Below are 71,730 nucleotides of genomic sequence, written 5' to 3' on the forward strand. Positions count from 1 at the left end.
GAAAAACAGGATAACAAGTCAGTTACAACGACCAACTTGAGTCAGGTCGAGACCCGGATGAGGAGGTCGAGCATACAGATCTGATTTCCTGAGATGGTTTATTTCAGAAATTCTTTGGTTATGCAAACCAATTATTGCAGCAGATGCCTTTGGAGGTGAACATGCTGGATTTGGAGGTCCCGGGCTGGTGTGGTTACACGTGGACTGTGGTTGTGATGCTGGTTGGATATACTGCGAAATTCTCTGAAACGCTTTTGGAGACAGTTTATGGTAGAGAAATGAGCACTGAATTCATAAGCAACAGCTCTGGTGGACATTTCTGGCGTCAACATGTCAATTGTACGCTACCTCAAAACTTAAGACATCTGTGGGATACAACTGAACATTTCAAAGTGGCCTTTTATTGTGGCCAGTCTAAGGCACATCCGTGCAATAGTCAGATTTAGACATATTTGTGAAAAATAGTGTATTTGAAAGAAATGGTTATTTTGTGTATGTAGAAAATGTTTTAGATCGTTGAGTTCATCTCACGAAAATAGGAGCAAAAACAAAAGTGTTGCATTTATATGTTTGATTAGTATATATTTTAAGGTTTCATCTGACTGATGATAAAGATGATCTACTCTTACTCTACTACTAATCTACTTGTGGTCTCTCTTTCATGTGACCTCACAGATGATCTGACTGGGTTAAATTGATCTCTCAAAACTGTGTTCAAAATCTTTACCGGTTTGACAGATCTGCTGTTTACAGAGAGTGTCGACGTATGAGCTTTAATATCAAAGTGTTAGATGGCTGAGATGTGATTCACCAGGTTGTCTTGATTGCACATAGTGTGTGACAGAGTTCCTCATGGATCTGGGAAAGTGTTTTAAGTCTACCCCAGTAATACTAAAGTGATAGGAAGGCAAGTAGAATGTTATTAGTTAAACACAAAACAGAAGATCAGAAGGTAAAATGGATTTCTGACAAACATTGTCTGTCTGGCCTCTGAAGGATGTTTTATCAGGCTTCAGATCTCCTTCACAGCACCATCTGTATGTGGAAGAGTTTAATGCCACTAAATCTGGATTAACCCTTCCTGTGTTAATGACAGTTGATGGCTCCTGAAGTGGTCAAAAGATTAGCTCTGTAATCTCTACAGAGACGACAAATAGATTCAAATATCATCTCTTTGATGACCTAAGGCAAGTAGTGAAGAAAAGTGTTTTGAAAAGCTTTATATATCCATCATGCAGAGAGAAAATAGATCCATCCTTCAGTGGAGCTTTAAGCTGTTTATGTGCACTTTGAAAACGTGGAATAAAGCACTGCCATCATAGTATCCATAGATCAGATGCAACATTTAAAACACAATATCAGTCTTCTCAAAATACAAATGTTCAGGTGGTGAATGTAAGTGATCGAGATTGTTAATACACTTTTTTAAACTGTATATTTAAGTCTTCAAGAACATAAAAAATAATATAAGTGTACATATCTATTTGAACTTTTTTTCCTCATTTGTTTCTGCTTATTTGTTAAAGAGGGGATAGTCCTAAAAGCCAAGGTCTAATCTCTAAAATATTAGGAGGCCGCAGAGAGAGCAGTTGGCAATGTGTATGTGTGTGAGTTAGTGTTTTAAAGAGCCATGGATTATCACAAGCTGAATGTGCATTAGAGATTGCTTCTGTTATTCCATACATGTCTCTGTGTTTCAATATGAATATTCATAATCCTAATCCCAAGCTAGAAGAAGAGGACCCTCAGGCCTGTGTGAGTTATATATAAATGTTGTGACACTGTTACACGGACAGTAAAAACATGTGTTAACAATGAAGTGGGTGTTATTTTTGAGACTTCAGAATGGGTCACGAGGGTTCTGTGGTGACTTGGGACAGATAAGGATAACTGAGCTTTTTTCAGGGGGGGAAAAGGGACAATGGGGCTGAGGATTTGGCTTTAAGGGTGAGAGGGATTGAGTGCATTAGTGAGTGTGTTGAAGGGATTGAGGACAACTGACCCGGAAATGCAGACACACCGGCACAATTCCACCGCCACGTCCATTGTATTCAACAAAATCAGGGCACAAAAATATAGTGCTTTTTTGAATGAACACAACATTTTGTATTGTCTGTTATTCATTGGGGAAAAAAGAGTAATCAATGTTCTTCCTTCTGTCATGTGTCAGAGTGACATTGAACTAAAAAAGTGAAAAAAGTCAGTTATTTCAAATAAACTGTGAGACACAAGACACGCATGCACGACAACAGTGTTCAAGTCTTATGAAAAACAAAACGTTAAAAAAAAGAGCGATTTTATCTATGCGTATGTGTAAAAAAAAGAAAATGCCGCCTTACTGACTAGCAAGGCCGTTTGGTGAGTTGCATTCATGTAATTCTAATTCTTCATCTTGGTAGTTTATTTTACAGTTTCGACATAACATCCATGTTTAGGATGTTCTGAAGAACTCATGCTCCCATTTTCCCTATAGCAAATAGCCTATAACAAGTTTAAATAAGTTATTTATTTTTCTTAACATACCTTTTTTACCTGACTTTTTATGCAGCAGGAAATGGGCTTCCATACATGAATGTCGTTGAGATATAAACTCTTTTATTTTAGATTTTATCATCTATAATCCAAGTATAGACATCTCAGGAGCCACCGTCAGCGAGTTTCTAATCATGAGCACCATAAGCTAAAACACAAAAAAATAATGAACAAAGTTGTCTAAAAACATTCTACTTTATTCAAGATACATGTTGTTGTAAAACATTCAATAAAAAAGGATAATTTATTGCTTGTCGTCTTCACACTAGGAGGGGATCAGATGCATATTAGGTTTTGCAAAGCACTCTCACAAGCAATAAGTCGCTAGATATTGAAACCTAGGAATATGTTCATAATAACATTCAGGATATATGAAACAATCAAACAAAGAAACAAAGATACAGTAGCAGAACTAATAGAAATGAATAAACAGGGACAGGCGACCTTGTGATTCTCGTGTACAGAATGGAAAAAAAAAGTGATTAAGATATTATAATAACATTTCCAGCTTCAAACACTAGTTGTATAAAGGAACTTAATAAATTATATTGTTAAACCTTTGTAGTAATATTTTTGGAAATCAATGTGAAAAATAAAAAATAAATCATATATTTGAGCTCTTTTCTCTTTCTGCTTTCCCAAAATTCCAGATTTTAGAGATTTTAAGATTTGTGGGATAATATGCCAAATCTTAATTCAGATTTTGTGAGAAACTAAACAAAAAATGCGCTAAATATCGATGACTGATAACTTCTAGATAATAATCCTGAAATCAAACTAGGCAGAAACACCCCAAAAAATTATACCTGTTAAAAGTGATCATTTGTGAGGGAAATGTGGCAATTCCAAATTACCTTTATTTCATGTGGATATAACGGTATGAAGCAGAGGACGCCTGTCCCTGTGCACTGAAAGACTTCTCCTCACCCTCTTCTGCACACGTTTACACCAAGTAATGTTTGCTCGGTCACATTATGAACGTGTGTTCCACCTGCATTTAGACCAGTCATCAGATCGGAGGTCAGTGTTGTCAAACCTCCATATGTACAATCTCAGTTAAGGAAACGGTGGAGTAGGCAGCAAGAAATATGGCAGAGGTGTCTCTCATAATCCATCACAAATGAGGAAGAACATGGTCAATAAATAATAAATACATGTAATAAGTTAAAGGGGTCCTTCTGTACATGAGGAGTGCATGATGGCGTGTTTGGTCCTCGGGTACTGTAGTTAAGGATGAGACATAAACTCAGATCCTCTCCAGAGACCCCGAGCAAAAACAAAAGAGTTGATGATGCTAAAGCACAACAACACTGAGCTGCAGGATTCATAATCATAAAGCCACTATTTCTCCTCCAACACTACATTTAGGATAAGACTCTTTGAATGAATGATGACAAAAGTTGTTAAATAAAGATGTTTAACGAATTACATAAATTGTGGTTTTACTGTATTTTCCAAACATTGTTCAATATATGCTTTATATAGTTTATATCTTTGTTTGCTATTTGGAGCAAAATAAAAGATGAAAAATTAAAGGTCTGAATCCAAATGTGATTCATTGCCACAGGCCGTATTACATTGTTTTAAATTTGAATATAATTCTAAATCTTTCGATTTTTTATGTATTTAACATGCGTTCTTTCTTAAAGAAGCTTATTTCTAACATTTCATCAGATACATTTTTACCCTTTTGAGGTTTTTATATTTACATAAATTAATTTTTATAATTAAAATTATCTGAAATTTGCATAATGTTAAATGTTTACGTTATCCTATTTGGTGATGCTTGTATAGGGTTTTGTCATATATTTTATATGTATATATCACTCATTTTCATACTTTTTTGATGTTCAGGAAGTGCGATGCAAGTTTTGTTGATTCCATGGCTGCAGTTTTACATGTTAATTCAATATTAACATCAAAAAACTTCAGTAAATAAACGTCAGATTAAAACTTTGAATATCGAATGAATTTCTCGGCGGCAATTATGAAAGCAGCAGCAGAATCTGAAAATGAGATTGTGACTTGGTATTCTCTTAAAAAAACAACAACAAAGCAGAGGATGAAAGCTTAAGTGCCAGGCAGCTGCATAAATAAGTTGTTGTACATCCATAGAGTATTGATCGTCGTTGTCATAGTAACGATGCATTGACTTGGCAGAAGTAAACTTAATGTCGGAAAGGAGTGGCAGTTTGGGTGTTAACCCAAAGTTCTTGAGTGTAAGCGTGTGTTCAGGTGAGCATTTCAGTGGTGTAAATTCAACAAAGGGGGGTAGGGAGGTGTTAGAGGGGATCAGTTGTGTTGTTGGTTGTAGGAGATCCTGGCGGTGACTGCTTCTAGAGAAGAATGCACTTCCCCTTCTCCACCCAGGGGTTGTTCTTCATTAGCTCTGGGTTCAAGAAAGGATCCTCGGGGACGCCGTCCTCGATCCACTTGACCAAACTTTGCAAAGAAACAGAGAAACTTTTTCAATTCAAGAAAATGTTTAAAAACAAAGTCAAGCACCAGTTTTAGGCCGGACCCTAAAAGGAGAGAGAGAGAGGAGACAGCTTTTGCATCCAGAGTCCCAGCTGGAGGTTAGGAACTCTTTAACTGAGACTGTGGTAAACAACAGATGTGCTCAAAAAGAACTTCAGTCCCTGCAGGACCAGGTACCAGACTAAAGGTGTGTGCATACCAAATGCGATTCTGCAACCAGACTAACTTTTTGTTTAAGGTGACTTACAACTGTCTCTTAAACTGCATCTAGATGCTCATTTTCGTTTCTCTTTCTTCTTGTTGATCAATTTTACCTATCTAGAAAATTCACAGTAAAATCTCGACTCCGATAGGCTAAAATGTTCTGCAGCCCCCAACTTCCATGTCCTCCCTAAAATATAATGAAGTCTCTCTTAAAGCATGTCGGTTTGGTGTCAATGCACTTCCACTGTGGTTTGTACCTCTGAAACCCTTAACACTTTTGCTCATCATCCAACTGATTAAGCTCTGAAAAATGTTAAGTTCAAGTCAATTATTAGTGCTGCTACTAAATGCTCTTCACTATTTTGCTAACAAGTTTGCAAGATTACAACTTGTTTACATATTATTCCAATTGTCATTTTACAATTCACCATAGCTTAGCTTTCAAAACCACACTGTACTGAGCCATCATTGAGGCTAATGCCTTAATTTTCCCGCCACTGGCTAGCCACAACCTACTGACTGAAATACTTGTCATTAGTGGTTAGCACAAATAAAATGACCAATGAGGCTCATCGACAGTACAAGTACAAATTCCTATAAAACAAGCAAGTTTAGACAGTTTTACTTATTCAACAAATCATTGAATCACTATATGCTGCTAACAAACAAGAACAGCCACGAATGGTTGAAGCTTCAACAAGTGAAGGAATTAACTACATTTAAACTATGGTTGTCTTCTTTTTGTAAATCAATATTGAGACATTATTTTTACTACTTGTTAGCGAGCTACTCATGATCATAGGGAGGTGAATTCCAAATGAGTACCTCTGTTGTGGATAACAAACATACAAGTACGCATTCCCGTTGTCATTGTTTACAGATCAGTCCTGGACTCACTCAGTCACTGTTTTGGAAGACTTCTCTCTCTTGAAGGCCAACTGGTATTTCAGGCTCTCCACCTCCTTCTTCATCTGCGGCAGGTCCATCTCATCCATGACTGCGGCTTGGTGGGCAACTTTTCTACCTTCAGAGAGGAGGACAGTTATTTATTGATTCCATTTACAAGAGGACAGCAAAATAAGGTGCACTCAAATATGAGTCAGATAGTTGCCCGACTTTGCATGTGGCTTAGTTTTATTTATCGATTGTATATTTAAGTGAAGTGTTTCTCATTTTGACACATTGTGTATTGCTTTGTACAAAAAAACAGAAAGGAGTATGTACTGCGTTTGAGTCCCATTTCTTGCTTAGGTCCTAGACCACTCTCAAATTGCAGGATGTAGATGAAAGTCAGACTGAAGTGTATTTCTTGATCAGGCAGCAATAATGTAACATTTTATTGTAGGGGTATTTGGCTTTATAGTCTTGAATAAAGTCTATGATGAAAGACACTTTGTTGTTTTCAGTTGAGTCATCACTTTTAATAATTTGATTTTTCAAGCTTTTACTTAAGGAAAAAAACGTAGTTATTCCTTACTGCAGATGAATGAACCCTAAATTCGATTTGATTATGATAAAAAAAAAGGTGTCGTTTTAGGTCCAATAATGAAGAATCGCTAAGAATCGCTAACATGTTTTGACGTTGAAGGTTGAAGATCAATTTAAGACAGACTTAAATCAGCACATTAGCTGTGCATTAAAAGATAGATAGATCTTTACATTTCTAACACGAAACACTCGCACAGTAATTTAAAGGTGTTGTTCAAATCATATTCAAACATGCATGGACTTGAGGCTGTTTAATTTTCAACTAAGCTGGGGTTTAGGAGCCAATATATTTTCTACGAAGGGGGAGGAGCGGAGAGCAACAAGGTGAGGTTTGGAACAATGCATGGACTGAAACACATCAGGGTAGACACCCATTACTGTGCTGAGGCCTGGGGAGGGTTTTTAACAACTGGGGAGGGTTGTTGACCCTCAGTGTCCATCAAGGCATGACTATCACAAGCAATCTTCTAGGGAGCGAGCTAAGATCTGCATTGTAAGCAGCTAAAAGGTTATGCCTTAGGGGGTTTTCTAGCCTAGTAAAGATGTTTTTTTTCCACTCCTCTCTCAAACCATCTTTCCTTTTTGGCCAGCACCTGTAAGTTGCTGTCATCAAACGAGTTTCCTGTATCCTTTAAGTGCAGATGGACAGCTGTGTCCTGGCCTTAGGAGGTGGAGGTGGTGTTGAGCCATACGCTTGTGAAGAGGTTGTTTAGTTTCCCCAATGTACAGGTCCTGGCATTCCTCGTTGCACTGGCAAGCATACACCACATTGCTCTGTTTGTACCTTGGTGTTTTGTCCTTAGGATGGACCAGCTACTGTCTAATGGTGTTCATAGGCTTGAAGTGAACCGGGATCTAGTGTTTGCCGAAGATCCTCTTTAGTTTTTCAGATTCTACAGCAATGTAGGGAATTACACTGTCTTTCTGTCTCTCTTCCTTTTCAAGTTCCGTGTCCTTCCTCCTGTTGTTTTTCAAAAAGGCCCACTTAGGATATCCACAGGTATTTAAGGCTTTTCTAACGTGGTTGTGTTTTTTAATCTCACCTTCTCGTGGGGACACACTCAGCACAGTAGGAAAGGTAAGACGAACTTAAACATTTGATAGACTACTGTCCCAAAATGCACCAAAATCTATATTACTAGCATGGAGGAACAAGTAAGTAAGTAAGTAAGTAATATTCATTTGTAAAGCACCTTTCTAGACCTGGGTCACAAAAAGCTTTAACAATCCAAAAAAATACACAGTTAAAATGTATACTTTAAAAGGCCGAGACACATAAAACAAACACAGGAGTTTCAGAAAATCCGGGAAAGCCTGCACAAATAAGAATGTCTTAAGATGTTTCTTGAAGGAGTACGTAGACTCCATCAAACAAGGATAGTAGCCACCCAGAAAACAACACACAAGAAAAGTGGGTGAAGAACTTTTCAGATAGGATTCTCACCCAACCTGAAAAGGATGTCCTTGCAAGAGGATTTAACTTTGCAGTGACTCCCAAAGAGATTCCAGTGGTGGGCATGATAACAGCTACAGAGTCAGCGATACGCAACAACAAGTTGGCCGGACCTGAGGCAGGAAGGCTTAGATTAAAGGTAACTGCTGCCCTCTCCAATGCTAAAGCTCCTCCCTCTATCCTCACCAGTCAGGAAAGAACAGCTTTAGTATCACTGCAGAAGGACGAGAACATCACTATCTTGCATACAGTCAGAGGAAGTTGCACAGTGATACTCAACACAATGGACTACCAGGAAAAAGTAACTAGCCTCCTCAGTGACACTGCTACTTACGAGTCTCTTAAACGGGACCCCACCAACATCTACGAGAAGAAGGTCATACACCAACTTCAACAGCTGGAAAGAGAAGGATGGATTGACAGAATACTGTACTATAGGTTATGGCAGACCTGGGCAAACCTGCTGACCTTTGACTGTATTTATGCGGCCCTCGTAATGTCAAAGTATGATCATGTATAAATGTTTCTAATGCATTAACAAATATATTTTGTATTTATTATTGATTTACATTTTCACACAACACTTATTTACTTTTCCCCTCCTTTTTGTGTGTATTTTGTGAGTATATATTAATCCCTCAAAACATTTTTTTTAAGTTAGTTGAAGAAATGTTTTGAAAACAAAACGTATTTACTTATTAAATGTCATGGCCTAATGACGAATGTCCTTTTTTTAGGGATTTTCTCGTCTTTATTTTTGGTCGATGGCCCCTAACAACATTCACAGAATTGAATGTGGCCCTTGAAGAATTATAATTGCCCACCCCTGGGTTATGGCCAGGATAAGCAGTCCCGTGTATCTATGGGTTACCAGAAATACACAGGGAAGGCGCTCCCCTGAGACCTATAATCAACAGCATAAACCTCGGTCATACAAATTGGCTGAACATTTGGCTACCATCCTAGCTCCCCTGGTTGGTAACTCCACCCACTTTATGAGGAATTCCCAGGACTTTGCCCAGAAAATCAAGGACATCCCACTGGACTCAGAATAAACTATGGTTTAGTATGATGTCACTTCACTTTTCACTAGCATACCCACGACGGAAGCCGTCCAAACAGTAAGGAAATGATTAGTAAAAGACCTGCACTCTGCAGGATCGAACAAAGCTCTCCCCAGAACACATCTACACATCAACACAGTGGACCAAAACATCAAGTTCACTCGTGAAGATGTCAAGGACAACCTCTTAGCGTTCCTGGACTGTGCAGTACATGTGGAGACAGGTGTGGGCTTATTTTCACACATACAGATCAATACTGACTCTTTGACTCAAACCACCCTTCCATCCATCCATCCACCCATCCATCCATCCATGCATCCATGCATCCATGCATCCATGCATCCATGCATCCATGCATCCATGCATCCATGCATCCATGCATCCATGCATCCATGCATCCATGCATCCATCCATGCATGCATGCATGCATCCATCCATGCATCCATGCATCCATGCACCCATCCATCCATCCATGCATGCATGCATCCATGCATCCATGCATCCATGCATCCATGCATCCATGCATCCATGCATCCATGCACCCATCCATCCATCCATGCATGCATGCATCAATCCGTCCGTCCGTCCGTCCGTCCGTCCGTCCGTCCGTCCGTCCGTCCGTCCGTCCATCCGTCCATCCATCCATCCATCCATCCATCCATCCATCCATCCATCCATCCATCCATCCATCCATCCATCCATCCATCCATCCATCCATCCATCCATCCATCCATCCATCCATCTGTCACAGCACACACTGACTACACACATATGGACAATTTAGAGTAGTCAATCAACCCCTATATCATTTTTCCACTGCAGGAGGAAACCAAAGTACATAGCAAACACAAGCAAACATAGGGAGAACATACAAAGCCTATTTAAATGTTGTCCCTGAAGGCAACATGAAAATAGAATGCTGCTTGTAAACGCCAGAAAGAGAAGATGTGTGTGGATAAAGCTAAACAACAGGTGCTCTATTCTCTGAAAAAATATATTTGTCTTTTAAACAATAATGGCAGACAACAGTGGTGATGGAAACCTGCCCCGGATCAAGTTTCAGGAGAGACCAAAGGAAAATTGAATACTTCATTTTTTCCCCCACTCTTTTCAATGTCATTCTCATCAGTGGGAATAATCACAACTTGCCTCTGCAGTAGAAGCTAGTAACTAGCATGAAGTAAGAATTTGTGACAAGCCTGCTGCTGCTTTGTGCTGTTGTGTAATACCTCTGTCACGAGTCAATAAACAACAAGTATAAATAAGTCAACCACTACTGAGTGATTATTTTGTGGAAAGTTACCTAAATAACAAAATAAATATATATTTCAAACAAGGTGTGATAATCACAAAAAACAGGTTGGGAAGTGGTAATACGTAGCCATAGTTAAGTTGTGATGACAATGGTTTGAAAATTACTCAGTTGCTAACTTAACAACTGAAAGGTCAGTCACATGTTTTATCAGGACGTCAACCTAATTCTTCAGTTTTATTGAAATTCGATAATTGATTATCTTCACGGGAACACAGCAAGTTGTAAATGAATATGGCACACATATTCATACTTTTAAAAAAGTATGTACTAGTCCTGTAGTTGAAAAGCAAGACTTCAACTGTGCACGTATTTTTTGTTTACTTGGATTGCATGTTTGGAAGCAGAACATTTATTTTATATTGTTTTTTATAAATGACAAATACTCCCCCCCCCAAATTTTACCTGCATTTTTGGGGTCTTTTTAAGGATAAAAACTATCTCTTGAGATTTCGATTTTTTTTTTAACATTACTTAATAGCTGGAAACCATTGCTGTTAGAGACACTTCATGCTAGCATCTATTGTGGGCAACATATTTATTAGTACACTTCCAGATAAAACAAAAAATATTCTATAATGTCAAATGTCTGTCCATCCCTTCAGCTATACAACGTCCTCATTTTAAAATGCCACATTTGGAGTGAGTAAGATTGTCTACTAGGCTCATTTAAAGGGCAACTAATGCGTTGATTTAAGTTTCTCTTACATTGATCTTGTACCTCTATTGTACTAATCAGTATGGGTCTATTTGTACAAATCTTTTTATTTAAGTTTTTACTGAAAATGGTTTTTCTGGAGATTAAATCTTGTTTACCATAACCACACCCACTCTGCTGTGATTGGTAATCATCAGGGTTTGTCACGCAGCGTCATCGATCCCGGAAATTTCCAGCTCCTAGGACTTTTGTAAAAGCTTAGTGGGGCATGATTACATCTGACTGCAGGAGGAAATTTGAATTGAATTGAATTAAATTGAATTAAATTGTGTTGAGTGAAGTTGACTATATTGTCATAATGGACCCTGCTCTTGTTACCTCTTGTTTGCAGAGATTTAAGAAGCTGGAGAACTTCATAAAGCTAACTTCACAACACCATCATTATGAGGCACTTGCTGCTTCTTGTAGAGGAAGACTTAAACATTTGAAACATGTGTAAGTCAGGAAAGTTATCAAATTAGTTGCCATTTAAATCAGCTTGAAGAACAAGTTTTCTTTCATTATACAAAACACTTGAATCCCATCAACAGTTACAAAACAAGCCTTACTGGAACCTGATGAAATCAAATTAGTCTAGCATTCTCTCTCCTGCATCTGTCTCACTTCCACTGAAGCCTGCTCTCTAAGTGCTCTCTGCTCACTCATCTTAATGCTATACACCTTACATTAAATGTCTCCCTACCTCAAGTCCTGAGGCAGCTAGTAAAAGGTCACCATGGTTGTTGACATCGAAAGACTGTCACAGAATCAGAAGATTTAATTTCTAGTGTTGTAAACACAACATAGGATATTTTTGGGGGGGATTAATCTTCCACTTCTGTCAACTACTATGTTGATGTATACCACAGGTGTCAAACTGGTCCAGAAAATGACCAAGACGGTGCAGGTTTTGGATCCAACCAGTCAAGCACACATAGTTGAACCAATCAGGCGGCTTAAGACAGTAAGCAATTAATTGGTCAGGTGTTGCTCATGGACATGTATAAATAGACTCTGCATCGACTGTAGACTGTATTAAGCGCCGCCATCTTGGTACAGTGCAATCAGATGCAGCGGCGCATTAACAACTACAGGGAAATAATTACTTCTCAATGTTAAAATACAATTATTCGCTGAATTCTGGACTGATTATCAAACGGTTTGGTCCCTTCAAATCGTCATACATGTAGCTATGATACAGGGTGCCTGAATACTTTAAAAATGCTTGTTTTACTACTAATTTTATCAATAGACGAACAACTGTCAGAAGATGCTAGACTTCTGTGTCGCCTATGGGTGATCTAATGAGCGGAATATAAGAACGAGATCTCGTGGGATCTTTAAAGGTCTTGACACACCGCGCCAATTTTGGGCGTCTGACGCCGTCGGGCAGTCCTGTGTAGTCGGCGCCCCCGGTCCCTTTGGTGTGTATTCCCCAGTCGGGAGTCTGGCTCAATGGTAAATCTGATTGGTCGAGTGCTAGGTTTAGCCAACGAATCAGAGCAGGACAATGAAACGGAAGTGATTGTCTAGCTATTGTCAACACTAGATAAGCAGCGATGGATTAAACTATACTTTTATCGAAAACTTCACACTTATATTATCATGTGAATGAAGCAGATCAATGCAGTCTAGACATTGTAATCTGGTCCTTTCACATGCATCCAGCGTACATTATCCTAACATTGGAACAGATCTCATCACCTCCTGCTCCATGTACTCATTCATTTACGTTAAAGTCTTGAATTGTTGTCCTATTCACATGCAACCATGAGTCGCCTTCATCTCAACATTTGAACATTATCACTGTGTCTGACTTATGTTAATTTTGTGTTAATAATGTTACAGAAGGTCAATATTGTTGACATGACTTTAATGATCATTCACAAATATTTCCCTATATCTTTCTCGACAAATACGGAAAAGCCTCCAAGCTGCCGCCGTGAGATCCAGTTGTTTTTTTCTGCGACGTCTTTCTTCCACAACAAGAAGACCAAGGGCTGACAATGCCAGTCGCTTTATATTCGTATCGTTATCCATCGTAGTTTTATTTTATCTTTCGCTCAACGGGTGAAAACACTGACTGTTCTCGACTAGTCCCAGAGCATTACAGTCTCTTTGGTGTGTATGACGCATTTCTTCCGTGAGACAGGGCCAGACTACGCAGACCACACAGTACTGCCCGGCAGTCGGGCGCGGTGTACCCAGGCCTTAAGGGGTTTTAGTTTAGTAAGTTTTGTAAGGTTGTAAATAGTTATTATTGAATCCCTGACATGGAATCTGGGAATTTGTGTGATCTAGCGTAATCTTTTACCTAATGTTTAGCTATTTTGTAATCAATTGTTTTTGTAAATCTATTGTCCCAAGTCCAGTTTCATCAGAAGGGGTAACTTCTGTCAAATTAGTTTAATTTCTAAGAGGGTTTTAATTTAAAGCAGCAATGGGTATTTGTGGGTACCTTAATATTTTTGTACTAACTTGAGATGACACATCAACTTAAAACTAGTTGAATGACTCATATACCGTGACTTGAGGTGTTTTATGTTATTTTTATTTTCACTGTAAATATTCTTGGGGATGGTGTGAACATGCTACATATCGCGCCAAATTACGGTACAAAAACAAAGTTGAAATAATGTTATTTGTTATTTACAAAGCCGTCATAACATTTTTCATCATCCACAATCTGATTCATTACCTGATCAGTATCCATCCTTCATTCAGCCAAATGAAGTCTGAAACAGAAAACTCGTCCAACTGCTCCAAACCGGGATTTGGCAACTTTTGTGACGTTTAGTGAGCGCTCATGGGAAATGAGGTCTCCCGTCGGGCTAAACACTACCATTTTAGTCAACTGGCGTCGCTCGACTAAAAATCGCATAGAGCTGCTTTAAAAATCTATTACTGAGTTAGTATAAACCATCAACTGTAATTTGTACGCTGAACTTCTTATTACATTGCAGTGATCCTAATCATAATTTTACCCTACCTTTTCATTTTAAAACATTATGTAATATTATGACATTATCCTCAGCATACCTTTCATAATTATTTCATCTATCACTTCAAATAGTTTTTTTTATAGATTTTATAGTAAAATATTGCTTCTAATAATGTCTATATATCTGGTCTGAAGTTTGAAAAACAAACCCTGTGATGACAAATGTGAGATTCATGATCACTTTTATAGTGTAAACAGAGAATTCCTCTATAGACGTTATGCACTGTAGGAGCGAGTGGCACTGTACCATGATGGCCGCCCTGTATACGCACCGCTCTAGTTTCTGGACCAGTTTGACACCCTTGTTCTATACAGTATGAGAGACTGTTGATATGAGGATCCATATCTGACCACAATTAATCAATGATAAATTCTTGATGTAACATAGTTCAAGTGGTTTTACTAAATGTATAGACATTACTATAAAAATATCCTAACACTTCAAAAGAGTAGACATCAATGGTGGAAGTTCTAAAAAAGTATTACACATATTCTGGTAAACTAAAAAAATTAGAGTGACAATCATTTTTAAAATGGTAATAAAAAACAAAAAAAAAGATGTTTTAAGAGTTATATTTAATAAACAGTATTTGTAATAAACATATGTTAATAATACAGAAATGGGCTTCAGTTATTTTTTTGGTGGATTAAATAAAATAGTAAATGTAAGAAGACAATTCACAAAGAGCATATGAGTGACTCTACAGCACCGGTCTAAAAATAGAAAAGAAAATGCAGCACTTTTCTGACCTGATGAAAAGAACGGTAATAACAAACCCTGATGGATAATGTTTTTAGCGAAAAGACTAGCTTTTGTTGATCTGACAAAACCAGTCCAGACCAACTGATTTCCGAACCAGCTGTTCCGTTTTGATCGATACATTTTAACTGTGTTGGTCGGAATCAGCTTGGTCAATTGATGTACACCAGTATTAATGTTCTCTCTTTGTATGAGAGGAAGGAAGGGGGATCATCTATCAGCTCACCACAATGGAAGTGGAGGAGTAGAAGTTTTATGTAACAACAGTGGTATAAATATAAAACCCACGTGTGAAAGGAGAAAGAGGGTAGAGTGTGAAGTAATGTTTCTAAAAATAACAATTTTCTGCAACTGTATTTTTCTTTGGCATCTTTTTCTGGAATTGCTGGTGCATGGAAACAAAGTGAAGAAAAACTCTGAGGAGCAATCACACTAGTTAAGGGTTTGTGCAGTGATACAGTAGAGGAAATTTTGAACAATCAGAGAAAACAAAAAGCTTAATGGGAGGTTGACCACTGTAGGGTCAGAAGTACGTTAGTAAAAGAAGGCTACTGTAAGGATTTGATCTGCAGTACGAAAGACCGACAAGAACTATGGACCTACTGAGAGAGTAATGCTTATTACTCAGGAAGGCTGATGGTGTGAAGATAGTAAGAAGTTTGCAAAAAAGGCTCAAGACGACTGAATGACTCTCAAACTGGGAAGACGACTCTATAACTTTAGGTCACAAATAGTTCTGAAGCTGGGATAGTCATGCAAGGGCAATGTAGATACTGTATATCTCTTAGTGTATGAATTGAACCTGTAAAACATTAGATTACAGCCATGTTGCTGAATGATCTTTTCAAAATCATAATATGCAGGTCAATTTGTGCACATTTGAATACAAACATAAGTCATAATGCACTAGTTTTAGACTAAAGTGAAATAAGATGAAATCTCATTGAACAAGAGGTCATGAGAGCGTAGCTAATAATAATAATAATGATGCAATAATAGCTCCACTCCCCCTCCAGCCATTTGTAATCAGACACCGCTTTGTATATACTGTACAACAGGTCCCTTAGAGGTGGAGAGCTCCGGCAGTGATGACGCGCAGTGACAAACTCTGATGCTTGACCAAAGTATGGTATTATGATATCTAATCCCCCAGTGGGTGGGGCTTATGCACATTTTCTTAGCTCACTGTACAGCTCACTGTACAGTGTTTCGCTTCTTGCTCTTTGTTGAATTGCTGGGATCTATTTTTCCTTAATCAACTATAGTCTTATTTCAACTGTATAGTGTCTTGAGATAACTTTGTTATGATAAGACACTTTAAATAAAATTGAATTGAATTGAATTGAATTAAATATTTCAATTAAAAAATAGTTTTGTGCGAAAAGAAACACATTGATCCGTACACTACAGTAGAGGTCCAAGATCAATTTAAGACACACTTGAATCAACACATTATTTATATACAATTGTATATTATGTAAAAAAAAAGAAAAAAAAGAAGTAGTTTTCGCATTTTAAAAAACATGAGTTAGAGAAAGTTCCAATTACTATTGTAAGTGGATTTGTTCTCATAATAAGGATAGGATAGGATAATAAGGATAAATGATGAAGCTCCTATTTCATTATAGTTTAAATTGACAATAATACATTACCAAGTTAGGGCTTACATTTAAATATAAATTGTAAATATAAATTGAATATATAAATAAAATAGTAACTATAATTTACATTTCATATATATCACTTTGGACCCTGGTCTGTGAAAGGTTTGTTACAAATAAAACGTACTTACTTACTTACAAGTTAAATTAATGTTTTACTCTAAATATGTAAAACATATTTTAAATGTGTATTGGCTGTTAACACTGGGAAAGCAAACACAGGACATAACTACATTTCCGACCAGAATGAGGATGTTTCGTGTTCATTGCAGACAATAGTGATTTAAACTAATGTTATTCAGCAGCACTAATGTATCTTACCTCACTGGTGTTCCGTTGGACGCTGTTGCTCTCTTAGGTCTGGCCGGTGCAGAGGAACCGCAGACAGGTCCAGCAGAACCACAGACGCGAGGTTAGTATTCTCCACAGATACGGAAAACACGATACCGAGTCTTGTGTGGCGCTGACGTTGCACTTCTGCCCGCGTCTTGAGGAGGATGACGAAGTTGAAGGATTCGGGCGGAGTCCGGTGGTCCTCTGTGTCGATGCTGACCGGGAATGAAGCAGGAAGATGAGGAGATGAGAATTTAAACAGCTGATCATGAGCGCGAGAAACTGTTTGCGCCCCCTGCAGGTGGAGCTGGTTGAGAAATAACCCAAGCAATTCAAGGATTCAAGGAACAGATCCTTCTAAAATAAATAAAAAAAATAATGCCATTTTATGCTCAAAAAGAGAATATACTTCTAACAAGAATAAAAGAAAAAACAGGATTTGGTGATTAAAATGAAATATAACGACCATTTTTTTTACGTTCAGCTGAATTTTAACTGTGAGCAAAAGCCAAGATGCTAGTTGAGCATATATAGGCAGTAGGTCAATGGAATGTCTCCTAGTGTGATGGAAACACAACCAAACGTGTGCGCTTGTGTCTATTTAAGTCCCAGACTTAATGGTTGTGTCCTAATATGGCCATGTGTAGCTCCATCCAGCCATAGAGGAAAATCTGATTTGTTTAACAGAAGCGTTTTTATAGCATTCATGAAGCACAATTATGACATTTACTTGTTTTATCATTTACAATCACAAAGATCACCAAAAAAAATGAAGAGTCAAAGAAAAACAGCCTCAATATATTGCAATAACCTACTAATAACAACAATAATAGAAAACCATTACTTAAAATAAGGATAAACCAGACAGTTGGATGCAATTGTTGTGTGCTTTGTGACCCCTGGTCTAGAAAAGCTTACTTACGTACTTATTGTTTCATGTTTTGTATATGTATTTAAGTCTGTGTCATAAAAGAAACATTTGGAAAATATGTGATATAAAAGCACTTTCTTTTAATGTATTATTTTCAAATGTATTTATATTAATTTCAGATTAAATACAAAAGTATACGACAAGGACTTGATACAAATTTTCTTTATTGATTGATTTACAGATTTAATGTAAATGAGAATGAGCAAAATCCGAATCTGCTCATATTGGATGTTGTCATGTTGTGAGTCAGAGCAGATGGATTCTTTGGAGCAGTGCATCATGAATTAATGATCAGTGCTGAGTAAGACTCCGTCCCTAAGTGCAGATGGAGCTCCCACCGCCACCAACGTCAAGCCTCTTTTCTCGATTTTTTAAAATAAAGAGTTCACTAATTCTACAATAGAAACCTGTGGGACAGTACTTTATTGCATATCTCGACATCGCTCATTAAATGCAAATGGACGTCACAAACAATCAGCATTTTTTTTTGTATAATGACATGAATTTTTATACTTTAATTATGAAGAACACATTTTTTTAAAAATATACCCATAATTTATATTAATATTAACTGATTTTGTCCAGCTTGGTATACAGCCGCTTGACATTTCTGTCTGTTTCTTAACATGAAATACATTAAATATACATGCTTGAATATGTGTCATGAATGACGCAGGATTTATCTTGATATTAACTATTAATGCATCTCAGACTTAATCTGATTTGGGGAGAGTAAAGTGAGTGAAAATGTTAGTCTAAACACAGAATTTAGGGAGGTTTAACTTCTAAACCAGTTCCAAGTTCTGTTCTGGTGGTGTGTGGAGCAAAGCTACACAAAGAAAAGGAGGTTGATGTTTTTTACTGAAAGATGAATCAAAGATATTAGGTGGGAAGCCTTGAAAGATTGCACTGACTTGAACTTAATCAATTGAAAATAGATGAAACAATGCATAGCTTGGCCAATGAGTTGATTTTAGATTACTTTAAAAAAAAAGTTAAATCCAATTAAAACAACATGATTTAAGAGTTGTGTTCAAGTTCAAGTTATTTTATTTTATTGTCAAATATACATGTATCAAGACATACACACAGCATAGATGAAATTGTGGTCCTCTCAGACCCACGATGCAAAACATGAAGTAGACAGTTGAAAGCACATTAAATAAGACATTCAAGAAAATAAATAAATAAAAATAAATAAATCAACAAATTAAATAAATGATCAGCAATACTTAAATAATTAACTAATGAACAGAATATCAACAAAAAACAAAGTTAAGACACAGGTAGAGCAAGCGGAGGTGAGAGTGATGGAAGAGGAGGGAGGGAGTTGAGTCTCCTGACAGCCTTGTGGAAGAAGCTGTCCTTTAACCTGCTGGTTCTGGCCTGAAGAGTCTTGCGCTGCAGGGTCTTGAGGCAGGACACGGTGCAGGCGCCGTACCACACAATGATGCAGCTTGAATGCTTGAATGCAGTGAGCGCGTTCGGACGGTAGTCTTTGTAGCTGGAGGGGGACGACTTTTTCTTTTGTGTGTGCTCATTGGAAAGAAAGTGAATGGTGCAGGGGGTTGTACAAAACACCATCTTAACCAATATTCCACAAATTGTATCTGTGCGAAGTCATGTAATCACTACCTAGTGTTTCCAAGCAACATTAAATATTGACTCATTATTTCACTAAAGTCAATTGTAGGTTGTGTGTTTCAGTTTTAATTGTAAATTGTAATATGGGTTTAATGATATGTTTACTAATGTGTCTGGGAAATATATTTAGGGGCTTTTGAGTCCTTTTGTCAAGAGACGCAAGCACTCAAACACCTAATTCGGGCATGTTAAGATCACTGAGGTACAAGATTAGAAATGCCTTTACAAGCCTGTGAAGAAGTGAAGATCGTAGATAATGGTGTGCTTTACAAAGAGAGAACATTGTGTACTTTGTCAGCTGGTGTCTGAACAGAAAGAGACGCAAGAGAAGTGACACAAACAAACCATTTGTGATTACACATCAGAACTGGCAGACATTTTTTATCAACCAACCTCGGCCATCGAGGATGTCTCAGTTGTTCAGGTGTGGGAGCTAGTCTTTCAGAAAGCACTGAATTACAGTGTGGTTCAAATTGTAGCCGAAGTATGATAGCTCAAAAACCTGCAATATTAAAGTCAACATATCACATACATGTGTCTCAACGCAGCTGTAAATACAGAGTACTATACAAGTCTGCTTACAACCGTATCTGTAATGTGACACACACTCACACACACTTCTGATTGCTGTTATAGTCTTTGTTACAAATCAAAAAATACTTGGAAACATGAATTACACATAGTTTTAAGGAAGAACATTTTGACAACAACAAGAAACATTCATTGAAAAACATTTTGTAAAACGTAGATTCGTTAAACAAGTCTGATACCCCCATCTTGCGTTGAGAATAGGAAACATATATAAAATAATACTTGATTTTCATGTAAACTTATTTAATCATAAGAAGCCGTTTTTAGGATTGCGGGAATAACAAATGTTGGAAAGTGGGAAGAAACATGAGGACCGGCAACAAACCCACACAAGCAAGAATTTATACTTGAGGACTATGTGTGTAAATTCTGAGTTCGGGGGCAGAAGTGGAGTGAAAGTATCTGGATGTTCTATGTTAGTCTTTGTTGTTTTTCTTTGATCTATGTTCTTTGTCTTTATCTTTAGACTTAGATTGTGTAATTGTGTTCTTTCTCTTTATTTCTCTTGTTCTTATTTTATTTTGATTTATTTTTGATTTTTTATAAAAAATTGCTGTATGTATTGGCTATTGGAAAAAAACAATTTCTCGAAGGAGAGCTCCTGAGGGATCAATAAAGTTTTACCTTACCTTACCTTATGTGGATTTAATTTGATTAGATTCAAAACTAACTTGTTGTTTTACATTTTAAATTCAGCGAACCCCATCTTGCATGGAACTCATTCATTGATTTTCTGTGCCTCCTGATCCCTTATAAGGGTCGCGGGGGGCTGAAGCCAATCCCAGCTCAAACATATAGTCTAAAATGCAGCATGAAGTCGAGACTGCTTTGATGACGTCATCCGCAGTCACGGGGTTAAATCTGCGCAGCCGCTCTGCGCAACGATCCCTTAACATAACAGCGCAGCCATTTCTCTCCGATACGCGGAAAAAAAACCCACATGTTGTTATTACATGCGCTAAATAACGTCTGTGGGATCGAGAGTTAAAAATGTAAGTAACCGCCCGCAACTAGAAGACTCAACTTGGTTGAAGCTACGCCTGCGCAGACACGGGAGCTCGCCTCCTGTTGGTGTCATGGAGGACAACCTGGAGGCGGTTAGCTGCCAGGTAGAAGCGCTGCATGTGAAAACAGAGATGGCTGGCGAGGACGCATACGCGCTCACTCCGAGCAGCCAGGAGTCGCATGCTGCATGCGGAGATAACAGTGGAGGAGGAGACCTGCACTTGAATCAGGCAGAGGAAATAATGGAGTCGGATCTGACGGCAACCACAACAGCGCCTGTGTTGCTGTGTGAGTCACGACAGACAAGCCTTCAAACATGTGTGCAAAACCCATGTAAACTTTTCACCATTATTGATGAAACTCTTTAACAAATAACATCATTTTGCAACAACAACAAATAAATCATCAAATATATAATAGTTAATGTTCACCCACTTTTGAATCCAGTCCTCCCTACTACTACTACATGTATTTACTATAAAAATAAATAAAACCACAAACTAACATTTTACATGTTTTTCAAGATTGAAGGACAAATTGTACATAGAGAATTGTACTGGGTTATATAAAATAAAACGATGTTTTCGTCTTGAATTGTGTAATTGTTTTTAAACTTTACTGAAACTGATGTAAATAACGAGATGCATTGAAATAAAAAAAAATACTGAAGCTAAACTCGTGGAAATACAAACTCAAATCCACCCACAAATGAACTTTGGACTGTGTGTCATTAAATTTGAGTTTTGAATCGCTAGCCTTGTTGACAGAAGAGAAAGAATACAATTGTGAATATTATAGTTTTGTTATACCTTATAATTTAACATGTGTCATTTACTGGTGATAAGTAATGTTATGTTAACTTTCGCCCTTTGCTGTCAACTAAGAGTTAAGTTATTTGAGAGAATAAAAACGGCAAGAACTGGTAAAATGTTAATATCTCATTAAAAGTATTTCTTTAAGAATTTGGGAAATGTACATAACTGTATATTTAAACAGATCTGATTTTATAATTTAAATAATTATGTTTCCTCTCTGGTCACCTTCAGATCCTGTAAATGCAGATCGCTTATTCATCCCAACAGCTGATGAACAGACCTTCCTGAAGATCGCTCCAGGTAGGAAAATAAATTAAAATAATGTTTATTCATGATGACCAGGCACAACGCCTTATTTATGTCACAGGCTTTGCTTTCCTTATGAGAAAGTGTTTTTGAATATACTATATTTTGAAAGTTAATATCTTTTTTAAATAATTATATTCCAACAACCTGTCATATTTCTCTCCTAGCATCTGGGAATAACTTCACTCCTGCAGAGAAGATCATAAATAATACCTTCACATCAGGTTTCGAATTCACCTCCAAGGCTGTTTTCTGTCTGATTGAGGCGGTGGGCCGGCGTTGGTACCGGTACGAGACGAGGGAACGTTCTCAGCTCTTCCAGAGTGTACAGGAAGAAATGGCTTGTAAAGGCCACACGATTCCTGTTGACAAGATTCGCCGCAAGTGGAACAACCTAATTGTCACCTACAAGCGGGTGAAGGACCGCAGTAGGGAGACGGGACAGGCCAAGACCTCCTGGGAGTTCTTTGACGTGAGTGCTGCTGATTTGTGTTAGTCATTCAAATTTGATATTTTGACAGCTCAAGAAACAAAACAGAATATAATCAGATCTCTAATGCCTTCTCTTGCTGCAGGCGATGGACGCCACCCTGGGCGACACCATTGGCGCCATCATCATGAACAACAACAAAAGAGAGCCGTACCCTAAGACAAAGATGATGTTGAAAGTCACACAGCAGAACACCACAAACGATGTAGTCCGACCCAGCACTGATGCTGGGAGTCAGTTGAACACAGCCACCACTACCATCACTTCAGCATCTACTTCGACCTTCACTTCCAATCCTCTGATCATCCTAAAAACAAACCCTGTCAAAGCAACCGTTGTGCCCTCACAGTCTTTCATCAACTCACCTGCCCTAAAAGAAGTGACCACTTTATCGCCCTCTACTGGATCCGCCAGTTACGCTGACTTGAACACTTTACGCCTTTTGACGCGGAAATCGCCCACCATCGCATCTGGAGTTCTTCCACTCCGCCTCAGCAGCAGTCAAAAACTCATCACCCTCCCTACATTTAAACCCACTTCTCCTCGACTCACTTCCTCGTCGTTCACTTCACCAGCTACAGAGGAAAATAAAACAAAATCAGATGAGGACCAGCGCAGTAATGTAATGTTGCAAGAAGTCATAAAGCGGCAAAGGGAGCAAACAAATCTAGAGCGAGTTAGCCAACGTATGCGTGAAGCTGGAGAGAAAAGGAGGGAGAGGAGGGAGGTCCAGATGGCAGCGTCCCTGAGCCGGATAGCTACAGCCATGGAGCTGCTCACATCCAAACAGGACACAGTCATTGCGCTTCTGCAGAGAATCGCTGACCGTAAATGTTGAGCTCTAAAAGAAAAAGGAGAATAAAAAATAAAACTGAGATGATTTACACTTTGTTTTCGGGATTAGTTTGTAGAATTTAATTCAAATGAAATACATATTTTAAACATTTGCAAGGGGTTTTCATATTACAACGTCTAATTTTTTCAATAATATTCGTGCATTCCTTGAATCCTAAATATGACGTGTAACTGCTTGATACGTCAGGTTCAAATATCTCCCTTTATCTTATCTAATCACAGTTTTAGTTTCACTTTTAAACGAAACAACGTTGCGGAAGTCTGGTCAGCAGACGAGTAGGAACTTAAAAAAGAGTACTTTTGTCGAGTCTATAAGTGGGTTCAGTCGACGATGCAACCTGAAAGCATTCTTTGTGCTGATGCGAAACTTGTGGTGGAGGAACGTGAGTTTAAATGGGCATTTTTTTTATCCCGGTTACTGAAAGTTTCAAATGAAACAAATGCACTTTGATTTTACTGTTAACTACCTCAGTAAGAACACGCTTAACGTTTAACCGTGTTACAACCAATATGTTGTTTTGTTTATGGCAAGAAAGTTGCATCGAGGTTTTCTTAATGCTATCGCTGTTTTGTCAAGTAACGTTTATTCTAAAAATAGTCTCTAAAAAGTGCGTCACGGGAGCAACTGAGCTACCGGAAATGGCGTCATCATAATGTTTTGAGAGAAATTAATTAACGCAATTCGACCCATTATAGTTACCCATTAATGTTCTCATTTTATATTTTGTTATGATAATAACTTTGTTTGCGCGTTAATCCAGCCAACGACAATAGGCACTGCTCAACATTGACCAATCAGAAGCAATATAAGGCGGGCCTTGGCGTCTAGTTCTCTTTTATGGTACAAAAGGGCTTTTCTAGTCATCAACCTAATATTTTTACGGAGCTGACATCCTACTGCGGTCAAGCAATCGATCGTTCGGTGTTCACCCGAACGGGCTTCATTTTTATTTTGGGTGTCGCTTTTACCTCGCTTAATATCATGGTAATTTCTCCGAAAGTAATTCAGAAGTAGCTAATAAACTTCTGGCTCATAAATTAATAGTGGCGCATCAGCGCTACACTCCGTCTGCTTACGGCTTACGCAGTACTGTTTAAAATGTACGCTTGTTATTAATTAAATATTTGTATTTATTATTTTATTTATCAATTGATAGAATATTTTGGCCCATTTTAATAGATTTCAGATCATTTAGTATGGCTACATGTGTTTAAGATGCGAAACATCTATACTTTCCATGGGTAAAGGCCCTGACTGAACTGATCTATATGATTACAATGCACACTACTGAATTATTGTTATAAGACATATTGTTATCTATAAATTTCAGATGTAATTATATTATGTTATTTCGTGATTTGTCGCTTATATAACCATAAACAGTGATTTGTACAGTGACGTGAGGTGATGTTCATGGTCTGTGAGGCACGTATATTAACCCAAAAGTGAAGCTTATTCAATTGGCTACTGGTTATTTCATATCTCAACGGCAACTTTCACACACAAGAAGTTTAAAAAATATATGATTTAATTAATAATATTCTCTACAAGTTTTTTATTGAATTGTGACCTGTTGTAAGATATTAAATATTATTATAAATATTGATTTATAGGTTCATAAACCTGTCATATTTGTCATTGACATAAGAGTCATAGCTGAAATAATATGTTTAATTATCAATTTATTTAAAGTTATGTATTCAAAAGCTTCACCTGCTATATTTAATGATCTGAGACCTTTCAATGGAAAATTCCTGAAAATCTAAATTATATTTAAACAATCAATGGATATAGAAAAATATGAATGATCTAATAAATAGTTTTAGGATTAGCAAACTTGGATTTAAACAGTATAGAGTATGACTGTGATTGTAATGTAAAGGATTACAAGGAAGACGCTACTGATTCAATGCTCTTAATTTGAAAGCCGGGCGTTTTTTTCATCCTATTAAATGGTGTTTGGGCAATTTGCCGTAAAGTTTAGCAAGAACTCTCCAGATTTAAATTTGGCTCAAGAGTGAAGAATCCCGATCTACGGTGTTGAGGTGGACAAGTGGTGCTGTAATAAGGTAATGACGATAGACCTGCCTTTTGTTGCTTCTGATTGGTTAATATTGCGTCAGGCCTTCTGTGATTGGCTAGATTTACACATATCGGAACAATGTTTATTATGGTGAAAAGATAAATATTGTGTATTAAATGGGTCAATATAAGCGTGAGAAAAACAAATAATATTTTATTCAAGGCCAAAATATAGTTTTAATATTCTATTGTGTTTTTCTTATCTATTTTTTCTATGATTGAAATTAAAACTGTTTCTGGTCTTTACTTTATCTGTAGATAAAGTCCATGCACCTTTCCTTCGCCACAAAAACCTCTGTTACTTTGGTGTAAAAGTCCAACTCATATCCTTTAGTTATAAAGAGTCTCTCCGCCTAAATAGAGATGTGACATAGTTTGTGGAGGCTCAGTGGTGCGTGCCTCAAACTTTGCCTTTTCACTGCAGTTGTATTTCCAATCAGCGAAAACTAAATAAGACCTCTACAAACATTAAACTTTAATGGTTAAAGACATCAGCCGGATTGTGATTAAATTAAATTGGCAACATTCAGAGATAAGTCAACCGACGTGCGTCAATTGCATGTATCAACGCAGTTCGTGATGGATTGCACATTTAGAGGTGAGGCTCTGCCACCTGCCTCCCCTGACCGCACGTCCCTGGATTTGTATCATGATCAGATAATACACAATTCATTACTTTAAATGAGCAGACACTAGAAATCCTTACAGCCACATATTATTGTTGTTGTGTTGTTTCGTGGTAAAATTAGTGTTTTCTTGAGACATTTACGCCTTCATCTGCACCATTTTATTGCTCATTGCACACTTCATTTTCGCACACTGCTAATTAGGACTCACGTGTGCATTCAAAATACTAAGTGTAAGTTCAGAAGTGCACGATTTGAGACATAGTCCTGGCCTCAGCACACCAATGGGTTTCTACGAACCTCACCAGGCCAATCAACCTGATGGGTTTCAGTCCATACATTGTTCCAAACCCTCCTTGATGCTCTCTGCTCCTCCCCCTAGCAGGATATATACTGCCTTCTAACCCCAGCTCATTTGGAAGAGAAGAAGTGGCTTGAATCAGCCGCGAAACGGCTTCCTAGAAACTCTACACAGTCCAGTTGACTGGCTTTTTATTGATAAGGTGTTGCAGGTGGAAGGCTACGTTTAGGACTGTGGACTATGAATAAGTGGAGGGGGAAGAGGACTGGGCAGAGTACGAGGAGAGGTTGGGACACCTTTCTCTAAAAATGGAATTACTGAGGAAGTGCTCGATCCGGCTAAGTGCGGGGCAAAGACTTATAAACTGATAAGGAACTTGGCCACACCACAGAAACCAGGGGGTATTTCCATTAATGAGCTAGTCCAGCACAACCAAAAGCAACCTGTTATCTTCCAAAGGTTCAAGTTCCACAAGCATTTCTGGAGACAAGGTCAGTTGGTGGCAAATCTTTAGCCGAGCTGAGGCAACTTTCCAAGTATTAAGCGTTTGGAGCAGTGCTGGATGATATGAGGACAGATTGGTTTACAGAATTAATAATGATGCGATCCAACGTCGACTGCTCGGCAAAGCCCCACCATTGACTTTTAGAAAGCGTTAGCAGACTTTTCCATGCCTTAAGAAGTTTCTAACGTAATGGAATATTGGATATAGTCTGTAGCAGTTTATCAAGTCAGGAAAGAGACCGGGAAGCATGTCAACAGAGTTCAGTGTTTCTGGTATGTTGGTGCACTGTAAATTTAAAGAGGCTTTTTGTCATGCATGTGAAAAAAAAATGTAATTTGGCCAAAAAGGGCAGAGGCTTCAAAGGTAAATAAAGACCACTTCAGGGCAATGCAGCCACACATCACCTGGAGGACAGCTGGACTGTTTGCTTTTGGATTATACTGTTTATTTTTACACTCTCTTCACACTTGTTTCCTACCTCTCTAATAAAACTGCATGTAATGTTGACCAACTATAAACTATACCTAGGTCAACACAGTTACATAACAGTGATTACATTTAAAATGATGGCAGCTTCTTTGATGAGACATGACACAAGTTGGCTGTAAAGCTGATGGAATTTTACACACATTTATTGAAGATGGAATTGGAAGAATGAAACACCATTACTAACAACTATCTTTGCAAGTCATGCTACCTGATGGCAGTTATCATAATGTTAAAAAAGTAACATTAATAATCAGTTTTTTTAAATTAATGTGTGTAATTTTTTCTTTTCTCAGGCGTTTTTCCTCTCAGGATCATGCTACTTGGCAAAAGTGGAGCAGGAAAGAGCTCGAGCGGAAACACCATTCTTGGTAAAAATGTGTTCAAATCTGACATGAAGTTGACAAGGGTCACTCGTCACTGTGAGAAGAGGATTGGAAAAATGAACGATGTGGAAGTTGCTGTCATCGACACTCCTGGACTATTTGAGACCGACCGCAAGAAAAGTGAGATCATGCGGGAGGTTTTGAAGTCTCAGAAGCTTTATGAGCCAGGGCCCCATGTGTTTGTGTTTGTGGTTCCACTGGGAAGGATGACCCAGGAGGACAAAGACACACACACTTTGATTGAGGAACAATTTGGCCCGAGAGTGTGGGACTTCACAATCGTCCTCTTCACTCACGGTGACCGCTTGGATGGAAAAACAATCAATGATGTCATCACAGAGAGTGATGAAAACCTGCGTGGCTTCATTCGTCGGTGTAGCGGCGGCTTCCATGTTTTTAACAATAAAGACCCAGAAGATCCAAAACAGGTTACAACGTTTCTGGAGAAGATCCAGACGCTGGTGGCTCTAAATGGTGGAGGCCATTATCACAATGGCCTGTACCCACCAGCAGAGGTGAAGATCCGGGAAAGACAGGAGTGCCTAATGGCAGAGAGGAATAACCAGATCGCTCTCAAAGAGAGAAGTCTTGTGGAAAAATTCCAGGGCCAGGAGCTGGATGAGATGAAACTGGCACTGTGGAGAAAGGAGGAGGAAAGGGCTCGATCAGAAGCAGAAAACCATTCCAAAGGTCCCATATATGTATCTGTAATCAGTCTGATCCCCATCATTTTAGGGGTGCTCCTGGCCCACTGGTTTGATTATCCTGTGATACCAGTGTGTGTGTGTGTGTGTGTGTTTCTTACAGTGAGCTACTTTGTTTTCAATCATCATCGCCGTTAGCAAGCAGATTGAGTCTGTCAGTGGAGGCATCGTTTTGACTACTATTCTATTTAGAATGAATGTCTAAAAATCTTTTAATAAGTTTGTTACTATGAGATATGAATCTTATAGCTTTCCCAGTGGCATACATGAAGCACATTACTGATTTAAAAATAAATAAAAATGCAAATAAAGTTGTCAATTACTGTTTAACAATGCAAAACCGCTCTCTTATGAAAATGATGATGTTAATCTCCTGTAAAGACTCACAACCGTCTTTGTCAAACAACAACAAGTTATTAAAAGACGATGGTATCTGCCTTTGACAGTCATCATTTACTTGTTCACCAGTCACTGGTCATAGTATAAATTTCACATGTTGTTGACAAAAGCCTATGACACATCAGGCCAGAGAAAAGTCTTTAACATTAGAACCTGAGGAGGGAAGCAAAGCAGGAAAGTCTGTGGAACCAATATCCTCTCTATGTCTGTAAATAAGCTGACAAGAGTTACTGCATCCTTAAAGTGATAATTCAGTGATTTCTTTTACCATCAACTCAATGTCATTATCACTGCCATGTCATTAGACAAAACTCCTGCCGCGCTTTTTACTTTCACAATTCCCATGTGTAGCCCATGTAGTACTTGCAGAATCCGGCCATCAACACACTGGGAATCACTGTGCACAGCCCCCTTGCCACACAGACATGGTTCCAGCAGGGGAGGTCATGTCCGAAGTCTGGTGTGGCTCTGGAGAACAAGTCAGCTACAACATTATCTCTTTCAGTGAACTGAGCAGTGAAGTTGCAATGGCTTGCAGACATTCAGACCAGTGGTAGAGTTGCAGCGCTTGTGTTCTGACCCTGTCGTGTTCGAAACTTACAGAGGCTAAACCTCGTAGGTCAGCTACATAATTTAGGTCACCTGGCTGCTGTCGGAAAAAAATATGCCAGATGACGCTCTGTGGAGCAGCAACAATTTAACATAGTCTGCAAATGTGTACGTGGGACCGCCGACCATTCAAGCCAATTTAAACGAATGCAGGCTCAGTTACTCATAAATAATGAATGTGATATCAAAAAGCTGTCAAACTTTAGTTCCCCACTTAAGCAAGACTGAAATAGTGGAAGATTTAAACTTTAACTTAATATTCATCCATGTTATTTAAGTTTTATAATTTACAGCCAATGACTTAATTTTTTATGTATTACCAGAACACATTTTGTCCATTTTATGAAGTGAAGTGAATTTTAGATTATAGATGTACTTTATTAAGCCCTCTTCAGATGGATGTGTCTTACTGTGGCTCATGTGGAAAATGTTTTATAAGGAATGTCATTATATTTTGTTCAAATTTATTTTCTCGTCCCCTTTCATGCAGCATGTTAAAGAGCTGAACCTTACATAATACTTTAACAGTTTGGGTTATATTTTTATTTTTACCACCATATGTATGGAGTATTGTCTTTTCTTTTGTTTTTGTCTGTTTGTATCAATGTATACTATTATGCATCATTGTTCCTTTTTGAGTTTATTTGTTTTATGTGTATGTATATATATACAAGAATGTTTTCACCATTGTTATATTTTATTCATCTGTCTTTGTCAGGCCCTGATTGTTGGGAGGTGGGTGGGGGTCTGGATTTCTGAGACCGCGGGGTGGTTTTCTACGGGGGTGGAGGGTGGGATCTTTCTTTGTTTTTGTGTTATACCTTTTATTTGACTTATTTTGTGTGTGTGTTTCAAAATGTATGTCTTAATATCTGAAAATCAATAAAAAGATGTATATATATATATATATATTTTCTCTCTTCTGTCATGTGACCGGAAGTTGTTCCCTGGAGTCTTGAGGGCAGCAGGAAAACGAGGGGTACACGAGCAATGCATGAGTGTGCATTTCTGCTACATAACTCGATTATTTGTGCGAGAGTGGGGGTTATAGTGAAGAGTCCAGCTCAAAACTGTGGTCTGGTTCAAGAGACGGAGATGCGTGGACCTATCAGATATTCACAATGGTCCAGTTCTGTCAGAAATGTTTTCGGCTTAGTCGCCTGATATCAATTCAGCCCAGATGCCAGAAGTAAGTAATTGGGCGGGGCTATACATCCCAGATTGCCCGTCAACCCCCGTGTTTTTTTAGGGATTCTGTGGACATGCATGGCAGAGCCTGTTCCAGCAGCAATTCAATTCAATTTTATTTTAAGTGTCATATCATAAAAAAGTTATCTCAAAACAGATTTTATTGTAGAAAAGAAAAACAGTTCCCAGCAACTCACCTCAGAGTGAATCACAGCGTGATAGCAGATGAGTGTTTTTATTTTACAGTACTTACTGGTGCGGAAGAAGACCAGAGGATTGAGGACAATATTAGACCTCAGCTACTTGAACAAGTTTATAGCTAGGAAGCATGGGAAGTATCTGGCATTCACCCTAAAGGAACCGGTGTTTCAATACCATTCATCCACCACCTTCCATTTGGCTACTCTCTGGCAGAGGCAGCACTGGAGCCAATGATTGCAGATGGAGTAAGGATCTTCACCTATGTTGATCCCAGCCAGGTCAGAAGCAGAGAGCGGCGTTCACACACAAAATGTGTTGAACCACATTGCCACTCAGTTGGCATGGTTCATCTTGGCGCTCCAACTCCGGCTCAGCAGTCAGCGTACCTTTCGTCAATTGAATACATTATTTTAGTGATTGGGATTTTTCTTATGTGAATTTGTGATTTGTTTTGCCACAACAAGTAGCCTATCTCAGTAGAAATCTCAACCTCTGCTCAAGCAAATAAGTGTTTCCAATTAGTCACATAATCACCTCTGATAATGATAATTGCAAGAATCAGAGTTAAGACGTTACACAAGAATATAATTTCAAATCTTTATTGTGATGCAAAACAGTCGGTAAGAATAAGGCTCTTTCTTGTCCCCCCAAAAAAAAAATCAAAAACAGAGAAGAATACAAAACGCTGACCTTTACAAAATATGTCTATCGTATGTTGACTACACCTGCTATATGGACATACTCTCCTCCTCTCTCTCCTCCACCACATCATCATCATCAAAGTACTTTTCCTCTTCATCCCTGTTGACGATGTCCAAGTTGTCGTAGTCTGGGTTGTCATCCACTTCACTAGGAAACATAATCATTACTTTACACCGCACACACAAGATGTAGTCACACTCTACTATAGCTCTATAGCTGTGAAAAGTGATGTTGAAATTATATTGACGACAAAATGCTAAGAATTACACAATTTAGAAAAAGATCAAATTAAAGAAAGCAATTTTGACACCTGGATACATTTTGGTCTTTGAGACCTTTGGAAAGCCTGTTGATCAATTACATTCGGCTGTATGAGAATATTATATTTTCATGCACACAAAAGATGTTATGTGTGTCAGCTGTTTTCATGTTTTACACCTTAGACATTAATGTTACTTACATTAAATAAACTTTATTGAACTAACAATGTTTTGTTGCCTCCCATTTCTCCTATCAAACAAATCAAGAGAGAGATTTCCGTGAGAGCAGCCTTCTATGTTTCACGGAGACCTGGCTGACGGAGAAGACCCCGGACTCTGTTGTTTCCCTGGAAGGGTTCAAGATGGTACGTGCAGACCGGGACATGGACGGAAAGAGCAGAGGAGGAGGAGTGGCGGTGTTTATTAATGAGAGATGGAGCGATCCCGCACATGTCTCCATTAAAGAAAAGTTGTGCACTAAGGACATAGAGTTTGTTGCGGTGGGCATCCGCCCGTATTACATCCCGAGGGAGTTCTCACATGCAATTGTGTTCACTGTTTACATTCCTCCCTCTGCGGACGCAGCCGCAGCGAGCGAGAGGCTGAGCGCCTCAGTGTCTGACCTGCAGCTCAAACACCCGAACTCTCTCCTGCTCATAAACGGGGATTTTAACCATGCCTCACTCTCCTTCATTTTTCCCACCTTCACACAATACGTGAAGTGCCACAGCCGGGAGGACAAGACTCTGGACCTTTTGTATGCAAATGTAAAAGGTGCCTACACCTCCACCCCCCTACCGGCCGCTCTGATCACAACCTGATACGTCTGCGACCTGAATACACTCCCATTGTGAGGAGGCAGCCTGCACAGAAAATAACTGTTAAGATGTGGAATGATGAAGCCAAGGAGAGGCTGAGAGACTGCTTTGAGTCTACAGACTGGAGCGTGTTCTCTCATGGTGATGACATCGACACCTTCAATGACCATTCCACGGATTACATCAAATTCTGTGAGGGCAACGTCGCGCCGACCCGCAAGGTGCGGTGCTTTGCCAACACCAAGCCATGGGTGACCCCTCAACTTCAAGTTCTGTTGAACAAGAAGAAGAGGGTGTTTGCTTCAGGGAGCAGAGAGGAGCTTAAAGAGGTCCAGCGAGAACTCAAGAAGGCGATCAGGCCTAGGCCAAGGAGGAGTACAAGAGGAAACTGGAGGAGCAACTGGCGCAGGGCAACACAAGGGATGTGTGGAAAGGCCTGAAGAACATCTCAGGTCATGGCCAGAGTGGAGCCAGAGCCACAGCAGGGGGAGACCAAAGATGGGCCACTGAACTTAACCAGTATTTCAACCGGTTTGATCAGGGCCCCCCTCCCCCCTCCACCTCTGCCCCCCACTCTTCACAAAGCTGCTTTTCCTCTGCTTCAGCCCCCTCACCAGCAGCACCGGGCATGGACTCATCTGGAAGCCGCCGGTAGCACTGTGAGAGTCATGTTTTTTGACTTCTCAAGTGCTTTCAACACCATCCAGCCGGCGCTGCTAAGGAAGAAGATGGAGGACGCAGGAGTTGGGACACAGCTGGCAGCATGGACGATGGACTACCTCACCAACAGGCCGCAGTATGTGAGGCTGCAGGACTGCAGGTCTGAGGTGACCATCTGCAGCACCGGGGTGCCTCAAGGGACAGTGCTGTCACCTTTCCTTTTTTCCCTCTACACGGCGGACTTTACCTATGACTCCAGCAGCTGTCACCTCCAGAAGTTTTCTGACGACTCGGCCATTGTGGGCTGTGTGTCTGGAGGGGCCGAGCTGGAGTACAGGTCAGTCATCAAGGACTTTGTTGACTGGTGTGAGAGCAACTACCTTTGCTTAAACACCGGTAAGACAAGGGAGATGGTGATTGACTTCAGGAAAAAGTCCCCACCACATCAACCGGTGAGCATCCAGGGCTCGGACATTGAGCTGGTGGACAGCTTCAAATACCTGGGTGTTCACCTCAACAATAAACTGAACTGGTCCACACATATCAACGCCGTGTATAAGAAGGGCCGAAGTCGCCTCCACCTCCTGGGGAGACTGAGGTCCTTCGGAGTGTGCAGACCACTATTAAGGACCTTCTACGACTCCGTGGTAGCCTCTGCTATCCACTACGCTGTGGTCTGCTGGGGAGCAGGCAGCACGGACCGGGACAGGAAGAGACTGAACAGGCTGGTCACGAGGGCCGGCTCTGTCCTGGGCCGCTCGCTGGACTCGGTGGAGGAGGTGGGAGAGAGGAGGACACTCTCCAGACTATCCTCCATCAGGGACAACGCTCTTCACCCACTGCACCTGACCGTGGAGGAGCTGGCCAGCTCCTTCAGTGGCAGGCTCAGGCACCCCCAGTGTAGGACGGAGCGTTATAGAAGGTCCTTCATCCCAACTGGTGTCAGGATATTTAACTCTCTACTTTAAATATCCTGATGCTAATCCGTAGTGTGTTTTTCTTCTCGTGTGTTTTATTTTATTTTTTGTTTTTATTTTATCTTATTTTATTTTTATTTTATTTTATTTTGTTAATAGTGTTAAATGTCCAATATTGTAAATAATTTGTATATCTTTAAGATCGTTTTATTATTTCTTTTTTCCTTGCACTTTATTTTTTTCAACTGTGCTGTTGTAAAAGTGTGTTTCCCCTCTGGGGATGAATAAACATTTTCTATTCTATTCTAACTACAAGCACATTTAATTTAAAAGTCTTATTAAAGACTTTCAGTGTGAAGAAATACACAAAAAGCATTAGTTATTGATTTTCTAAATTACAGTCAATTACAATTACAGACATTTTATTCCGTTACAGATTGAAAATTCATTTTTTTCTCAATCAATACCACATATTTTGTGTCAACAAAACTGGCAATACAAGTTTCAGATTATGATAATTATATAGTGAAAAATATTTTTCCTTTATATTTTCACAATCTCACAGATCTTTAAAGTTAGATGTGGAGTTATTGAGCAGAGATGCTCAACAGGGTTCAAGTCAGGACTTTGCCAAACTTGTCCTCGAGCCATTGCTATATTTTTACTGTGTTTGGGATATTTGTCTTGTTAAAGGGTCAGAGGTCCTGTGCACTCTGGAGCAGGTTTTCATCCAGTATTTTTCTTTACACTGCTCCATTCATCCTTCCCTCTATCCTGACAAGTCTTCCGGTTCATGCTGAAAAACTTTCCCACAGCATGATGCTGCCACCACCTTGCTTCACCTTACCCGGTTTCCATACGGAAGTGACACTTGGCATTTATGCTTCAAAGTTCAATTTCAGTTTCATCAGGCCAGAGAATCTTGTTCTTCATGCATTGAGAGTCTTTTAGGTGCCTTATGGCAAACTCCAAGCTTACATGTGCCTTTTACTGAGGAGAGGATTCTTTCTGGAAACTCTACTGCAAAGGCCTGATTTGTGGAGTGCCACAAGGATAGTCCTTCTGTATGGTTCTTCCTGTTCCTCACAGTGATGCTCGAGCTCTTTCAGAGTGCTCCTTGGGTTCTTGATAACCTCCCTGAGAAAGGCCCTTTTTACCTTATGGCTCAGTTTGGAGGGGCGGCCAGCTCTAGGGAGAGTCACAGTGGTTTTGAACTTCTTCCATTTCTCAATGACGAAAGCTACTGTGCTGTTTGGAAACTTCAATGAATCTGACATTTTTTTTTACCCTTTCCCAGCTCTGTGCCCCAACAAAAATCCTGTTTCGGAGCTGGCTTGGTTTTTGCTGTGGGGCCTTACATAGACAGGTGTTTGCTTCTCCCAATCATGTCCAAGATGTCCAAGCGGATACAGTTTTGAGGGCCATAGCAAAGAGTGTAGGAAAATATGTATATGTGAAATTTTAGTGTTAACCAACTAAATAAAAATAAAAATAACCTTTTCCACTTTATCACTATATTGTATTATGTGCAGATTGAGGAGAAAAAGAACAAACCAATGTAATTCCTTTTGAAAATAGTCTGTAAAACACCAAAATTTGGTTCAACCGAAGGGCTGTGAATACTTCCTGTATTGACTTCAGGTTGAAGGTAGATATTAAAAAACATTTTCTAAAATTCAAATATTGATCCTAACCTGTATATAAAATCTTTGTCTTTTCCATCCAGGAAGCGTTGATGCATTTGACTGATGAACTCCTCTCGCAGCAGAGACTTCTCCTCAGAGCTCGGTTTCAAAGTCTCGTTCTCCGTTTTGTCTTCTTGAGGCCATGAAGAAACAGACACTTATTATCAAATCAAAACAAAATATTTAAACATTTTCTTCTACAAAATGCAATGCGTATGCAACTATTTTTTATAGATTATAGATACAATCTATTTTACAATGTCAACAGAGTTACCTCAGCAAAGAGACCTGCTCCCTTAAGCATTCCTAAAACCCCACCTTTATCATTGCCATCATCATCCTCCTCATAGTCTTCTTCTTCCTCCTCCGCCTCCTCTTCTTTTTCTCGCTCCTGCTGCAGACGATCTTGAATGAGTCGCTCATCATAAGATTTAAGAAGCAGGGCGGCGAGCCCCCGCATGTGCCCTCCTGCTCCTTCGCACTGTCCATCGTCTTGCATGGCCTTTTGGGAGCACTCAAACACCTAGCAAGAAAAAAACACCGGAATGACTAATGAGTGAAAAACAAAAATAAATTCTCCCACAGTCTCACCTCCTCATCGGTCAGGTACTGACCAATATATTGTTCATACAACAGTGGCTCCCTTTTCCTCATCTGCTCATCACTGAAGTACTTACCATCTGCACAACAAAGTTGACAATCATAATTGCTTGTTAGTTAATACAGAATACTTCACTGTATCACTCATCAATACTGAACCATTCTATTAAAAGTGACTACTATAACTACATATTTAGCAAGCATTTACAATATTGATATTAAAAGACAATCTGAGAATCAGTGTGGAATAGTAGTAAATCTATGTGCACATAAAAATCTATGCTACTAAAAACCTGCTCCCGGTTCATGAACCATGCGGAAACTGGATTGACAATCAGTCTTAAAGTGAGAGCAGCTTGTGGTAATCAGTAATTAACATACATCCCAACTCTGAATTGGGAATGAATATGCAATGATCACAACTTGGGTGTGTACATGCATCCTGTCGGCTAGGACGTAGACAAACCAAAAGAGAGAAAAAAAAATACTTTTCTGAAGGAAAGATCGAAATATTTTGGGTATAAAATATATATTTTTTTCTGTAAGTAGTGGTGTTATGAGACCAACAGGCAAAAAGCGGGTCTGGAGGAGTGTGACAAATGCCATTCATCTTGCCGCTATAGAAAATAGAACCATATCCATGGCGCAACGTAAATCGTGTTAAATTAAATTGAAAGCAAAGAAAAACAAACAGAAGAAATCTCACAATCCAAAATTCACCTGCTGTTGAGCATTATTGGGTACACATACATATATTGTGATTTTAGTCCATTTTTAGTCTACATTTCTTTTCAATAATTTCTAAGTTATCATTCATCATCTAGAAAGAATGTGTCATCTATTTAGTTGATTTACACAGGTAATTCAGTGGGAAGCATGGTCGCCTCAACGTTGCAGGTTTTCTTCCACCTTAAGGCAACCTTGTGTGGGTTGACTCCGGGCACTCAGGTTTCTTCCCACAGTCCAAAACTATAGAGGTCAATTGAGAACTCTAAACTGTCCGTAGGTGAATATGTGTACAACCTTGCTAAAGGAATCAGTGCAAAAATATAAATAAATACATTAATTTGAAGTAAAAAAAATGGTGTTATTATGAACCTGATGGTTTTTAAACCAAATTTTGAAATCTTGTTTAGCTAAATGTGTCACATTTGTAATTGTTTGTCATGTTCATATCACGTGTTTTAAAGGCATCTGCATTATGTTTACATAAAAGAGCGCAATATGAATTAAAATGTACATTTCTAATAGTGACAAGCATTATACATTATACAGTACTATACCGTTAAAGATCTCTGCTATTAAAATATCTATAATACCAAAAAAATGTAACCATCCCACATACTTTACTCACTACTCCTTCTGCTTATTTTTCTGCTCTCATTATTGAACATGTACATTTTAATTCATATTACCCTCTGTTAAGTAAACAGTACAAAAATGTGTTTAAAAAACATGATATGAAGTTTAACAGATTTAGTTAAATCAGTTGGCAATTTGTAGGTTTTAAAATCGAGATTTTGTATATTATTGTGAATTAATAAATTCAAGCATTAGTTTTCTTTTGCTGATTCCCTTAACAGGTTTCATACACCGACAATTGTTTTATTTTTTTATTGTGAGAAGACACTGGAGTAAACCCATTAAAACACAGTTAGAACATACAAACTCCCCACAGACAAAACGCAGTTATCCTCAAGCTGAAAGGGAACCAACAACTGTCTTACTGTGAGCAGGTCATTCTAACTAGTGAATTATTAATCTGTAAATTGAATCAATAGATTATACATTCTTTCTGTATGTTGATAATGAATATAAAAATAGCAAGGTTAAAAGTTAAGTTTAAATGGAAAAACATGTAAATACAGTGGTCCCTTTTTTTATGGGGGTTACGTTGTCAAAACCCCACAATAAATAAAATCCCCTACATAGTGACCGTTACATTTTTCACTTTTGAAACACATGTTAAAGTCTCAAAATGATAAGGTTCTCAATAGGGTACAAACCCTATGAGAATGGGTAAAAAGGTAATAACGGTTTTGGAAGGATTTATAAAAAGCGCAAGGATGGATTACAGTAACAGGGAATTCTTAGTTACTTAACCCGTAAAATATTGAAACAGTTTGTAGTTATTTTTTGTGTTATTTCCAAGGTTTACATGGGTGAGTGTAGGTGTCATTAGACTGATTCTCATTGTCTGAGCTGAAGTAAATGTGTCTTGGTTTCCAGGTTAAAGTGGAGAGAGTAAGAGTTGTTTTGGTTGTTGAACAGCACTATACGGGAAAACAATGTCCATTTGTTGGCATTGGTTGTGGCCTACAGCAGCCAGAGAACCAGTTACTAAGTAAAGTTATAAAAACTACAGACTGTCTTGTAGCCTCAGTCTGGAACACTAATATATTACAGCTCCCCTGATCGCGCTGCGTCCCCACCCTCGTCTATAAGGTAAATCCCCAAGGAAAATTATTTTTCAATCTATTTTTATACTCCAGTCCATTGGACAATCAATACACAGAAGACGACACTTTGATGTTCACTAACCCAACCAGGATATAAAGTCAGTGATTCATACAGTAGGATTTAGATATACAATTATAGACTTAGAATTTGAATATATTTAAAATAAGCAGTAATGTATGCAAAAAATATGATATTTTCTATCGTGAGATTTCTCTCTATGACACCTCGCTCCAAACCTGCGCTTTGCCTTGTATCTTTCACAACATCACTACTAACAATTCTACTTCACCCAAATTGATTTAGATTTCTTATTTAGCAAAGTTATTCCTTCGCTCTATTCTAATAACTGATTAACAGGGTCACTCTCTTACTTTAAAATTGATTGGTATTCATGACATTCATCACATGTGTGTATGATTCATAATCACGTGTGCATGATACTATAAATACCAATCAATATGAGCTTCCCACAGCCTTCATGAAACCGGATTAGGTTTTTAGCGTGGATCTTAATGTGCAAATCTAGTAGATTTAGTAAAGTTACATTAATGAGACCAATGAGTTTATTCGGTTCAGTTCAGTTTATTTAAAAGGGCAATGTTACGTCGCACTTTGTCTTTAATGGTAATGAATAATCTCCTACCCTTCTGCAGAGCTTGAAGAGCAGCATAGCGGTGGTTTCTGACTCTGGTTTTCTCTGTGTTTCGAGCAGCTCGTTCCTGGATAACTTTGCTGTAGTGCTGTGATCGTGGGTCTGAGCACACGTGATCAAACGCTGTCAAGTGTTGGGGCTTCAAGTACGTCTGGTAAGGGGATCAGAAACAGAAAGTTAAAATAATACATATCAAATGCTGATAATTCTTTATGGCCATCAGACTGCTGAATGAAATAAGACTTCAAACAATGCATAACTTAAAACATTAATTATTTATTCTGTTTATATTATATTGCACTATTTTTTTTTACTTATTTATATTCATACTTTTTCTTTTATATACACTCACCCTATGCTGTGTTTTTGGTGTTTAACGGTTGCCAAGCAACAACATTTCATTGCCAGTTTCACTGCTGCGTTCGTCTGTGCAATGACAATAAAATTAATGTCTAGAGTCTATTAAACACATTTACCCATAATTCTATACATGGTATTTCAGAATCAGAACATGTTTATTGGCAGTTAAAAAATAACACTGGATTTGTTGTGGTGAAGGCAGTACAGAAAATAATAAAGTAAATATAAATAAATACAAACTATTAAATGAAATTAAATTAAACAAGGGACTCATGTATAAAAGTGATCAATGTCAACATACATGATATCTCTCCAGGAAAACCAGGGGCTTGCTCCTGAACTGTTGCAGCAGCTCTCTTCTTCGCTCCTGAGGGGTCAGTTCTGCCTCTCCGACCTGCTGGCTCTTCACTGACGTTCCACAAAGGACGACAGCCTCCAGCATGGCAGACACAATTGAACTAACATCCTCCTCCTGGGGACAACATTGCGTTTAAATATTGAAGTACCCTTCCATCCATCAATCAATCCATCCCTTTCTTCTGCTTTTCTGAGAAGGATCTCAGGGGGTAGCATCAATGTCACAGACACCATTGAAAATACCTAGGTTAAATGTCCAGCAAGAGATGTAATCCCAGTTACTCATCCTATAAGACTGAACGTTTAATAACATTGAGCTGCATGGCCTCTTAATTACTATATATATTTGTTGTTATTTTATATTTCAGAAACAACGTTGCACTTGATTTCATGTACACAACTTCGCTGACTCTAAGCTCAGTTTACCTGGAAGTGCGTCTGTTCTTGTTTGGCCACCGGGCTGCAGAGCACATAGCATTTCTTATGTTCTCTGTCGTTCTCTCTCTGCTCACCCTCACTTGGACTTAGATGCCCCTTAACAGGAGGATCGATTTCGCCCCACATGGTTCACCGCTTTAATATCTGACACTTACAATTAACTGTCACTATGCAACATTTTACTAGACTTAATTTGTAACGTTGTCGTGATAAAACAACTTCCGCTTTGCTTGTTCCAGTGTATATTGGTCCGTCGTTGTTATGGTTCCGGTTTTACGACCAAATCGGTTCCGCTAGGAAGCGTTTTGAAACTCTTTACCAATCAAAAGTAATCCAACAATGATTTAAAACATATGTACGTGCTGCAAGAAGTAAACACTCGATGAATATAACGTTTTTAACTTAATTTGTATTTTCAAGTACAATGTGTTGTTGGCTTTATGAGTATCCCGGCTGCGCATGTGCGGTGACGTCGAAAACTTGATGACGTCACGAATTAAATGCATATTATCCACTATTTCAAGTTCAGGTTCAAGTTCTTTTTATTGTCAAATATGCATGTATTAAGACATACAGCATAAATGAAATTGTGGTCTTCTCCGACCCACGATACAACACATGAAAAACATGAATACGGTTGAAAGGACTTAACAACAGAAATTAAACACTTAAAACAATTAAAGACTTAACAATTAAAGACTTAAACAGACATTAATTAAGACATTAAATAATAAATAATAATAAATAACCAACAAAAGAAAGAAATAATCAATAAAATAATAAAATAAGCTAATAAACAGAATATAAAAAACAAAGTTAATACACAGGTTCTTCTGTTAAGCATCGACACGCGGCGTCAAAGCATCTCACCCCTCGTCTTCCTGCCCATGGAAAATTGTAGGATCCAATGTTGCAAAACATTGGAACCAAGACAGTTGTTTATTCAGAGAAGCAGAATGAGTGCACGAATGCTCCTTCCCAGGTGCAAAACAAATAGACTCAAGGACTCATTCATTCCGCTATTAAATTGCACAATTGTGAGTTCGGGGGCAGGAGTGGAGTAAAAGTATCATGATGTTCTGTTCTACGTTAATCTTTGTATCCTTTGTCTTTGTTTTTTTTTGTTTTAAATATTTTTTATGAATAATTGCTGTATTGCTGTGGCTAATTGGAAAAAAACAATTTCCCGAAGGAGACCTCCTGAGGGATCAATAAAGTTCTACCTAACCTAACCTAACCTATTTACAGAAGTCATTTATTATTATGGTGTGTTAATATAAATTAATGTGATTGTGTTCTTGTGCACACTGAATATGTCTGTTTTTATGTCTTCATACAGTAATTGTTATAGTTAAAATATCCTGTATTATTAAATCTACAACAATTAAATGTATTTAGAATAATCGATGTAGTTATGCTAAAATGCCACTAGATGGTAGTAATGTGTATAGAAAATGAATTTAAATGAAAATGAACTACGAGCGTTGATAAAACTTAATATTTTGTACATCATCAAATGCTACTTTAGAAATAACTGAATACTAATGAAGATAAATATTGGATCAATTATTTTCAAACAAATTACTTGTTTGTATCGCACAGTTAGTCAAAGTTTTATATTTAGATGCAATTATCCTCTGTCCAAACATGTATCTATGATCCGTTTAATAATAGCGATGTGAATAATATACTAATGAAGTAAACAAAGGTCGGATCTTTGCTGCGTGTTTACTTCATTAAAGCACTTCAATATGTTTTTCATTGTTGGATTACTTTGATTCTCCACTGTAAAGAGTTTCAAAACGCTTTCTAGCAAATACCGCGCATGCGCAGCCGCGATACTTTAGGCTGAACGATCTTTGTCTCTCTTTGTGAGAGAACCCTAGTGACGTCATCAAGTTTGCGAGGTTACCGCACATGCTCAGCTGGTGTAGTACACCCCCCCCACTTCCTACTTGATGACGTCACACACTGCATGCGCAAACGTCTCTTTAAAATATTTTTTATGGGTTAAATAAACGTCAACAGAACGTTTACATGATACTTTTTTTTTTTACCACACATAGAACATTCATATTGACAAAAAGAATATCTTCAACCTAATCTCTTTCCAATCTTTCATTTCCTGGTCTGACGACACACGTGACCTTGACACCAACGAATGTGCCCGCGCTACATGACGAAGTCGCTGATTGGCTGAAGCTGTTTTCCTAATAATAACACACAACTGTACAACGCAATACAAACATTCGAGTTCCGAAATAATTCGCTTTCCAAATTACAAAAATGTTAGGATATTCCCTTTTCTATAACTCATTCTACCTGTCTGTAGTTCTGATCATAAAACCGCAATAATTATTTAGTTTTCATTTAATTGTTTACCTGATTTAAATTCATTATTTAATGTATATGTGCCCACTTTATTGAACGATTAATTTTATTTTTATTTAATGTGTTCCATTTTTAATAATGTGTGCCATACAAAAAAAAAAAATCACTTTAATGTTACAATTAAGAACATAAAGACCTCATATTACAACCGTATTTTGTTAAAAGAACAAATCATAATATAATAATATCATGAAATTAGAAAATGTTTAAGTGTTAGAAAAACACAGGATTTTTTTTGTAGTGCATACTGTAACGATCTTGTTTGTTCTGTTCATTAATGTTGCGGGCACTTTAAGAAGGTGAGTCTGTGCGCATGCGCAGTTATTGTTAGAGAGAGTTCGCGTTCAACTTGTGGTGTGAAGAACGAGCGGCGTTGGTTGTGGCCGAAACAATAACCCCTGAGTTATCTATCATAACCTCAGGTTCTACGAGTTGGTGCGAAGCCCTCCAACGGCTTCGCTATTGGTTTACCCCGAGGCACCGCCTCGTCTCTGAGAAAGCTTAATGAACTCGCCACCCAGCAGGGGGCAGTCCACTTCCTATAAAGGCGGGAAGCACCCGCCGCACTTTCTCCAACTGAAAACTCAGCGAGAAGGGCGGCCGCTGGGCGACGAGGTTGGAGGGCTTCGCACCAACTCGTAGAACCTGAGGTTATGATAGATAACTCAGGGGTTCTACGTCATTGGTGCTCCGCCCTCCAACGGCTTCGCTATTGGTTTACCCAAAAGGCGAAGCCTGACGGGATAAATGTACCCCCAGCTGGACGCCGCTCCTGGAGCAGCATCGCTAGGGCCCCGCCGGCCCAGGGTCCAAAACCACTTGAGCCGTGGGCCCTGAGGGGGGCACAGCAGCGCTCAAAACAGTATGAGCTACTGATCCCGCCGTTACGTCGAGGAGATAGGCCTTAGCAAAGGTAGACGTGGACGCCCAAGAGGCAGCTGAGCAGATATCCTCTGCTGCCACACCCCGCAAAAGAGCCACTGAGGCTGCCACGCCACGGGTGGAATGTGCCCTCAGACCGCTAGGAGCGGATCCACCCGCTGCTCGGTAGGCCCGGATAATGGCCGATCTCACCCAATAAGAGAACCTCTGGGGGGAGACCGCCTCTCCCCGCCGGCATCTACCGTGGCAGACAAAGAGGGCATCAGAGCGCCTAAACTCGGCCACCCGCCGCAAGTAACAGGCCAACGCCCTCACTGGACACAACAGGTGGAGACGTTCCTGACCCGGGTCCGAGTGGGGCGGCGGGTGAAAGGCCCGCAGCGTGAAGGTCGTCGCCCGGAACAAGGAACTCAGAATCTTCGGGCGGAACGCTGGGTTAGGACGCAAAGACACCGAAGACTCCTCGACGCCAAAGGAAAGACACTCAGGGCTAATGGAGAGGGCACAAAGCTCACTTTCTCTCTTCGTGGTTGTTAGTGCCAGAAGGAGCGATACCTTGAAAGACAAGATATCCAGTGGGACTTGGTAAAGAGGCTCGAAGGTCGGGCCTGTGAGAGAGTCCAGTACCAAGTGGAGATCCCACTGAGGGCTGGAAGGCCTTGCAGGAGGTCGAAGCCTGCAGGCACCCCGCAGGAAACGCGCCACCAAGGGGTGGGCGCGAACCGAAGCACCCTCAAAACCGACATGCCTCGTCGCTATGGCTGATGCGAACACTCTCAGTGTCGCCACAGTCCGCCCGTTATCCAGCAAATGTTGCAGGAAAGACAGGATAGCGGAGACCAAACAAGAGCTGGGGTCCAAGGACCTGTCTGAACACCAGCGGGAGAAAATCCCCCACTTTGAGGCATAAAGCCTGCGTGTTGACGGGCGTGTGGAGAACGTCCGGGTCCAAAGTCCCGATCAGCTCGTCCCGTGCAGGAGCCACACCTTGAGAAGCCGGCCCAGCACCGGGGGCGCTGTCAGAGTCCCCCCCGCCTGACACAGGGCAGCGGGGCCCCAAGGGATGGCCCACGGGGCCCCGACCGCCATGCGCACCAGCTCTGGGAACCAGAGCGCCCCCGGGGAGTCTGGTGCTACTAGAATTAACCTCAGCCCCCCCCGCCTCGTCCTCCGAATCAAGGGGAGAAGGAGCCGCGGAGGAGGGAAGGCGAACAGCAGACCGACCGGCCACCTCGAATGGGCTAAAGCGTCCACGCCTAGTGGGGGGCAATCCGAAGCCCTGAAGGAGAACCAAAGAGTGCATTTGAAGTTCTCCTTGCTGGCGAAGAGGTCTGCAACCGGGTGACCGAATCGAGACCAGATCTCGCTTGCCACTGCCTCGGACAGACCCCATTCGTCCTGGACGGCCCCCCTCGACAGTCTGTCCACTACTGCATTCAGCTCGCCCGGTACGTGCTGGGCTCTGAGCGAAAGCAGGTGACAGTCCGCCCACAGCCAAATCTTCTTTTCCACACTCAGAAGGGCTGGGGATCTGACTCCACCTTGGCGATTTACGTACGCCACGGCGGTGGAGCTGTCTGATAGTACTAGGACGTTGGACCGTGACAGTTGGGGAGAGAGGTGAAGCAGGACATTGTGAATCGCCTTCAGCTCTAGCCAGTTTATGTGTCTGAGCACCGGACTGCTCCAGACCCCACTGGCGTAGGCCTGACCCGAGGTGCCTCCCCAACCTGTCAGAGAAGCGTCTGTAAACACTTGAGTGTAACGAAGGACGCAACCCAATGGAACTCTCCGCCTGAGGTTGGCGTGAGAGTTCCAAAACTGGATGTCCTGCAAAACCCGAGCGGGAAGGCACACTTTCCGACCTCTTTCCCGCTTGAGGTCTAGCTTGAGACGACCAAACCATCGCTGAAGCTCCCTCATGTGCAGCAAGCCCAGCCGAACAACCGTGTGGGCTGCCGCAATGAGCCCCAGGAGGGACATAACAGTGCCTGCTGTTGTCACGTGACACCGAGCTTCCAGCAACTGTGTTGTCAGTCGGAGAATGGGCTGGATACGCACGTCCGGGGGGCGCGCGTATCCTTCCTCCGAGTTCAACAGTACCCCCAGGTAAACTAACTGTTGAACTGGAGTCAGAGCGCTCTTGCTGAGGTTCACTGTGAACCCCAGGGTGGCAATATGGCTCAACACCTTCTGTGTGTGAGCGTAACTTTCTGCCTCTGACCTGTCAAGGATCAACCAGTCGTCACTCACTCTCAATGGCTCCACTGCCGCTTCCACACACTTGGTGAAGGTCCTGGGTGCCAGAGAGTAGCCGAACGGGAGTCGAGTGTATTGAAACACCCGACCCTCGAGGGCGAAACGCAAGTACTTTCGATGTCTCTTGACTATCGGTATGTGAAAGTACGCGTCGGTCAGGTCGATAGATGTCATCCAATCTCCTGGACTTACACCTGAAAGCAGTTTCTTGACCGTCAACATGCGAAACGGGCGGGTAGCTATGAACTTGTTCAAATAGCTGAGGTCCAGAATGGGCCTCCAACCCCCGGTCTTCTTCGCCACGAGGAAGTACCGGGAGTAAAACCCTGTCATCATCTCGGCTGCAGGGACCAGTTCTACGACCTCCTTCTGCAGCAGAGTAGACACCTCGTTTCTCAAACAGGATAATTTCTCCTGCTCCGCCATACGCGTCCAGAGAATCCCTGAAAAACGCGGGGGTTGACGGGCAAATTGTAGCGCATAGCCCCGCCTGATTACTCCCCCCAGCCAAGTGGGTCTTAGAAGTAAAACCAGGCGACTCCAAGCCGAATAATGTTCTGTCAGAACCGCAGCCCTGGCGAACCTTGGGTAGTCCTCCGGCCCGCCCCCCAAGGGCGGGCCGTAGACGAAAGGGCATCACACAAGCCGCGTCTCTATCTCTTGAATCCACAGAGCATGTACTCGAGTTGGATTCACTAGAACCCCCACTCTCATACATAAAAACCGGCTCTGTGGGAGAAGCGCGCAAGTGCGCGTGAGACACCTCAGATGCGCGTCGTGCGTGTTCCCTTCCCCCCCCGGAAGTCTTCCCAACTCCCTGAGCACTTCTTAGTGTCACCGGAGCTGACAAAACCCGTGATGTGGAGGAATGTGCTGGAGAATTAACCCGGAGCTGAAGTGAGTTAGGTCGCGTGCGCGTCGGCACCGCATCACTCACCCGGTCCCGTACATTCTCCAGCCCCGCTGGCGGTCCCGACCTGTTCGTCACTCGTGAGATCCGACCGCCACGCACCTCTCCAGTTGATCGACCAGACGGGACGGAAGTTCCTCGCCCTCGCCTGGTCTCAGGACGGCGAGAAACCTCGCGCGTAAAAACACCAGGTTGCGTCAGTTCCATGGCGTTTCTCCGCCGCCAAACGTGATGTCCTCCACGGTGCCAGTGCTTGTAGACAGCGCTGTGGGGGAAGGAACAACCTCCGGTCAACATAGACATGTCCGGACTAGTTCAGTTCCACTCACCTCATCAGCTGTCACGCTCTGTCGGGCACGAGCGCTGGTCGACGCGGAAGTAAACACAGCTGACTCAGCCGGTCTCGCGGACCTCTGCTCGTCTGTAAACAAAACACATGTGGTTGGAGTCTGCCCCTCATTCGTGTGGACAGACTCCGTTATTGCAGTCTCGGTATGACCCGGGCGAATGGGTTTAAAACCTCCTTCGGACTGTGTTATGAGAGGAAAATCACGCCGTCTATGAACAGCGGAGCATGTTAGCTTAGCATTAGCGGCGTAAGTTTCTAATGACGCCTGTGAATACGTCACACTCACAGGCGGAAACACATGCACGCTACCAACATCTCTCTCAGAACGAACCACAGAAACGTCATACGTTCTCTTAGTTTTATTTACATAGAGCCCTTTGAAAGAGTAGGGGGGAGGAGGGCTCCCCCGAGACGAAGCCTTGACGCCTCTGCGTCTTCGCCGCCGCGGGTCCCTCAGTCTCCGCTGGCTCCGCTGCGGCTGCTGGCTCCCCGGCTCCTGCTGCGGAACCTGGCGACGCTCGCTCGTCGCCCGCCGCGGCTGTTGCCGTTGCTGCTGGTGCTGCTGGGGCGGCTGGCTCTGGTGACGCTTTCCCCCCGCACCAGCTGATAGGGCCGACGAACGGGCTCTCTGTCTCCGAGCACCGGACCCCCGTCGCGCCTCGTCCTCACGTCCATGCAGGTGTTGGCGGAGCTGCGCTGACTCCTGCCGGGTCACGACGTTCCGAAGCTCCGGACCGAACAGGGAGTCCTCCGTTATCGGTCCGTCCAGGAGGAGCCTCCGGTCTCTCTCCGGCAGCGCTGTGGCCAGGTCTAGCCACAGGTGCCGGTGGCCCAGCTGTCCAGCGTCGCGTAGTCCCCCTCCCAGGATCGCGTACGCCTGCGACATCCGGAGGAGCGCAGCCACCGAGTCCTTGACTTCCTCCAACTCCGAAGGTCCAAGGTCGTCTCGGTCCACGGTGAGCCTGTCGAACGCACCGCACAGGAGAGCCATGTTGTTTGCGAGGGAGACCACCTGCGTCCCCCCCCTGTAGGATCTGTTAAACAACATTGCCGTCAACCTGTCTTCAGCTCTAGGCAGAGCTACAGGGCGGCCTGGCCACAGTCGAGCTCCCGGGTCGAGGGCGGCACGTAACGTATCCGAGGGCTCCGGGACACCGCGCCGCCAGTCCACCCCGTCCACACGGCAATAGGGTCCGTAGGATCCTACGGGAGGCCCTGAAGCCATGGGAGAGGCAGACCCTCGCCGCGCGTAGCCCCAGATCTCGTCCAGTTTAGGACAGATAACCCCCGGAACCGTAGGCCTGCGCGCTTCGTTCCGCCCGACCTTCACTCCGCATGTAAACGGTGGTTGCGCGAGTGGAGGTGCGGGGGGGAGCTCGACCTCCATGCGGTTCGCCGCGGCGGTGAATATGCGCGGCAGGACGTCAAGCGGGTTGCGAGGAACCGGCCCGGCTCCCCCGACCGCTTCGACGTCCCCCGGCTCGGAACCGAACAGGGTGCTCGGATCCGCCTCATAACACCGCCGGTCGTCCTCCTCATCGTAGTCGGCCCACGACCTGGCTGGAGGACGCGGCGTGCGCCGACGGGCCTCGTATGCTCCCCGTCTCCTACGGACCTCCTCGGGAAGCATACGGCAGGCCCCACAATCCGCAAACGCGTGATCTGGGCCTAGGCAGACGAAGCAGAGAGCGTGTATGTCCCCCCTTCCCAGGGGGGTGTCACACGTTCTACGTCCACGTTCATGCTCACGTCCGCTATGCTGTATCCAGGAGCTTTCTCGCTGAGTTGAAAATGGAGAAAGTGCGGCGGGTGCTTCCCGCCTTTATAGGAAGTGGACTGCCCCCTGCTGGGTGGCGAGTTCATTAAGCTTTCTCAGAGACGAGGCGGTGCCTCGGGGTAAACCAATAGCGAAGCCGTTGGAGGGCGGTGCACCAATGACGCAGAACCTCTCTGTGAGTACAGCAAATAGAATAGAATAGAATAGAAAATGTTTATTCATCCCCAGAGGGGAAACACACTTTTACAACAGCACAGTTGAAAAAAATAAAGTGCAAGGAAAAAAGAAATAATAAAAGAGATAATAAAAAAAATAAATAAAATAAAACGATCTTAAAGATATACAAATTATTTACAATATTGGAAATTTAACACTATTAAAATAAAATAAAATAAAAATAAAATAAAAATAAAACAAGATAAAATAAAAACAAAAAATAAAATATAACACACGAGAAGAAAAACACACTATACAAGATGCCTGCATCCTCGGGTTGGACTTCTTACGCACGGTGGGATGCATCCTGAACTTGGGGAATAGTTCCCTGGCTTTTCCGGGAGGACAGTGTTTACCGTTAACATCCCTTCCCATGCATTCGAGAGCACCTGTACCCACAGCCAACACTGCCGTCTCTGCTGAAATGAGTGAAGAACCCCATTTGGTCGGAGAGCAGTGTGGAAAATCTGGGCATTGAACTGTGAGGGTTTGTCCAAAGTTCAGCAGGATAGACTGTGGCAGGTACTGGTCGAATTTAAAGACATTTTTGCTCTAAATGACAGTGAGGTTGGGTTGATGCACTTGGTAGAGCACTATATCGACACAGGGGATGCAAGACCCATCAAGGTGCGACCGCGACGACTTCCTTTGGCCCACCAGGAAGCTGCTGACAAGGAGTTGGAGCAGATGCTGGAGGCTGGGATTATTGGCAAGTGCCGTTGTCACCAGAGTCCAAGCCAAAGACTGCATTCTACACAAGCAGGGGGCTGTGGCAATTCAAGGTCCTTGGTTTTGGCATCTGTAATGCCCCAGCCACCTTTATTTATTTATTTTTTTTTACAAATTTTATTTTCATTTCAGACAAAAAAAAGACAGTACAGAGTAACAAACAAACAAACAAATATATATATATATATATATAGTAAATTATATTATATATGTAAAATAAAACCAACAGGACAATAAGAAACATCAAAACAAGAAAAACCAAGTGCCAGACCACAAAAGAGAAAAAAAAAAAAAAATAATAAGTTAACATTTTCAATGCTGCAGAAAAAAAAAAAAAAAAGTATTTACAAGGAGGTCAGAGAGTTCACATAACTCCCTCTAAAGGAACAGCAACAATAGGTGGCTTATGCTTCATTGACATTTCCTGATAGCGTCCAGAAACGGTCCCCAGATCTTGACAAATTTCAAGTGTAAATTAGACATTGTGTATCTAATTTGTTCCAGATACAGGAGAGAAACCATATCATTGAGCCATTTTTTGAAGGAAGGTGGAGATGGTGATTTCCATTCACTCAGGATCACTCTCTTTGCAACAACCAGAGAGAAAGCTAGAGCTTGTTGCTGAGTGCTGGATAGATTAGAGGTTGATTCAGAACATCCCAAAACAACCAAAGCACCGGTCTGGATCACATTCACCTTGTATGCTTTAGAGAAAAAATTGAAAAACTCCAACCAATAAGAGCTTAACCTGCAGCAAGACCAGAACATATGTCCGAGTGAACCCTCTGACGTTGAACAGCGATCACATGAGGATGGAATGGCAGGGAAGATTCTGTTTAGCCTTGTTTTGGAATAGTGGAGTCTATGAGCGACCTTAAATTGAATTAATTGAAGCCTTGCATTTATCGAACAGAGTTTAATCCGGCTCAATCCCCTCGTCCACACATCGTCTGATATTTTCTCGCCCAAATCTTTTTCCCACGACTCTTTAATGTGCGACGAAGGGACCGCCTTGTAAAATAGAGACACAAGTAGTGAAATTAAATGGTTTGAGGTGGAGGATTTCCTCATTGTATGATGAAAAGTATGTTCTTTTGGCAAACGCTCGAAAGACTGAAATGATTTGCTGACAAAGTTCCGGATTTGAAGATATCTGAACCAGTGAGAGCTCGGCAAATTGAACTTTGACTGCAATTGAGCAAAAGAAGCAAATCTACCGCCAAAATACAAATCTTTGAAGGAACATAAACCTCTCTCAGACCACTCACTGAACACTGGATCCATCCGTCCTGGTTTAAAAGAAGAGTTATGGCAAATACGTGTATAAACAGAGAGTTCTGACAAGTTTAGGACATTTTTAATTTGTTTTAATATTTTAAAGGAATTGAATAAGATGAAATCATTTTTTAGAACTCTGAGCTGAGGAATAGTATTTGAGAGTAAGATAGAAATGGGAGAAGTATTGAAATGAGAAAGTGTGATATTAGTTTCAATAAGAGGCCATGAGGGGGCAGATGCGTCATTTGAATTTAACCCAGATGAAAATTGATTCCAAAAGATCCAGTTTCTGGCATTGCATGCCCAGTAATAGTGTCTGAACACTGGAAGAGCAAGACCCCCATCTGCCTTGGATTTCTGGAGATGTGCCTTACTTATGCGAGGAGGTTTGTAAATTCCAAATAAAAGGTACTATGATTGAGTCAATTGTCTTAAAAAATGAGGAAGTGAGAAAAATAGGCACATTTTGAAAGAGATAGCTAAATTTGGGAAGTATAGTCATCTTAATAATGTTAACCCGACCAACAAGCGACAGTGGCAGGAGCTTCCATTTGTTTATTTTATTTTTTAATGCATTAATCAAATTTAAAAAATTGAATTTAAACAAAAACTTGGGTTGTCTTGTGACATTGATACCGAGATAAGTAAAATAATCTAAACTGATTTTAAAGGGCAATTTAGTCAAATAATCTGGATCCAAGTCCTTCGAGAGGGGAATCAAGGTGCTTTTGTCATAATTAATGGTAAATGCAGAAAGCTGGCCAAACTCTTTAATGAGATCAAGAAGGGATGGTAGAGACTCTGTTAATTTTGAAATTGTCAACACCACATCGTCAGCATAAAGGCCAATTTTAGATGTTACCTTCCCACATTCTATTCCACATATTTGGGGACAGGATCTGATCGCCACAGCCAGGGGCTCCAGTGCCAAAGCAAAGAGCATCGGAGAAAGACAACACCCTTGTCTGGTCCCTCGATTAAGATCGAAAGGAGTGGATTTATCATAGTTGGTCAAGATACAGGATTTAGGATGAGCATAGAGAAGTTTTAAAATAGTTATACATTTTTCGCCAAATCCAAACTTCCTCAGCACTCCAAACATAAATGTCCACTCTATTTGATCGAAGGCCTGTTGTGCATCTAATGATATTACTGCTGACTGTGGTTTTCCTGATGAGTACATGATATTTAGAAGACGCCGAGTATTTGAGACAGGATAGCGGTCAGGAATGAATCCAGTTTGGTCAGGATGAATTAGATTGCAGATGTGCTTTGATAACCGAGAAGACAAAACTTTGGCAATTATCTTCTGGTCGCTGTTTAAGAGGCTCAGGGGACGATATGAAGACATCTTTGTTGCATCTCTGTCTTTTTTGAGGAGTAAACAGATGTTTGCCTCATAGTTAGAGTTTGGGAAGATGTTGCTCTTTACCGAACAGTTTATCATCCTCAGTAACAAGGGTGAGACTGCATCTATGTTTGCTTTATAAAATTCAATCCCAAACCCATCTGGACCACATGCCTTCCCACTGGGAAACGAGCGGATAGCCGCTTTGATTTCATCCAATGAGATCTCAGATTCTAATTCCTGACGAGCATCGTTACCAAGTCTGGGAATATCAAGCTTGTCTAAAAAAGCATCAATGTCATCAACAGAGGCCTTTGTCTTAGATGAATATAAGTCAGAGTAATAGTCCTGGAAACACTTGTTGATTGACTTTGGGTTTGTGATCAATTCTCCCGCAGCAGAGGAAATCTTATGGATAGCCCTGTCTGCTTGCACACCTTTCAGCTGCCTGGCGAGGAGTGTATGAGCTTTCTCACTCAGTTCAAAATGCTTTTGTTTTAGTTTGTGTATATAGTTTTTTACTTGTTCTGCAGATATCGTATGATATTCATATTTTAATTTGAGCATTCCATCTAGGGTGTTTTCAGATTTTGTGTTAAGATAATCAGACTGCAGTGTCTCAAGTTCAGATTCAATTTCTTTATAACGTTTACATCTCTCCTTTTTCTGTTTTGACTGATATGAAATAATATGTCCACGCATTACCACTTTAAATGTCTCCCACAAAGTTGCATCGGAGACTGAATCATTATCGTTAAAAAGGAAGAAGTCTGAAATTTGGATTGAGATATATTCAAGAAAAGATTTGTCAGTGTTCAGTGAGGGGTTAAATTTCCAATTCTACGAGCGAGCTGGAAGTTTAAAGTCAATTTTCATTGTAGCTGGAGCATGGTCGGATATTATTATGTTATTATATTTTGAGCTGGATACATTAGAAATTAATCTTGAGTCCACCAGGAAATAATCAATTCTAGTGAAACTACCATGGACCGGTGAGAAAAAGGAATATTGCTTGTCCAAAGGGTGTTGTATTCTCCAAATATCAACTAAATTTTGCTGTTTAATTAAATTATTAAGTACAGGGACCGATTTCAAAGGGGATGGTGTCTTTGAAGAAGATCTGTCGAAGGAAGCATCAAGATAGCAATTGAAGTCACCTCCTATTATAATATTTGAGTTGTCATGGTCTGCAACAAGATTAAACATTTTCTGGAAAAAATCTGGGCAATCAAAGTTTGGGGCATATATGTTAAGGAGTGTCAGCGGAACAGAATTAATGGAACCTGTTACGAGCACAAATCTGCCACCTGGATCTGCTGTCATGGATGAAAACAAGAATGGGACATTTTTCCGGATGAGGATGGCAACCCCTCTAGCTTTGGAGGAAAATGTTGATTGACAGACATTTGATATCCATTGTGCTCTGAGATTTCTTTGCTCTGATGAAGATATATGGGTTTCTTGCAAAAAGATAATGTCTGAGGAAATAAATTTTAGATGTTGAAAAACTTTTCCTCTTTTTAAAGCCTTGCCCATTCCTCTGCAGTTCCAAGCTGTGAAATTAATTGAACTCAAATCTGACCAAGTTCTTGAATTATCCTGCATCAAAGCAGTCTGTTAATAGGAATATACCTGCAACATATGTAGCTGTGGACTGGCAACGAAAAAAATAAATAAAATAAAATGAAACATAAAACAAACACAAAATCAGAATGAACACATATAAACCCCTAACCCCGGTGTCATTAGAATAAAGACACCAAAAAACCCCTAAGCCTCAGAGGCTGCTGGGCGATAAAGCCCCCTCCCCCCTCAGAAAAAAGAGAGAGAAAAAAAAACACCATCTCAAACCCGTGTGTAACACCTTATTTGTGTTATTGTGTTTGGGTAATAATCCAGTGATGAACTCGGTGGGGCGACCCATCTCCTCCCCCTCTGGGATGCCAATAACACGGATGTTTTGACGACGTGAGCGCCCCTCCAGATCCACCAGCTTAGCCCTTAGCTTAACATTTGCGGTCCCCAGCTCCAAACACGTAGCCTCCAGTGCTGTGATGCGTGAGTCTGCGGACGTTAAAGCTTTGTCCACACACTCTAGACGTTGTTTCACCTCGCGGTGGTCAGTTTGCAGGGAAGCCAGGGTCCTTTCCATTGCGTCGAAACGCCCGTCTATGGATTCCTTCATGGCGTTCACAAGTTCAAAAACGGTTCGGTGCTTTGGTTCGCGACGGCCGCCAAGATCGTTACTAGCACCGCTGGCCTGTCCCGCAGTCGACTTGCTTTGATTCTCGTCTCTTTTCCCCATATTTCAAAGCGGTTGTGTTCCAAAAAAGTTGATAGAAAATGTTCCAGAAAATGCGCGGTGCAGAGTCTTTTAAATAACTATTTTTTGGCGAAACACACGGAGCTCAAAAAAGTACGTCTTACTCCATCACTGCACAAGAGCGCCCCATGCCCCAGCCACCTTTGAGAGACTAATGGATGGCATGCTAGCTGGTGTCCCACGTCAACAGTGCCTTGTGTATTTAGATGACCTTCTAATTCATGGGGCATCGTGTGAAGAAGCCCTTAACTCCCTACGACTAGTGCTGAGCAGAGTGGCTGCTGCGGGTTTGAAGCTGCACCCTGACAAGTGTCACTTCTTAAGGCGAGAGGTAGAGCTCCTAGGACACAAACTGGACTGTGAGGGCATAGGGACACTGGAGGAGAAGGTCGCTGCCATTAAAGACTGGCCAACCCTGTGGATCAGACTGATCTGAAGAGCTTCCTTGGCTTGGCTTCTTATTACAGGAAGTTTGTTCGGGGATTTTCTTCCATTGCAGCCCCACTGTTTCAACTGCTACAGAAAGACTCTGTTTTCTCTTGGAACCAGGAATGCCAGCATGCATTTGACAACCTGAGAAAGGCCCTGACTGAATCGCCGGTTCTCGCCCCACCTGATCCTGCTCTGCCTTTTGTTCTGGATACAGATGCCAGTAATGTTGGAGTAGGAGCTGTGCTGTCTCAGGTTGGACTGGACGGAGAGAAAGTAGTGGCGTACTTCAGTCGGATACTCAACAAAAGCGAGCGCCGCTACTGTGTGACTCGACTAGAACTGTTGGCTGTTGTGATGGCTGTAAAACACTTCAAATATTACCTCTGTGGAACACCATTTGTCGTTTGAACTGATCATGCTGCTGTACAGTGGTTGATGTCGTTCAGGGAGCCAGAGGGACAGGTTGCTCGTTGGTTGGAGGAGCTGCAGACATTCGACTTTACGGTAGCACACAGGGCAGGTACACAACACTCAAATGCAGATGGACTGTCCCGTCGACCATGTGCCTCAGAAGGCTGTCGCTACTGTGATAAGCAAGAGGTGAAAGAGAGGGAGCTTACACAGGCAGAGAGCACTGGACAATTCTCATGCAGGGCCCTGCAAGTTGTTGAAGCACTTGAGTGGAGAACAAGGCAGGAAGAAGATCCAGATTTACAGCCAGTGCTTCAGTGGTGCACGGTCAGTCAGAAGCCGTCATGGGATGAGATATATGGGCTCTCTACTGCCACCAAAGGACTGTGGTCTAAGTTTGACTTGTTGCGGCTGAAAGATGGAGTTTTACAGCGAGCATGGAAGGACCCATCTTGGGGGGAGGAAAGGTGGCAAGTGGTAGTTCCAAAATCACTTAGGAAAGATGTGCTTGAGGCCTGCCATGGGGGGACAGGGTCAGGACATTTTGGCGTCTCCAAGACCCTCCGTCGGCTGCGCCAGAGCTACTACTGGGGTTTGCAAAGAAGGGATGTAGAGGACTTCTGTCGTAGCTGTGACGCCTGCTCCGCACACAAGGGGCCTCTAGACAGGTCACATACGCAGCTCCAGCAACAACTGGCAGGTGCACCGATGGAAAGGGTAGCAGTAGACATCATGGGCCCCTTTCCCCGATCAGAACGAGGAAACCGCTACGTCCTAGCAGCGATGGACTATTTCACCAAGTGGCCGGAGGCATACGCCATCCCAGACCAAGAGGCAGAGACAGTGGCGGATGCCTTGGTAGAAGGCATGTTAAGCCGATTTGGGACTGCGGCCACGTTGCACAGTGATCAGGGTAGAAATTTCGAGTCTCGGTCATTTGCTGCCATGTGCAAACGCCTGGGGATACAAAAAACTCATACTACGCCTCTGCACCCCCAGAGTGATGGTCTTGTTGAAAGGTTCAACAGGACTCTGGCTCAGCAGCTGGCCATTTTTACTGCGGAGCATCAGCGTGACTGGGATGTGCACCTACCTCTCGTCCTCTTGGCCTACCGTTCTGCTGTACAGGATTCCACAGCTTGCACACCGGCACTGCTGATGCTGGGTCGAGAGCTGAGGACACCGGCAGAACTGGCATTCGGCGGGAGGGACCGGAAAGGAAACTCACAGACACAGAAGGGAGCAGGTTTCAAAATAAAAACAGGGAACACCAAGAAAGACACACAAGACATAACAGTGCCCCCCCCTCAAGGGACCGCCACTGGCGGACCTAAGCCCACCAGGTAGCCGACGAGAGGAGGACATAGAGAACACAGAACGAACAGGCAGGAGAGAGAGAAACAACAACAAAGGCGAACTCAAAAGTTTCTTTTTTGCCTTAATCCAGGTCAACTTGCACCGCTGTACTAGAGCCGACACCGACAGGACTTGGACCTCCTCCTCGAGATCAGGAAAGTGAGGTGGTTGATATCCATAGGCACACTCGAACGGATTCATTCCCGTGGAGGAGCACGTGAGCGAGTTGTGTGCGTACTCGACCCACGGAAGAGCCTTGACCCAGGTGGTGGGGGCGCCGGAGACCAGGCAGCGGAGAGAGGTCTCTAGGTCCTGGTTGACCCTCTCTGTTTGGCCATTGGCCTGGGGGTGATACCCTGAGGTGAGGCTGGGCCGGGCCCCGATGAGTCGGCAGAACTGTCCAGAAGTGGGAGGTGAACTGGGGCCCCCCGTCCGAGACAATGTCCCGGGGCAGGCCGTGGAGACGGAACACATGGGCCAGGACCGCCTCGGCCGTGTCTCGGGCGTCCAGTAGCTTGGGCAGCGGGACAAAGTGGGCCATCTTGGAGAACCTATTTAGGACAGTCAGCACCGCAATCATGCCCTCCGAGGCTGGCAGTCCGGTGATGAAGTCCATAGATATATGGGACCATGGACGATCGGGCACCGGCAGAGGAAGCAGCTTACCAGACAAGGGAGCGGATGAGGTCTTGCTGGTAGCACACACCGGACAGGCCGACACGTACTCCGCGACGTCCCTTGCAAGCCCAGGCCACCAGAACCGCCGCCGCACCAGAGTTAGGGACCGTTGCTGTCCTGGGTGACAGGACCACTTGGACGCATGGCATCAGTGGAGAACCCACTTGCGGAGGTTTTCCGGCACAAAGAGACGGTTAGAAGGACCAGAATTCGAAGGAGGAGTCCGGCTGTTGGCTCTCCGGACTAGCTCCTCGACCTCCTAAACCAGCGACCCCACGACAAGCCCCGGCTTCAGGATCGGGGCAGGGACAGATTCAGAGTCAGTGGGGTCAAACATGCGCGAAAGGGCGTCCGCTTTACAGTTCTTGCTGACGGGTCTGTACTATGAAATTGAATCTGGCGAAGAATAACGACCACTGGGACTGGCGTGGATTCAGCCGGCGTGCAGTTCTCAGATACTCCAGGATTAGCAAACCCGAGAAATCGTTGCAGAGCCTTGCGTGTATCGGGGGCCGGCCAGTCGGAGACCGCCTGTACCTTGGCGGGATCCATAGATATTCTACCAGGGCTAATGATATAACCGAGGAATGAGACGGTCTTGACATGAAACTCGCACTTCTCTGCTTTGACGAACAGTTGATGCGCGAGAAGACGGCTAAAAACGGAGCGTACATGCTGGTGGTGGGACCGTTCGTCCTTCGAAAAAAATCAGGATATCGTCTAAATAAACGAAAACAAACTGATTAAGGAACTCCCGTAATACATCGTTCACCAAGGCTTGAATGACCGCAGGGGCATTGGTTAAGCCGAACGGCATGAATAAATACTTGAAATGACCGGAAGGAGTATTAAAAGCAGTTTTCCATTTGTCGCCCTGGCGAATGCGAACGAGATGATAGCCGTTGCGCAAGTCTAATTTGGTGAACACAGTGGCCCCTTTAAGAGTCTCGAACGCCGATGACATAAGCGGGAGGGGATAGCGGTTCTTAATAGTGATGTTATTAAGCGAGCTGTAATCAATACATGGTCTGAGGGACCCGTCCTTCTTGCCTACAAAGAAAAAACCTGCGCCAGCCGGGGAAGAAGAGGGACGAATGATGCCTGTCGCCAATGACTCCCTAATATAAGTATTCATAGCCTCAGTCTCAGGGAGAGAGAGGGAGTACAAGCGCCCTCGTTGCGGCTCAGCACCGGGTAAGAGTTCAATCGCGCAATCATAGGACCGATGAGGAGGTAGACTTACGGCACGAGTCTTAGAAAAAACCTCCCTCAGGTCATGGTACTCACGCGGAACGCAGGAGAGGTTAGGCGCGCTGGAAGGAGAGGCGAGCCTACAGGCAGAACAGAGAAAAAGAGAGGTGAAACACTGCTGGTCACAAACCAACCCCCACCCGACCACCGAGAGAGGAGACCACTGGATCCGTGGCTGGTGTTGCTGGAGCCAGGGGAGACCCAAGATGAGGGGGTGTGGTGAGCAGTCCAGGACGAGGAGCTGGATCTCCTCGACGTGGCCATCAGCGAAAGAGAGGTAGAGCGGTAGGGTGCGCTGCTCCACTCGGCTCAGGACGTGACTGTCGAGAGCTTGGACCGGGATGGGACGTGGCAGCCGCTGGAGAGGAATGTCGTGTCGACTCACCAGCGCCGCTGAGACGAAGTTGCCGTCCGCTCCCGAATCGATGAACGCGGTTACGGACCAGGTGTGACTGTACCGGCTCAGAGTCACAGAAATGGCGGGACGTGAGGGATGAGGAGATGGTGGTGCCAGACCCGTCCTGACCCTCCTCTCCTTTACCGTACAGTTCTTGGCACGGTGTCCCTCGATGTCCTCAGACTGCAAGTGGCAGTGGGCGGCGCGGTGCATGGGCAGAGTGGAACCGCTGGATGGCAGAAGGGGTGCCAGACCCCGGGACTCCTCGGCGCGTTGACGAGTCTCGATGCGGGTGACCAGCTCGATCATCTCGTCCAGGGTCCCTGGCAGTGACAGCGGGATGAGGTGAACCCGGATCCGGTGAGCGAGGGCCTCGATGAAGACCTCAGCGAGCGTGGAGTCGGGCCAGTTGCTCTCCGCTGCCATGATGCGGAACTGTATGGCGAAGTCCGACACGTGTTGTGCCCCTTGGCGCAGCCGGAGGAGAGATCGAGCTGACTCTTGACCCAGAGGGCCACGCTGAAAAATGTGCTCCAGGGCCGTGGTGAACTCCTCCACGGAGTCACAGATGGTCGACCGCCGTTTCCACTCAGCCGTGGCCCAGGCTTCCGCTCGTCCGCACAACAGAGAAATGATATATGCTACTCTGGTGCGTTCGGTCGGGAAAGCAGCAGAGTTCAGTTCAAAGTGCAGGCGGCACTTAACGAGGAATCCACTCGCTTTACCGGAGTCACCGGAGAAAAGGGACGGGCGTTTGAGTGCGCTGGTGGATGGTGCAGCGATGGCAGCGGCGGTGTCTGACTCACCGGGCAGCGGCGGTGGGGTAGCCGGTGTCATGGAAGTCCCGGCAGCGAGGGCAGGCCCGGGGGCCAGGAACTGGTTGGAGAGCACCTCCATCTGTTCACCCAGAGCTTGGATCTGTGCCGCCATGGTGGCCACTTGATGGCCCAGTGTCTGCTGCTGGGAGACGTGCCGGGCGGCCATTGCCACCATGCCGTACCTCAGCTTGGCGAGGGAAGAAGCATTACTTGTGACCTGCTCACGGTAAGTCGCACCGGACTCGGAGGAGGAACTTTCCGCTGGGTTCATTGTTGGTCGGTGCGTTCTGTCAGGATGCGGAAGGAAACCCAGGCGCAGAAAGTGTCTGATTGTCAAACTTGACAGATTTATTAACAGCAGGCAGAGGGATCGTCACAGGTAGTCCAGGCAATATACATCCGACAGGTACGATATCCAGAAAACAGGTCAAGGGCACAGGCAGGCAGAGAAACGAGAAGACGTACCAGGGGTCAAAACCGGGAAGGCGAAACAATCTCGAATAGGGAGTCCAAAACGTGAAACACGAACTAGCCGAACACGGGGTGACAAGTGTGACGTACCGACAAAGACTGAGGGAGAGTGAGAAGAATAAGTAGTTCTGCCAGCAATCACTGGCAGCTGCAGAAAACAAGACAGGTGGAGACAATAACAATCAGCAGGGGGAGGGACCGGAAAGGAAACTCACAGACACAGAAGGGAGCAGGTTTCAAAATAAAAACAGCAACACCAAGAAAGACACACAAGACATAACACTTTTGTTGGTGTCAAAGTCACTGCCCTTGCCAATTACCTTCCACATCCGGGTTGTTGTGACTTAATTTCCTTTCCACATGCGCACAACGTTTTATTAGAACATCCATATATTAATGTCATTAGAGCACACCTCACTAGATACACGTGTTCTTCTTCGTCCAATCACATCTCTCAGTTAAAAACAATTTACACATCTTGATTTTAGTAAGTAAGTAAGTAAGTAAGTAATATTTGTTAGAGCATCTCTAATGTTGATGGCAATCAAAATTATATTAAAGATTCTGAGTTACAAAAAATTTGGTACCTGAATAAAAACATTTAAATTCTAAACTAGCAAGAATGACATTAAAGATATAAAGGCTTAATAAAATATATTTGAAATGTATACTGTTAGGTTATGACAACTTGACTGTAATCAATCATCTAGATTTAACACACATTTCAAATAGTCACTTGATTAACTGATCTTTCATATTTAATTCATATTAAATAATCATTGCCTTGTATTTGAATCCATTCACTTCAACAACTCAGGTTCACAGGCCCAGGTCAGATAAAGCCTTTCACACACTGAGAAAGATAAAACAATCCCAGCAAGTCTGTGGGAACCTGTTTGAGAACTCACACTGAAAGACACAACAGGCCAGCAAGTCATTGGTAACAGATTCTCTCCAGAAGACAAAAAACTTTGGTCAATTTCCACGACGGCCATCGTAGAAGATCAGTGTTTACAGTTTCTGACCAATCCTACATGTACAAATGACTAGAGGCTTTAACCTGAATATTCATACTATAAAAGATCCACCATTTTGTGAGATCTTTGCGTTCTGGCATTCGAAGACGTCTGCGATAGATCTCTCTCCTTGCTAGCGCCCGTGTTCACGTAAGTTTGTCTCTGACTTCTGCATAATTCACTAAACAAGCATTTTTCTTAAACTCATCCATGTGTCTGTCCTTCATTTTCCACCACCACGTACGAGACTGGTTCACTCGAACGCAAAACCCCCACAATACAAAAAACTAAAAAAAACAAAACAAGGGTAAAAGCCCAATATATAAAGTTTCCTGGTGACAGTATTTCATATTAAATAAATAATCGTAATATAATCCACGCCTAATTTGTGTGCCTAAACCAAGTAATGTTCTTCATTTAACTACGAACAAAATATTTGAACATTTGTTTATTTATATAATTTGTTGAAAACTGTTGAATTCACTAAAATAAGTTAAAAATCATTATTAAATAATAGGCTTTATTCATTTAAGTACAAACACATTTATTTTTTCCTTTTTTTTCTAATATTAAAATGATGTATTAAAAACAGTCAAGTTAACTAAAAAAAGTAAAAAACATTATTAAATATTAGTTGGCTTTCTTTGTATTCCAAATGACGTTTTGATAAAATGATGTGCGCATGCTTTAAGGAAATGACGTCACAACTACCTGGATGCAAAAGTTCTGTTGACGTTCCTTTAACCCATCAAAAATATTTTCACTAAGGAGAAAAAACTAGATGTTCTGGAGGAGTGCCATAGAAATCCTGGAACATGGAATCTCTGTGGTGTAAGGGCAACCTTCAATCGAGTGATTTCTTTTTCATTTAGAGAACGACTGAATACAGTCCCTACTTCCTCATCTTTCATCACCATCCCAGACTCCCAGAGGCTCTGAACACATGGAAAAAGGAAGATGATTTTGAAATGGGGGAACCCATGGAATACATAGAGGAGGCAATATGTAAGATCAGAGCTCTCAATGGAAAGGTTAAAACATTTTCCAATAATATTATCAGTTATTGCTGATTTAGTGTATTCCCTGTTTACTCATTGTTAGGTCCTCGAGAATATTAATATAGCCCAGGAAAGGTAGAAGAAGAATAGAATAGAAAAGAATAGAATAGAAAAGCTTTATTCATCCCCAGAGGGGAAACTCACTTTCACAACAGCGCAGTTTAAAAAAATAAAGTGCAAGGAAAAAGAAATAATAAAAGAGATAATACAAAATAAAATAAAAACGATCTTAAGAATATACAATTATATACAAAATTAGAAATTTAACACTATTAACAAAATAAAATAGAATAAAAATAAAATAAAAAAGAAATAAAAACGGAAAAAAAAGAATAAAAAACACACGAGAAGAAAAACACACTACGGATTAGCATCAGGATATTTAAAGTAGAGAGTTAAATATCCTGACACCAGTTGGGATGAAGGACCTTCTATAACGCTCCGTCCTACACTGGGGGTGCCTGAGCCTGCCACTGAAGGAGCTGGCCAGCTCCTCCACGGTCAGGTGCAGTGGGTGAAGAGCGTTGTCCCTGATGGAGGATAGTCTGGAGAGTGTCCTCCTCTCTCCCACCTCCTCCACCGAGTCCAGCGAGCGGCCCAGGACAGAGCCGGCCCTCGTGACCAGCCTGTTCAGTCTCTTCCTGCCCCGGTCCGTGCTGCCTGCTCCCCAGCAGACCACAGCGTAGTGGATAGCAGAGGCTACCACGGAGTCATAAAAGGTCCTTAAAAGTGGTCTGCACACTCCGAAGGACCTCAGTCTCCCCAGGAGGTGGAGGCGACTTCGGCCCTTCTTATACACAGCGTTGATGTGTGTGGACCAGTTCAGTTTATTGTTGAGGTGAACACCCAGGTGTTTGAAGCTGTCCACTAGCTCAATGTCCGAGCCCTGGATGCTCACCGGTTGATGTGGTGGGGACTTTTTCCTGAAGTCAATCACCATCTCCCTTGTCTTACCGGTGTTTAAGCAAAGGTAGTTGCTCTCACACCAGTCAACAAAGTCCTTGATGACTGACCTGTACTCCAGCTCGCCCCCCCAGACACGCAGCCCACAATGGCCGAGTCGTCAGAAAACTTCTGGAGGTGACAGCTGCTGGAGTCATAGGTAAAGTCCGCCGTGTAGAGGGAAAAAAGGAAAGGTGACAGCACTGTCCCTTGAGGCACCCCGGTGCTGCAGATGGTCACCTCAGACCTGCAGTCCTGCAGCCTCACATACTGCGGCCTGTTGGTGAGGTAGTCCATCGTCCATGCTGCCAACTGTGTCCCAACTCCTGCGTCCTCCATCTTCTTCCTTAGCAGCGCCGGCTGGATGGTGTTGAAAGCACTTGAGAAGTCAAAAAACATGACTCTCACAGTGCTACCGGCGCCTTCCAGATGAGTCAGTGCCCGGTGCTGCAGGTAGATGACCCCCGTCATCCACCCCCATCTTTGGCCTGTAGGCGAACTGCAGCGGATCCAACGCAGAGCTCACCGTCGTGCGTAGATGGCGGAGTACCAGCCTCTCCAAGGTCTTCATCAGATGGGAGGTCAGGGCGACTGGTCTGAAGTGGCTTGGTTCCTTCGCGTGCACCGCCTTGGGAACCAGACACAGGAGGTGTTCCACTGGACCGGGACCTTCTCCAGTTTGAGGCTCAGGTTGAAGATGTGTGTGACCAACTCACAAAGTTGATCAGCACAGTCCCTGAGCAGTCTGGGGCTGAGTCCATCTGGTCCAGCAGCTTTCCTGATCTTCAGTCACCTTAATTCTCTCCTCACCTGTTCAGATGTAACAGAGAGAGGTGGCTGTGGGGGGTTGGGCAGCTGAGGCAGTAGGGCGTGTTGGGGGGGAGAAAGATGGCTTGGAGGTGAGAACAGTTGGGGGGAGGGGGCTGAAGCAGGGGAAAAACAGCTTTGTGAAGAGTGGGGGGCAGAGATGGAGGGGGGAGGGGGGCCCTGATCAAACCGGTTGAAATACTGGTTAAGTTCAGTGGCCCATCTTTGGTCTCCCCCTGCTGTGGCTCTGGCTCCACTCTGGCCATGACCTGAGATGTTCTTCAGGCCTTTCCACACATCCCTTGTGTTGCTCTGCGCCAGTTGCTCCTCCAGTTTCCTCTTGTATTCCTCCTTGGCCATCCTGATCGCCTTCTTGAGCTCTCGCTGGACCTCTTCTCTCTGCTCCCTGAAGCAAACACCCTCTTCTTCTTATTCAGCAGAACTTGAAGTTGAGGGGTCACCCATGGCTTGGTGTTGGCAAAGCACCGCACCTTGCGGGTCGGTGTGACGTTGTCCTCACAGAACTTTATGTAATCCGTGGAATGGTCATTGAAGGTGTCGATGTCATCACCATGAGAGAACACGCTCCAGTCTGTAGACTCAAAGCAGTCTCTCAGCCTCTCCTTGGCTTCATCATTCCACATCTTAACAGTTATTTTCTGTGCAGGCTGTCTCCTCACCATGGGAGTGTATTCAGGTCGCAGACGTATCAGGTTGTGATCAGAGCGGCCAAGGGGGGGCAGGGCGGTGGAGGTATAGGCACCTTTGTGACCCTGGTCTCGAAAAGCGCTATATAAATAAATATTACTTACTTACTTACTTTCACATTTGCATACAAAAGGTCCAGAGTCTTGTCCTCCCGGGTGTGGCACTTCACGTATTGTGTGAAGGTGGGAATAATGGAGGAGAGTGAGGCATGGTTAAAATCCCCGTTCATGAGCAGGAGAGAGTTCGGGTGTTTGAGCTGCAGGTCCGACACTGAGGCGCTCAGCCTCTCGCTCGCTGCGACTGCGTCCGCAGAGGGAGGAATGTAAACAGTGAACACAATCACATGTGAGAACTCCCTCGGGATGTAATACGGGCGGATGCCCACCGCAACAAACTCTATGTCCTTAGTGCACATTTGTTCTTTAATGGAGACATGCGCAGGATCACTCCATCTCTAATTAATAAACACCGCCACTCCTCCTCCTCTCCTCTTTCCATCCATGTCCCGGTCCGCACGAACCATCGTGAACCCCTCCAGGGAAACAACAGAGTCTGGGATCTTCTCCGTCAGCCAGGTCTCCGTGAAACATAGAAGGCTGCTCTCCCGGAAATCTCTCTGATGCCGGGTCAGCGCAGCGCAGCAAGCTCGTCCGTTTTATTCACGAACGAGCTTCTAAAAAAACTCAAAAGCGTGAGGCAATGTTCATTTGAACCAGGGGATGAGGTGCTCATATCTGAAAATCCATTAATGTTAATGTTATAGACATAAACGCCGCATCGACTGTAGACGAATGTGTATAAAGCGCCAGCATCTTGGTACAGTGCCATCAGAGGCAGCTGCGCATTAAGAACTGCAGTGAAAGTGTCCTGTTTATGTTCATCCTGTTTTATTTTGAAGGTGGTTTTCCGTTATTATGTGTCCTGTGCTTACCTTGACAGAAGCTGGCAAGCACGTGGCTGGAGATGATTGAGTGGCGGCTTCTTCCTATTGAAAAGGAGCGTCTCTACCCGGAAGAACTAGCCAGAGTATTGCATCTCAAGACCAGTTGACGTTGAGACCTAGATCTCCAGCCGTGGCCTGCCTCCGTCCGGATTGCCTTTTTTGTTTTTGTTCTCTTTTCCTTTTACGGACCGTTTTGGATTATTCGATTATTAATGTTTTTGAATTTTCCTTCCATGGATTTATTGACTGCTTCCGCATCTGGGTCTTCTGCACTCTCGGAACGTGACAGAATACTTTGGCCAAAATGGATCCATCGGAAGTTTCAAAGCTTCATGATGCGCTGAGAATTCAAGCCGAGAGACTATGCACTGTGGAGGAAGCGTCACTGGAAGTAAGCGCTGCTCTCTTCAGACTCGCTAGAGCATTGTAGACGCTCACCTTCTACTCAGCCCCTCCCGCACCTGATTCTGCAACACGTCCTCACACCGAGGCGTCATACCGTCCGACGCCGTGCAATGCCCCCAGGTGGCACTAGGGTGACGGTATAGGGGGGACAAAAACGTTGGTTTTAGCCTACCCGAGTCACCATTAATATACAGAGAACTCCCTGACGTTGGATTCAAACGACTCGGGTAACATTTGACACGTCGCCCAACTCTTCGTTGCCATGGTAACGAGACGTGACTTGACGCTGTTGTCATTTGGCTACCATAATTCTAAAACTATGAAGCGCACTTGAAATGTTTAATGTCAACGGTGTGATTCTACTCCCGATTGTGCTTAACAACCTCGACCACTTTGAGGTGGTACACGGCGACCATAAATCGGTAAAAAATGCTTAATTTGTATTTTTTGAAGCTTGGATTGTTCATGCATCGCGGAAGTCAAGAGGCTCTCGCAGAGTAATACATGCTTAAAAGGTCCTGTAAAAGTGACTATATTGTATATTATTAGGTGTTACATCTCCACAATGTTGAGATTTTTTATGAATGAGTAAAATAAAGTCTGGATGTGCTATTTCACTTGATCCTCTTCATAATCCGGTGCGCTTTTCTATGAAAATAGACCCTTACATTGAGATTGCGTTTATGGACATATGTTTTCTTTTTATTTAGCTGCGATTATGAGCGATCTATGTGACGTTTGTCAATGGTAATCGCGATCCTGCAGAGGTGACGACACACACGCTAATAAACAGGAGTTTAGAAAAACACACATTGACAAAGTAATGATCCAGTTCCTTATAAATGTTCCTTGTTTATTTTACTTGAAAAATACGCATTTAATCTGTATTTGACCTCATTTTTTTTACACATTTCAGACGTAGAATCTGATCGTGCACGGAATGTAGAGCCGTCACACCACAGGAATAAAACGAGATATTGTGCTTGTTTGTTTAAAAGTTCAATTGTAGATGTGTGCTTGTATAAAGACCGAGTTAAGTTCTGTAGTTTTCAGCGTCGGGTAAAAAGTTTTTTAATTTACGCATAACACGCAACTTCCTCCAAACCTCCGGATGTTGACGTCACTTGTTGTTACTCGTCCCAGAACAAGCGTTTTTGTTGCTCACATTTCTGCAGTAACTTGACGGAACCAGGTGCGCGTCACTCGTCTATTGAGGTAAGATATAATTATTGCTTTAAGTCGACTCAGAAATAATGTTTCATTGCCTGTAATATAACTTTCTGTGCTGCGTTAACACGAGAGCTAGTTTGCTAAAACACTGAATAGCTTTTTAAATTACAATGCAAATCACACACGTATTTTGTTTCTTATTTTAAAAGGACGAAAATATATTTATATTCCATTAAAAAGTTTGCTATATTGGTAGGTCATGGTAGGCGATTTATTTTATTAATATTCAAGATATTGATTTCATTTATCACTTCCGCATATTAATACAGATAACATATTTAACGTTTTTAAGTATATAAGTATACGTTTATTTTAACCCTTTTGAATGAGGGATTTGATCTGCTGTTGTTTTCTTTAAATGAAAGAATATATATAAAATTATGAAAAGTATTTTAAATTCCAGCATAAAGAGGTAAACCAGATGGAAACACCATAAAACAAAGGATAAAGGAAACATGGAGAGCTTATCTCTGAATGCATGATCAAGTATACTTGCTTGTATTTATTTATTATATTTAAAAGGGAGCACTAGTATGTTTTTGTTTTGTTTGTGTATGGAAGTGACCTGCCTTGCCATTCCATGTGATATGGGTAAGCAGTAAAAATTGATTGAATTAATCAGAAATCATCATTGTTTAAAATAGCAACTGAAGAGCTATTTGTAAATTACACTCAACTAAAGACGGCACAAATACTAAATGACTAACAGGGTTCATGAAATTATTTATTTGTTTGTAGTGGCCTGTGCTACATCAAAGGGTTAATTCTCTAACTTCAAGAGGCATGAAGGCCCTTGTAAAGCTGATATTTACATGACACATTCAGATGGTCTCCTACTACCGTGTGAGAAGTTTGGTGTCCATTGGTGCAAAAATGAGTGGGAGGTTCTCATTCTTCTGTCAAGATGGTCTCTGAGTGTAATAGAATGACCAGACCTGATCTTCCAAAAATAGATTTGGGAACTTTTTTTCTACTTGGACCTCAGAGCTGATATGTTATTCTAGACTCCATTTGGAGTTGAACTGTGGTGGTTTGATGTTGCTATGAACTTCTTGTGCCCCATGATATCATGGGAAACCTGGAGAAATCTTGATTTTGAAGCTCTATAAATCGACCATTGTTAATTTAAATGATCTGAAACTTTTAGAGGTTCTTCAGGTTCCATTTGTACACATATGTTTGAAAGGGCGTTTCTTTAGGTGCTTCCTGAAGCTACTTCCGGTTTGGGAGGAGTTATCATTATGCTTCTACCAGCATATGATTTTAGAGGTGTGAGAGGTCACACAGACCAAGTTTCATATGTCTGAGGGTCACAGAGGTCAAATAAGAACAAAAGAGCAACAGTCATGAAAAACACGTTTTTGGCCCTAGTTCATTCCCAGCGGGCCCTGGGGGTCTGAAAATGAGCATGATAGTTCACACTAGCCTCAATATCAAGCCTCTGTTAATAATGTACATGTTATTGATTACTTATGTATGATTATGTATGTACTTATGCAATACATATTATTGATTACGTGTGATTATAGATGTTATTATTCCAGTAGTAGTAAACTTTTAAGTTTTGACACTGGATAAGCTATTAACTCCAATATGAATATTGTACATGAGCTGCTTTCTATCACCCTGTCATAATAAAATATATGAACTGTTATCATAAAAACTTTATTTTAATTTTTTAAGCATTCATTGGTATCAATTATAGGCAATTGTTCACAGATCGTCACAAATGTAACCATCAGAGTCAATCTGCACGACGTTGATGGTCTGATCCTGAGCGAAGACTTGCGTATAGTAGTTTCTGGTCCGAGTCATGGTTCGAGTGACGTCATGCTGACTTGCTTCTGCTCCTAAAATGCTCTGAAGATCCTTCAAAGCCTCACCAGTCAAGCCCATGGTGCATCTTAAAAGAATAAGACAATAAGAATGAGCAGCTGTACTTGGACTATTTATTTTCTTCACTTGCTAATTAAACTCTTACCTTGCTGTGACGCTGTCATGCGAGACAACTCTTTCAGGGAATCACAACGACTTGACAGGGACTTCCAGTGTTGGTTCATCTCTTTCTCAAGAATCTTTCACTTCCTGACGTCTCCTTACTGCCATAACAACGTCGAATCCTCTTTGTCAGAAAGTCAACAGAACCTGGAAAACATTGTATTAATGAAGTGTAAAATCTATTGAAAAAGACTCTTCAGTCTGGTGTACCTACCACCTTGACAAGCACGACCAAGTGTTTCAGACAACAGAACCCAGGAAACCTTGGCCATAAGCGTCAGCATGTCAGTGCGTCCTGCCACAGAAATGTATTTATCATTATTACCAAACATGACTATTTTAATGACCAAAGTGTGTATGATGTAACCATCTCACCTGCTTTTGACATGACATTGACTCCTTCCACCTCCGATGGTAAGTCCAGCACCTGTCTGATATGCAGCACTCCATGTCACCTAGAAAAGAACATAGAATTGCATTTTAGATTATTTCCATGATGGGATTTGCAGTAGGTTTACAAGTTTGTGTTCACTATGCTTACAAATATTACTTACTCACTTACTTCACATTAGTGATGGGATTGACAGTTCTTTTGAGTGTACTGAATCACTAGAATCAGTTCATTAAAATGATTCGTTCCGGTCTGCGCCATAGATGGCAGACCTCTGACTGACGTTACTTACCAGACCAACCCCCTTTCCCTCACTATTTTGGGTAACCATTCTGAGGTAATTTGTTTTCTCATCATTTCATCTCCCTCTTCTCCAATAGTTCTTGGTCTCCCGTGGCTTCGTCTCCATAATCCTCACTTTGACTGGGTGAATTCTGCTGTACTGGGTTGAAGTCCTCGTTGCCTTCGTTCTGCCCATGCTACCTCTCGTCATCCGCTTCGTGTTTTTCCCCCTCCTGATCTTTACTCTGTTGCTCCGGAATATCACGATTTGGGTGAGGTTTTTAGCAAAGAAAGGGCTCTATCTCTACCAACACACCGCCCTTATGACTGTGCCATCGACTTGCTTCCTGGGTCCCCTCTTCCCTATAGTCGACTCTACAAGGTTTCTCGTCCTGAGCGACAGTCCCTCAACACCTATATCGGGGAGTCACTGGCGGCCGGTTTGATCAGCCCCTCTCCTTTGCCTCTTGGTGCAGGTTTCTTCTTCGTCAGCAAGAGAGACAAGACTCTAAGACCCTGCATAGACTACAGGGGGTTAAACAACATCAATGTCAAGAATCGTTACCCTCTCCCACACATAGACCCTTCATTCGATCCACTGAACAAGGCCATGCTCTTCACCAACCTCGACCTCAGAAATGCTTATCACTTGGTGCG

General features: G+C 42.2%; 4 protein-coding genes across 6 annotated transcripts; 2 read left to right on the forward strand and 2 right to left on the reverse strand.

Moving 5' to 3' along the window:
* Positions 1-2,763: 2,763 nt before the first annotated feature.
* LOC148065586 (guanine nucleotide-binding protein G(I)/G(S)/G(O) subunit gamma-13-like) lies at positions 2,764-17,214 on the reverse strand. Of its 2 annotated transcripts, none has more exons than XM_087809064.1 (3): positions 16,972-17,214; positions 6,112-6,238; positions 2,764-4,974 (listed from the first exon to the last, which is right to left on the reverse strand). In XM_087809064.1, the coding sequence occupies exons 2-3, from the start codon at positions 6,207-6,209 to the stop codon at positions 4,869-4,871; spliced, it is 204 nt and encodes a 67-aa protein (XP_087665190.1). In that variant the 5' UTR covers positions 6,210-6,238; positions 16,972-17,214; the 3' UTR covers positions 2,764-4,868. The 2 variants fall into 2 exon arrangements, with proteins under 2 accessions (XP_087665190.1, XP_087665189.1); XM_087809063.1 differs by lacking the exon at positions 16,972-17,214 and adding an exon at positions 6,439-6,499.
* A 3,828-nt stretch (positions 17,215-21,042) lies between these two features.
* LOC148065587 (uncharacterized) lies at positions 21,043-23,651 on the forward strand. The gene is made up of 4 exons (XM_087809257.1): positions 21,043-21,442; positions 22,201-22,269; positions 22,443-22,747; positions 22,851-23,651. Exons 1-4 carry the CDS (start codon positions 21,226-21,228, stop codon positions 23,601-23,603), a joined length of 1,344 nt encoding a protein of 447 aa, XP_087665383.1. The 5' UTR covers positions 21,043-21,225; the 3' UTR covers positions 23,604-23,651.
* A 209-nt stretch (positions 23,652-23,860) lies between these two features.
* Positions 23,861-29,148, forward strand: LOC148065588 (GTPase IMAP family member 7-like). The gene is made up of 2 exons (XM_087809884.1): positions 23,861-24,003; positions 27,918-29,148. Exons 1-2 carry the CDS (start codon positions 23,952-23,954, stop codon positions 28,847-28,849), a joined length of 984 nt encoding a protein of 327 aa, XP_087666010.1. The 5' UTR covers positions 23,861-23,951; the 3' UTR covers positions 28,850-29,148.
* Positions 29,149-31,691: 2,543 nt separating this feature from the next.
* On the reverse strand, positions 31,692-41,431 carry ccdc97 (coiled-coil domain containing 97). Of its 2 annotated transcripts, none has more exons than XM_087809902.1 (7): positions 41,006-41,431; positions 40,524-40,694; positions 39,854-40,013; positions 36,742-36,830; positions 36,469-36,673; positions 36,160-36,280; positions 31,692-31,957 (listed from the first exon to the last, which is right to left on the reverse strand). In XM_087809902.1, exons 1-7 carry the CDS (start codon positions 41,141-41,143, stop codon positions 31,837-31,839), a joined length of 1,005 nt encoding a protein of 334 aa, XP_087666028.1. In that variant the 5' UTR covers positions 41,144-41,431; the 3' UTR covers positions 31,692-31,836. The 2 variants fall into 2 exon arrangements, with proteins under 2 accessions (XP_087666028.1, XP_087666027.1); XM_087809901.1 differs by having other exon boundaries at positions 36,160-36,283.
* Positions 41,432-71,730: the final 30,299 nt, after the last annotated feature.

Source organism: Callionymus lyra, chromosome 15 (genome assembly GCF_982586985.1).
Source record: "Callionymus lyra chromosome 15, fCalLyr1.hap1.1, whole genome shotgun sequence".
In the NCBI taxonomy this organism is placed as follows: Eukaryota; Metazoa; Chordata; class Actinopteri; order Syngnathiformes; family Callionymidae; genus Callionymus; species Callionymus lyra.

Bases quoted from the DNA above. Each gene is read 5' to 3' on its own strand.
- LOC148065586 (XM_087809063.1), bottom strand. The intron at 4,975-6,111 runs GTGAGTCCAGGA...TTCTTTGCAAAG, and splicing joins TCTTCCAAAACAGTGACTGA to TTTGGTCAAGTGGATCGAGG.
- LOC148065587 (XM_087809257.1), top strand. From the start codon at position 21,226: ATGGAGGACAACCTGGAGGCGGTTAGCTGCCAGGTAGAAGCGCTGCAT. The intron at 21,443-22,200 runs GTGAGTCACGAC...GGTCACCTTCAG, and splicing joins AACAGCGCCTGTGTTGCTGT to ATCCTGTAAATGCAGATCGC. The intron at 22,748-22,850 runs GTGAGTGCTGCT...CTCTTGCTGCAG, and splicing joins CCTCCTGGGAGTTCTTTGAC to GCGATGGACGCCACCCTGGG.
- LOC148065588 (XM_087809884.1), top strand. From the start codon at position 23,952: ATGCAACCTGAAAGCATTCTTTGTGCTGATGCGAAACTTGTGGTGGAG. The intron at 24,004-27,917 runs GTGAGTTTAAAT...TTCTTTTCTCAG, and splicing joins GAAACTTGTGGTGGAGGAAC to GCGTTTTTCCTCTCAGGATC.
- ccdc97 (XM_087809901.1), bottom strand. From the start codon at position 41,143: ATGTGGGGCGAAATCGATCCTCCTGTTAAGGGGCATCTAAGTCCAAGT. The intron at 40,695-41,005 runs GTAAACTGAGCT...TGTTGTCCCCAG, and splicing joins AAGAACAGACGCACTTCCAG to GAGGAGGATGTTAGTTCAAT. The intron at 36,674-36,741 runs GTGAGACTGTGG...TTTTCTTGCTAG, and splicing joins AGTACCTGACCGATGAGGAG to GTGTTTGAGTGCTCCCAAAA.